The sequence below is a fragment of the Actinia tenebrosa genome, unplaced genomic scaffold (assembly GCF_029948245.1).
Source record: "Actinia tenebrosa isolate PJP-AT-01 unplaced genomic scaffold, QUT_ActTen_1.0 PGA_scaffold3__52_contigs__length_22856419, whole genome shotgun sequence".
NCBI classification, from domain to species: Eukaryota; Metazoa; Cnidaria; class Anthozoa; order Actiniaria; family Actiniidae; genus Actinia; species Actinia tenebrosa.
In genome coordinates, this window is record NW_028292580.1 from 21,922,115 (window position 1) to 21,989,177 (window position 67,063).

The 67,063-nt window shown below is 37.2% G+C and overlaps 8 protein-coding genes across 10 annotated transcripts; 5 read left to right on the forward strand and 3 right to left on the reverse strand.

Moving 5' to 3' along the window:
* Nucleotides 1–566: 566 nt before the first annotated feature.
* On the forward strand, nucleotides 567–8,350 carry LOC116295677 (ras-related protein Rap-1A). Its single transcript, XM_089035396.1, has 7 exons — nucleotides 567–701; nucleotides 814–902; nucleotides 1,046–1,114; nucleotides 1,254–1,310; nucleotides 4,341–4,481; nucleotides 5,054–5,151; nucleotides 5,400–8,350. The coding sequence occupies exons 2-7, from the start codon at nucleotides 846–848 to the stop codon at nucleotides 5,530–5,532; spliced, it is 555 nt and encodes a 184-aa protein (XP_088891522.1). The 5' UTR covers nucleotides 567–701; nucleotides 814–845; the 3' UTR covers nucleotides 5,533–8,350.
* A 3,528-nt stretch (nucleotides 8,351–11,878) lies between these two features.
* LOC116295675 (G protein-coupled receptor 161B-like) lies at nucleotides 11,879–14,389 on the forward strand. The gene has a single exon (XM_031703573.2). It carries the CDS (start codon nucleotides 12,120–12,122, stop codon nucleotides 13,329–13,331), a length of 1,212 nt encoding a protein of 403 aa, XP_031559433.2. The 5' UTR covers nucleotides 11,879–12,119; the 3' UTR covers nucleotides 13,332–14,389.
* A 3,189-nt stretch (nucleotides 14,390–17,578) lies between these two features.
* LOC116295684 (helicase ARIP4) lies at nucleotides 17,579–32,569 on the reverse strand. The gene is made up of 18 exons (XM_031703588.2): nucleotides 31,446–32,569; nucleotides 29,752–30,322; nucleotides 29,108–29,222; nucleotides 27,969–28,131; nucleotides 27,810–27,874; nucleotides 26,584–26,749; nucleotides 25,870–25,944; nucleotides 24,891–25,040; nucleotides 24,496–24,614; nucleotides 24,159–24,280; nucleotides 23,725–23,824; nucleotides 23,266–23,361; nucleotides 22,244–22,353; nucleotides 21,366–21,439; nucleotides 20,811–20,912; nucleotides 20,481–20,562; nucleotides 19,353–19,422; nucleotides 17,579–18,899 (listed from the first exon to the last, which is right to left on the reverse strand). Exons 1-18 carry the CDS (start codon nucleotides 32,280–32,282, stop codon nucleotides 17,837–17,839), a joined length of 4,080 nt encoding a protein of 1,359 aa, XP_031559448.2. The 5' UTR covers nucleotides 32,283–32,569; the 3' UTR covers nucleotides 17,579–17,836.
* Nucleotides 32,570–32,659: 90 nt separating this feature from the next.
* Nucleotides 32,660–34,987, forward strand: LOC116295688 (E3 ubiquitin-protein ligase RNF113A). The gene is made up of 2 exons (XM_031703593.2): nucleotides 32,660–33,147; nucleotides 33,850–34,987. The coding sequence occupies exons 1-2, from the start codon at nucleotides 32,675–32,677 to the stop codon at nucleotides 34,337–34,339; spliced, it is 963 nt and encodes a 320-aa protein (XP_031559453.1). The 5' UTR covers nucleotides 32,660–32,674; the 3' UTR covers nucleotides 34,340–34,987.
* LOC116295687 (uncharacterized) lies at nucleotides 34,817–37,241 on the reverse strand. The gene is made up of 2 exons (XM_031703592.2): nucleotides 37,022–37,241; nucleotides 34,817–36,919 (listed from the first exon to the last, which is right to left on the reverse strand). The coding sequence occupies exon 2, from the start codon at nucleotides 36,687–36,689 to the stop codon at nucleotides 34,869–34,871; it is 1,821 nt and encodes a 606-aa protein (XP_031559452.2). The 5' UTR covers nucleotides 36,690–36,919; nucleotides 37,022–37,241; the 3' UTR covers nucleotides 34,817–34,868.
* A 790-nt stretch (nucleotides 37,242–38,031) lies between these two features.
* On the forward strand, nucleotides 38,032–50,122 carry LOC116295692 (DNA/RNA-binding protein KIN17). 2 transcript variants are annotated; one of them, XM_031703595.2, is made up of 17 exons: nucleotides 38,032–38,238; nucleotides 38,931–39,025; nucleotides 40,135–40,178; nucleotides 40,668–40,747; nucleotides 41,420–41,462; nucleotides 43,242–43,324; nucleotides 44,362–44,410; nucleotides 44,645–44,697; nucleotides 44,832–44,880; nucleotides 45,516–45,588; nucleotides 45,842–45,943; nucleotides 46,465–46,501; nucleotides 46,580–46,633; nucleotides 47,194–47,262; nucleotides 48,069–48,168; nucleotides 48,685–48,785; nucleotides 49,329–50,122. In XM_031703595.2, the coding sequence occupies exons 1-17, from the start codon at nucleotides 38,119–38,121 to the stop codon at nucleotides 49,392–49,394; spliced, it is 1,218 nt and encodes a 405-aa protein (XP_031559455.2). In that variant the 5' UTR covers nucleotides 38,032–38,118; the 3' UTR covers nucleotides 49,395–50,122. The 2 variants fall into 2 exon arrangements, with proteins under 2 accessions (XP_031559455.2, XP_031559456.2); XM_031703596.2 differs by having other exon boundaries at nucleotides 46,468–46,501.
* Nucleotides 50,123–53,731: 3,609 nt separating this feature from the next.
* On the reverse strand, nucleotides 53,732–58,624 carry LOC148908902 (uncharacterized). Of its 2 annotated transcripts, none has more exons than XM_089035034.1 (2): nucleotides 58,155–58,624; nucleotides 53,732–57,094 (listed from the first exon to the last, which is right to left on the reverse strand). In XM_089035034.1, the coding sequence occupies exon 2, from the start codon at nucleotides 56,274–56,276 to the stop codon at nucleotides 54,975–54,977; it is 1,302 nt and encodes a 433-aa protein (XP_088891160.1). In that variant the 5' UTR covers nucleotides 56,277–57,094; nucleotides 58,155–58,624; the 3' UTR covers nucleotides 53,732–54,974. The 2 variants fall into 2 exon arrangements, with proteins under 2 accessions (XP_088891160.1, XP_088891161.1); XM_089035035.1 differs by having other exon boundaries at nucleotides 58,155–58,590.
* A 438-nt stretch (nucleotides 58,625–59,062) lies between these two features.
* LOC148908903 (uncharacterized) lies at nucleotides 59,063–61,138 on the forward strand. Its single transcript, XM_089035037.1, has 5 exons — nucleotides 59,063–59,443; nucleotides 59,805–59,878; nucleotides 59,982–60,073; nucleotides 60,413–60,522; nucleotides 60,618–61,138. Exons 1-5 carry the CDS (start codon nucleotides 59,063–59,065, stop codon nucleotides 60,996–60,998), a joined length of 1,038 nt encoding a protein of 345 aa, XP_088891163.1. The 3' UTR covers nucleotides 60,999–61,138.
* Nucleotides 61,139–67,063: the final 5,925 nt, after the last annotated feature.

Below are 67,063 nucleotides of genomic sequence, written 5' to 3' on the forward strand. Positions count from 1 at the left end.
GTTACTCAAATGAAATTTGGGAAAGTAAATGTTTTGTCCTAGAAACGCCTAGGAATAATCCCTACAAACGTCTGCTTCAGAGATCAAAATTCCTCCATAAAGAAATAAATGCAATTTCAATTTTCACCCTTAAATTTCGATGGTAAAATAACTACTTTATACAGTTATATCTAACTAATGGCCAGTCTGAAAAAGTAAAACAAGCCGGCGGGAAAAGAAATATTTTGTTTTGTTTTTTTGTTTTCTTAATTATGATTTATATTTATTTGATATCTGTCGAATGGGCAACCTTTATAGATTAAAGATTCGGCAATTAGATTTAGATATGCAAGAAACCTTGAATTTACCTTTCACGAAAAATTGATAAATATATTTAGAATATATATATATATCCATTTATTATTATTTTTTATCGATTTTTTTTCAGTTGTATTAATTTTCTCTAAGTGCAACCGATGACCAAAGACACAAGAATCCCGAGGCCACTGTGAGCGTCATGTTTTATACCCACCCCCGTAAGTCCTAAATATAGCCCCATAGGATCGAGGTCATATATAACTTAGTGACGTACACGCCCGATATTTTGTTCTTATTTCCAAGATTGGGAGCGTCTACTTGTCTTGTGTATATAGGAGTTGGCTTGAATTTTCTGTTTAAACAACCACAATTTTCGCTTTCTAGACTCCCTTACTCAAGATAAGGTAAATTTGCTGTCTTCGCTTCCCCTCCCATTTTGGAAAACGAGCCAAAATGATTTGGTTTGGCCGAGTTGTTTTTACTTTACTAAGATGGCGACTCCTTGTTTTCTTGTAGGTCCCTCACTTTGAAAGCTGTTTCTTTTGAAAATGCGTGAATATAAACTTGTCGTTCTTGGTTCTGGAGGTGTAGGCAAAAGTGCTCTGGTAAGCAACTCGTTTTACTTCGATCGGAAATAATGGCTGGCGTTGCAAGTTTAAAATTGTCGAGTCAGTTCAACGGCTATACAAAGAAAATCTTTCAAGAGGAGGCTCTATTAACCAATTATTATTTTTATTTTTCTTTATAGACAGTTCAGTTCGTTCAAGGGATATTTGTCGAGAAGTATGACCCAACGATTGAAGATTCTTATCGAAAGGTAACGAATTTTCGCCGTTTTTTAAACTAAGATTTCTAACTATCGACTTCCTTGAGGTTTTACGAGACCATGAATAACACTTGGGGAGAATTTTTAGAGGAAATATCAACTAAAGATTCCTTTTTCTTTTTTCTTTTAGCAAGTGGAAGTTGATGCACAACAGTGTATGTTGGAAATACTTGATACAGCAGGCACAGTGAGTTTTATTTTCGATATTTGATTTTATTAAAGTCGTTCTACGAATTTCAAACCGCAAGCGATCAACAGGAAACGTCTTGCAAATCAATGTCTACACCAAGTTGGTACAAGACTTTTCCTATTCTCTAATAATATTGTTTTTTATCTTCTATAGAAGTTAAAGATTTAGTTAATATAGTTTTAAATCAAAAATTATCGAACAGTGGGCGATCAGGCGTTATAAAATGTGGACAATCTTTCGATACTAGAACAAGTCTTTTTCAAGACATAACTTGCTTCAAACACAACGTCTAACCTGCAATTATATATTATTTTGATTTGATTTATTATATGTCTCTGGAACCTTTTAAATGCCTTTAGTATTCATAATTTTGGCTATCGCTAGACTACTTAAAATCATAGTTATTTAATGGCAAAAATTTTTTTTACGCTATCCTAAACGAGGATGGTCGACACCTCGCTTTGTAGACAACTGTTGTATAATCTTAATTACCTATTATCAAATGAATTGAGTAAAGATGGGCTGTCTTTAGAATTATTTATCATCTTAAAAGGAAATAGAACGTTGGACTTACAAGGATATGACCTCTAATTTGTCAGAACATGTTACAAGTTTTAGTTTGAAACATATACTGTATAGATGCCAGACCATATGTAATTTGTGGGATCTATTTCCTTGGATTTGATACTGGACTTAGCTCTGGATCACACACCTTCATGTCCTTGGCCCCTTGACTTTATTGAACCTGATACATCAGAGGTAACTAAGTTACGGCACTGTTAACTCACAGATCACAAATTGGAATTTGGCCTGTTAGGTTTTTGGGTTTTGTATATTATAAGGGAAGCAAATCAGGAACCCAAAGAAAAGCCTTGAAAAGACCCAGAAATCAAACCTGGGACTCCAGAGGTAAGAGGTGAGCTCACTCCCACTACACCACCCTTAGCTTAATTCCCTCACTTATGATATACAGTTCAGGTAGAAGTGCATTCCCATTACAACACCCTTGATTTATTTTGCCTTAATGTCAAAATCAGGTTATTTTGTAGACTTGCTACGAGTCATCCACTCTTTTTCTCTACCTGCCCTTTAAAGGAGAAATTGGCAAGCACAAAGTGCAAGCATATGACGTCTTGTTTCCCTTGCAGGGATTCCATTTCCATTTCGAGCCAAAAATGTTGCCATTGGCTGTTTAATATAATATATTTACTGACGGATAAACCTCTCCGTAAATTTGGCATGAAGCAGAAATAAAAAGTCCTCAGTCCACTCCCCTAGTAAAAAGAAAAGGTACTGAGGAATTCTGGAAAGCCTCATTATTTTGTTATGACAAACACTATTGTGTTAGGCAAGGCTTGTCAAATTATATAGCATTGAAATAGTAACTGATTCAATCAGTATACCAAATCAAACTATGTGTTTAGTAAAGACTGAACATTTCATATTTCCTTAATCCTTAGTAGGCAGATCCAGGATAATTTCAAGGAGTTGGCTATAACTTAGAAAGACAGTTTATTGCTTTTTCTTTGGGTTTTTGCATTTTTCTTTATTCAAGATAATATTTTAAATTCTATAAGGGGGAGATATACATACAGTATAAAGGTGCATTGGTTTTGACCTATTGGTCCCTTAAATAAACTTTTCAAAAAAAAATTATGTTATTCACACAAGCATCTGAATGAGGCATTCATGCTAAATAAGTCTCTATCAAGTTTGACATGAATGCAAAATGATATGATGATAATGACCATGATTGGAATTAGTAACAATTTCTTATTGTGGGTGGCCTCTTCTAGTTTCTTAGGCAATCATTAATTTAACCTCTGCTACATACATGTATGTTAGAGTGAAGTCACTAAACCCGTGAAATAGATATTACACTAACACGCTTTAGTAGACCCTAATTCCATTGTTTTCTTTTGTGTCTATTTGACTATTACACGTTGACTAATAATTTTTATTTCACGGGTTAAATAATCTCGTTCTAACTGCTAATAATGCAAAGCCGTTAATAGTTGTGTACTTTTGATATTAATTAATTTTAATTTTTCTATTATCTTTTTGTTTGTTTTTTGGTTCCACTTACCGTTTTAATAACTGAAGCAAAATCCTATTCACCAATTAGTTTGAGTTATACAATGTGCTTAAAAGTCCACTGAAAGCTCCATATTTTTAACAAAGACATAATATATATATATATATGAAGTTTTCATTATTAAGTCATTGATATATTGAATCATTTAAACAGTTTTATTCTTGGTCTTAATTTCTCGGGTGCGACTAATTTTTACATGTATGTTTAAAAACTAGATCAAGCTTTTTTATCCCTTAGGAATTTATCTTTATTCCTATATCTTGCAATATTCTAATCATTCACTAGAGAATGATGATGCTAAGCAGCTTTAAAACCGTATGTTCATTAATCCCTTAAAATTTTTAAAAGTAGTTTTTTTTTACTTTAACAAGGACAAGGTATTTAAAAAATAAATTATGATAAATTCATTGAAGCATGAATTTTATTGGAACAAAATTTTGATATGTACATATATTATCTCAGAAGTATGTGGTCTGATAAATGTCATAATTAAGTCAGTTAAAAAAACAAAAATTATATGAACATGTTGTCAATAAATTTGAGTTTGTTTTAATACTAATAAATAATAAATTTATTGGATAAACACAATTAATAATAATAATAATAAATTTATTAATGTGTCACATCGTTTTTATTACAAAATAAACTAATTGGGGACACCTATCTAAGACCCTATAAGCCATTCTGGGGAACTAGTAGTTTACATTGTGGTCCAAGAAAAGAGAAAAAGACATATATGTATATATTGTAATAATCTGTATAAAAATAATACCTATCTAAAAAACTATGAACATGTAAGTTTAATATTATATGAAATGAAATTAACTACCATGCATTTATTTCAGTTATTGTATGCAGTAAGGAAGAGCAACCCTTGAAAGTGTCATTTATAAAAGTAGCATTAATTAAATTTTTTTTCCTTTTTTCAACAGGAACAATTTACAGCAATGCGTGATTTATACATGAAAAATGGACAAGGATTTGTTTTGGTGTACTCCATAACAGCTCAATCAACATTCAATGATCTTCAAGATTTAAGAGAACAAATCTTAAGAGTTAAAGATACTGATGATGTAAGTGTGGAAGAGTTGTTAATAGTATAATAATGGAAACTTTATTTCTTTTTTTTTTTTTTTCACTTACAATATTGTAAATCGTACTACAAATGGGTAATTTACAACTAACTACTTGAATTGAAGACACAGGCAAATACGCATTTACACATAAAAGCAAACAAACGAAGGGGGAAAATGATTAAAATTTCATCAAATCAATAATTAATAATAAAAAATTTTTAAAAAAACTATAAAGCTTTTTGCTGTCGTATCACAGTGTGGGACAATCACAGCAGAGCTAGGCTCCAAACTAAATGAAAGCCCAAAGATCGAATTAGAATTTAGTAGTTGATTATAATAATAATAATAATAATAATGATAATACTTTATTAGGAGCATTCTACAAAGTCTCAATGCTCTTATGAGAATGACTAAACTGAAATGAAGAAATAGAAACATTAATTAGAAACATTTTGCTATATTATTTAAATAATTCCCTCGAGGATTTCCATTAGTGACACACAACTTCCTGAGTGTAGGGCAAGAATAAAGGATGAAATGTTTTAACTTCTCTAACTTCTTATATCTAGGTTCCCATGGTTCTTGTTGGGAACAAGTGCGACTTAGAAGATGAAAGGGTTGTAGGTAAAGATCAAGGTCAAAATTTAGCTAAGCAATTTTCAAACTGGTAAGTTTAATGTTTCGTTTAAGCAGTAAATGAGCTAGGGAGCTATCATTATGAATGTTTCATTCAGCAGCCTGCTTTAAATTTGTTGCTCTCAGAGTTCACATGTAGATCAAACTCTTTCCTAGTCCATTCTAGGAGTGAGTGTGAAAGATGGCGTAACTTTGAAAACGCTTTATGCTTTGATTCTCTCCAAGGATTCTTTAAGAATACATATATTTAAATATGATTTTCCCCTCGTTTTTTCGTAGCACATTCTTGGAAACTTCAGCCAAGTTAAAAATCAATGTCAATGAGATATTTTATGACTTGGTAAGACAGATAAACAGAAAAACTCCAGAAGCCAAGAACAGGAAGAAGAAAAAGGGATGTGTTTTGCTGTAAATTGAACTAAAGCTGAAATACCATCATGACTGTGTCTGGTTACACAGATAAACAATTTGATTCAGCCAAAAAGAAACTTGTCAAAAACTTCACATTCCTTAGGCACTGCATGTCGAGCACATTACTTGATAAAATGTGTATTTTGAGCTTGTTTTCTGATGGAGGGAGTTCATGCATGGTTGAAATGCATTGACAAAGTACAGACGGAGACTGAGGTACATTCATAAAGCTTGGTTAGAAGTTTCATCATAAAGTATCAATATTTTTTCCTACTAAGAATTTTTTTTTGCCAATGTGAGAAAACTTTTCTCTGTAGTTTTAAGAATTGATTTGAATTTTGATTTAGAATTGATTTTGAGATTTTTAATTAATACCCTTTGTGTTTAAATGAATGGGAGAGAGTTTTCTGCTTCGATGTTTTGTCCTTGTAATAGATCGATCTAAATATTCTGGATTTTCTTCAGTGAATAGTAACAAGACTACAGTTCTAGAACTACAGACTTTTTTTCAAATTTTTTATTCTGATTTACAAAGTTTTTTTTAACTTGGAACCGTTGTTTTGTTGCACCATAGCTAATAATCTATTAACTATTGTTGCACGTAAGAAACATCCAGATTCTACTTCTTTCCCAATGATTTATTTATAGTTTTGTTCATCTAATAATATTATTTTAACACAACATTTATTGTTATGGATCATAATGATCAGTTATGTAGTACGTCGATTCATAGACCTGTGACATCTTGATGCAGGGCTTCAAATAAAAGCTGGCCATGATTACTGGCCAAAATTAGTTTTAGCTCGGCCATTTCTGGCTCAAAATAGTTGGTCAAAGTTATACTGGAAAGTGAAGGATCAGCCTTTGTTTTTAGCCTTGTTATAATGTATAAATGCGAACAAGATATTTTTTGTTTTTTTATTGTCACTAATGCTCCAATTTTGGTCTTTTGGTTCATTTCTTTTGTTTTTAATAACCTCACATGAAATTCTATGATCTGACAAGCCTTTAACTCAAGGGGAATCTCTCTGGAAAGGCAACCATCATTTGTTAGTTTTGACTATGGTCATCACTTACATGCAGAACAAATTAACAAATTTCAATAACAAGTTGACAAATTTTTACTAAATACGATAACTATTCACTGAGTGTGATAGATACATCTTGCTGCTTTACCTCTGACAGGGGCTTGCTCTAAATATTAAATTTAAACTTTAAAATAATAGCCAATTTGTGTTATTTTGGTTGAGTAGTCAACAACAATATAGGCTCAAAGGAAAAATAGTTACAATCATTCCATGTTTCCTTAACCTGTATGTAGCCCAATTTGTACCTTGCCGTCTGCATGCAGGCTGTTTCCTTGGAGCGCCTATAATGTGTGCAAGCACTCTTCTAGAATAGCGAAAATGGGCCATTATAAGAAGAATTGATTTGAAAATGAATTTGACTGAATGACGATATATTATGAATCACTCCATGATTATTAATTTAGAAATGAGTAGTTTTAAGACAGTTTTATAAATTATTACTGACATACTAATACTGTAGCAAGTCTAATAAACCACAGGGATAACCACCCAATCTTTTTTTCTTGAACGAGATTGAAAAAAATATGGTTGTGTAGCCACTAGCAACATTAACACCATAATCATTGACTTCTGTTTTAGAGGAAATATTGCCATTGCCTAAAGATGTAATAGAAATCTTTCAAAAAGCACCCAAACATTTTGGGTTATGATTCTCATGGGGGAAAACCTACATAGCACCCTCAGTTGATTTAATGTGTTCAGAAAGTCTAGAATGCAAGCAATATAACCATGAAACTTTAGTAATACTAAATACCACAATTTCAAGCAAATTCCATTGTTTTCTATTATTTTAATTAGCACTATTTTGTACTATTTAGTAATTAGTGTTTCACGGATTAATTGTTTGCACTCTATTGTATATTATTGTCGTTCTATCTATATTGTATTGGGTGTGATTCATCGTATTTTTATGATAACATTATATCACATGCTTGCTATGTGGGTCCTCCCATTCTCATAGTGCTATCTCATTCAGAATATTCATCTGCTAAAGCACAAGTTTTCCATAGAATTTTTCTGGCTGACAGCACATGCTGGTCTGTATTTTACCACTATGCAGAGCAGATGATGAGATGCAAAGACTTTTCTTGACTAATCGAAAACCAGCAACTTGCCAAACATACCCTTAGTATTTCTAAAAATGTGAAAGTCAATTTAAGATGCTAACTTGGCTTTTTCTTGTGATATACTCCTATATCATGCTTGCATGGCAGTATATTTGAGTTAATTGAAAAAGGTATTTGCTATCGAATTTGTCACATCCATAGTTAAGTAAAACTGCAAAATTTCGTTAAGATTTCCCTTAAAACTGAAGAAGATATACATTTTTTGAAACTCAGTATTTTTTGGAATGTTTACGAAGAAATGTATGTGCCCAGCCTGATAACGAGGCTTTTGTGTATGCCATGCCCATACATTTCTTTGCAAAAAGAAAATGCTTAAAGTTTCAAAAATTCATTTCTGAATCAGTAAAAGGGCATTCTCTATAAAACTTTGCAATTTTAGTATTATTAATCTAACAAGTTCGATGGTAAACTCCTTTCTCAGATAAATCAAAACACTTGTATTTTCACTCTCCTATGTGTTATAGGTATATTATTGACGTATGAAAAGTTGGACAATCATGTAATGTATACCAGGCTTCCTGTCAGATTTTTTGAGCTTGTTGCTTTTCTTTCCCAATATCTTTGTACAGCGTGATATAAATAAACACAATTAATTTATTCAGTATTTCCGTCTCCAGTGTTTGTTGGCTTTATATTTTCTAGTTGTAGACAGCAAAAAAATTCCAAAAAGGATTTATTGAAAACTATATGCTGTTTAGAGAAAATAACCTTTCAAAAAAATTGTTATAAAATATAGAAATGATTGAATCAAAATTCTTATACAGGGACCCCTCTCTGGATTCCAGCTTTTAGCTGAATGGGCCACCTTGTTTGAATAAAGGTTCAATAACCATTATGATACTGTATTCAAAATGTCAAGTTAATTTAGCAAAAACGTAGAGGAAGACAACTATAGCATGAATTAATAGTACAACAAAACGACGTTCCGCACAATCAAATTTGATAAAAAAAGTTTAAGCTTCTGAGAACTTCGCGCAACAGTTCCAGGGATTGATAAGCTCGTAGTAGTGGGTTTGTCCTTGGTATTCATCGTTGCGCGCAACAGTTCCAGGGGTTGAATGGCTCGCAGTAGTAGGTTTGTCTTTGGTATTCAACGTTGCGCGCAACAGCTCCAGGGGTTGATTGGCTCGTAGCAGTGGGTTTGTCCTTGGTATTAAACGTTTTGCGCAACAGTTCAAGGGGTTGATTGACTCTTAGTAGTGGGTTTGTCCTTGGTATTCAACGTTGTGCCAACATTTCCAGGGGTTGATTGATTCGTAGCAGTGGGATCGTCCTTGGTATTCAGCGTTGCGGGCAACAGTTTCAGGAGGATTACCGTCTTAACTAAGGGTTAAAGAGAAACCTTTGTGAGCTTTATCTTGAAGTATGATTCAAATATGGCATGATTTTATTATGAATATTACACAGATAAATTCAAGATTTTAGAGAATTAAAAGATTTAAATATATATTTAATTCAGCCTAAAATCTCCATCAAGATATTGTTTTTTAGTGTTTTTTAAATGTTAGTCGGCGAACAACAAGACATTGAGCATCGTGGGTCGCACTTCAACGATAATATGGTAGTAGACCATTTCAATGTTTTTTTCACATCTTTCACATTCGACAGCTCAATGGCGTTTCGGAAGGTGACAACCTTCTTTCATTCATCGGATTGATAAATCTATAACTCGCTGCGCTATCGACAGGAATTGCTTAATGATTCTATTCAGTAAATGGCCAATTCGTCGTGATAAAAAAAACCCAGAAATCTGAAAAACAGGAGTCCAAACGCGGCCTTTAATTTGAAGCTCAAAATGTCTTCTTCTGACATTATTAATGAACGATTTTAGGTCGAGCTGCTACGAATATATCATATATATAATCTGCTGTTAATAGCAGAGTTAACTCTGTTAATAGTTAAGTCATCTGTTACGTAATTATTATATCTGGCCCATTGACGCCTCCTCTGTACAGGTAGAGGAAGTTAAGAGAGAGCACCATTTTTACATCCGATTCATCAAAATCATGCCTTTTGAAGCCAATGATAAAGACGTAAAAAGATAGATAGAAAAATAGATAAGATAGATGAACTTCATCTAAAAATGTAAACCCATTCAAGGTTAATAAGACAGGTGTATTTTTGAAATCCTTTTTAGTATTTGTATCTCTTGTGGAAGGTACCTTTTTTATTGGGAGAAGGCCTTGGCTTCAAAGGAGAGGGATATCAGTGCTAATATGACCTTTTTTTATAATTTAAGCTAGGGTCAGACCTTTTTATTTTTTTGACGAAAGCGGTTTCCTTGCATGGCCGTAGCCACTATAAAGGCAAAGCAGGCAGTTCCCTTGGTACATGCCACAAATGACCCTTAAAACTATGGAAATCGCATTTCCGAGAGCCTTAACTCAAAATTGAGACATGAGACGTCCAATTTGATCGCAAAATGAGTTTGCTAGCCTGCGTCACATCCGGATGTGACGCAGGCTAGAGTTTGCTTGCACCTACCGAGTCTCGGATGATGTGGTACGGTGACCGGTATATTTTGATTGAACCAGTCTACGTCAGAGCCCCAGGCATAATATTAGCATATTATTGTGACAAGCATTACACGAAATAAAGATAAACGCGCTGTTGCTTTAGGCAAAACACACACACACAAAACTAAAAATCTGAGAAACTAAGAACAGAAATGAAGCTCGGATACTATTGAACGCAAAATTGCTCTCACTATGAAGTCACATTAGAACAATCCTTTGTTTTGTTGCAAGGAATCATGGTCGTAGAAATACACAAATAAAACTGCGAAAAAATTGTATTTTTAAAACACAGAAAGGCATCATAGCCAACAAATGCTGGCTTAGTTGTCCTGTTCGTTCCCTTGGGAATAACATAGGCCCTTCATCATTGCCCTCCACCTATATAGCCAACAAATACCACGTATATATATATTAGGATAAACACCAGTTAATATATAAAATGTTCGTAAACAAGACATATCAGAGATATCGAATCAGCTGCAGAGTAAAATTAGTGCAAATTCGTATCGTTCTTCACCACTCTGGCCCCCTCATAAACAAGCTTTTGACGTCATATGTATTTAGTAATTAGTCCTCGAGCACGAATGGGTTATTGACTTATAGGCCACGTGATGGTGAGAGGACTAATTGTTTGAGTCAAATCCAACTAGTTGGTCAAATACTTAGAGGCAAAGAAGTCTTGAATTAAGTTAAATTCATTTTTTTGGCTTTCAAAGCCGGCACTTTTCGATACTAGTAGGCTATTATTTATAGCCTACATTAAATCATCCAATCAGAATGCAGCATTGATGATAGACCGCTAGTGTTGGATTTATAAATCATAATGAGATTAATAACATGATAAAGCACGTATACACAGGAAAAGAAAGTACCTTAATCAACTATGGACAAACGAAGCAAGTATTAAAAACAAAGAAAATAAAGAAATTCAAATCAAAGAAAGAAATGAAAGAAATTTATAAATAAACTGCGAGAGTAAATGAAATAAAGCTGAATGACATAAAGCAAAATTTTGTACCAAACTGAAAAAAAAAAAAAAAAAAAAAAAGAATTTTAAGTTAAATGATAAAAAAGACAAAGCAAAATAAAATAAAATGAGATCAAATAAAAAGGCACAATTTTGATGAAACTGATAAGATAATATAAAACGAATTAGTTGCATCAAAATTATAATTGATCAGCGCCGCGCGCGAAACTTCTGTCCCGTCCACAGAAATGAACTTTAAAAATAACCATGTTAGTGACGCGTGTAGGTCTTTAACTGATTGTTCTCAAACGATGACATCAATTACCAGGCGTTGGCAAACTCAAGGATTTTTTGAGATAACACGAATATACACCAACAGCTGTAGAATAATGAATGAAATTCCCAACTCGAGTTGTCTTTTGAAGTCAAAATTATTGGTATATATGGTTTAATGACAGACTGAATTACTTTATACAGACTTGGCAAACAAAAAAACCTCAGGCCTCATTTGCGTAGCTTCATTAAAAAGCGAAATCCAAATACAAGATGGCAGATGTTAATTAAGAAGAAAATAATAAGACGAAAACAAACTAGACTCTGGGCTCAACTTCTGCATTTTGATGTGATTGCTTGCTTGGATCGGTATGTTATAATTTAGCGCATGCGTACGTAGTTCTTTATATTTTTTGGGGGGTCCGATTTTGATTTGTCGCAAATAAAAGCACACTGTTTTGTGTGAACATCTAAAGTGAGGACCACACTGGGCTAACTTAATTCAAAGATCGTTTCTTTGCATGAGTTTAACTTATACAAATAATTTTGAAGGAGAAACGACGTCTAAAGTGTGTTGTTCTTGGCGACCGAGACGATTTTGACTCGGTCGTTGAATAATGGTCTTTTACGAAGCGAACACTGGTTTCGTGGTTATATTTTCTCTGCTAGATGTTCTAGCCGCTGTGAGCAATCTTGCTGTCATCCTACTTATGTTCTTCAAGCCGTCTCTACGAACTGTGAGCAATCTTCTCGTAGCCGTTCTCGCATTGGTGGAGTTTTCAGTTTCTCTTTTCGTCATTCCCTTCTCGATTGTCTCATACAAGAAGCATTCATGGCAATTCGGCGAAGGCTTTTGCACTTTCCATGGCTATTTCTACCAGACATTATACATCGCTACGGCGACTCTAACATCGGTGATCAGTGTAGATAGGTATTATTCACTGGCGAATCCAATGAGCCACACTGCCAACATCGCCGAAAAACATTTACTATGGGTCGTGGGATTTGTGCTGGTACAGGCAGCCTTCTGGGCAAGCATACCGCTTTTTAATATCGGAGAACTGAACTATTCTTTCCTTCCCCAGCAATCTCGTTGTGGATTCAAGTGGACATTGAGTGGAGCGTTGGGAACCTATTATTTCTTCAATCTAATGATTAGCTTTATTCTACCCGCTTGTGCTATTATTGTCATGTACCATAAGAGTGTACGGGCTGCTCTGCAAAGCGCTAAAAAAATCAGACCGGGGAATATCCAGTTCCAAACGTCCAAAGATGGACAGTTCACGTCAGTAGCAAAAGCCCAGTCGACTAGCAACATCAAAGCAATAATTACAGTTTCTGTTATCGTTGGTAGTTTTCTTGCGAGTCGATTGCCAATGGTGGTGTGCAATATTGGGTCCTGGTATAGTGGCCAGGATTTCTGCCCTCCCATGGCCGAGCTAGCATTTTCCTGGATGTTGTACCTGGGTCCTTTATTGAATCCCTACATTTATACCTTTCTAAATAGGCGACTTAGGAAAGAAATTACGCGAACTATTAAATCCTTCATCAACACTAAAAGTTCTGAAGAAGAAGAAGAAGAGCCAAAAGATATTTTGGAATATTTGAGAACTATAACGGATAATTGTGTGTCTGCATCGCAGTCAAATTCTGGCAACGCAGAAATCCCCACTGTCTGTGCCGGAAGCAATGCAACAGAGATACATATAAACGAAAACATTACCGAAATCGAAATATTACAAACACCAACTACCACGGATGTAACTAGCTCTGTTTTCGAGATGCAAGTTGTTTCTTCTAAGGCAGCAGGTGAACCTGACAAAGAGTAACGACGCAAAAAATGATCCAAATGATGTTTGAATTATGAGCCTGGACTTCAAAAGATATCACACATGTGGGCATAAATCAGACAAATTTAAATGGTCGTAAGTCAAATTGAGACATAAGATTGGTCTTTTGGGAAGTACATATATAATACATTTGGAGTATGTATGTGGAAAGGTTTGAATCGACACTCAGACATTATATGATGTATTCAGCCTGTGGGGCTTTCAGGAAGAAAACAGAATTCAAAGAACATGCTTTTAATTAAAGAAATAATTGGCTGAATATAGAAAAAAAAAATTAAAAAGATTTGCTGGTCAAAGGCAAGACAAGAGAAAAAAACTCTTTAAACGACATTTGCAATTTTACAGTTTTCATTTCTGCTTTCCTTTTACATATTGGAAAGAAATTAAAAGGTCTGTCTACCATTTCATTCGACTCAAAATTTCTTAAAATTAAAATTGTAAAGTAGAATTATTGATTTTGGTATATAATATAGCAGACACAGATAATGCTGATGTATATGTAGATAATACATGTTTTGAATCCATGAAAAACGCCGTCTGGTTACACTGATTGCTCCTAAAATAAGAAATTATCAATTGTTCAGACGAAAATTTCAAATGGCCAATATTGCTGATTATCGAATTAGTTTTCTTTGGAATCAAGTTCGGTATTTTTCAATGTAACTAATATAAAGATAAATATTTGCTAGCTTTATCATTAATATGAATCACTTCTTTGTAAATAAACGACTGGTTTTACAATGTAAGTTTGGAGCTCTGAGACATATTCGGCACTGCCAATTCAGAACCACAGTCTTCTGGTTTGAATCTTATATCGCTTATGTTTCGTTAATGTTACTTTAAAAATCTCGAATTCCAATCTGTTTTATCGAATAAAAGAGAATAAAAATTAAGAGCAATGGAGAGAAAATTGTTTTTTTTCCCAAGTCTTCATTGACTGATAAATTTTGTAAAGAAATAATACACGACTGAGAAGATTTCCCTCAGTTTAAGACATTCGTACCAGGAACGCTTCACAACGGAAAGGAGAAAAAAAACCCTAGAGTTGCAGGTTTATTTGACCATTTTCTGAAATATATGTTACTTATTTTGTAATAAATTCATCCTTTGTACTTAAGAGTAGAAGTAGTGGTCTATTTTTAGCTTTTATTTTGACGACCATCGAAGCGTTGTTTCCGTCGTGAAGGTTATCATGAAGGGATAAAAATTTTATCTTCAGGACCGAGAGAACGACGAGGTTTTTCAGTCCAACTTATTCTATAATTCCAGTAATAATTTTCCCCGTTTTCATTTTTGTTTTCGGATTAGATAAATTTTTAGTTGATAAATAATTTTTTTTTTGTTGTTGAGTTTTTAGGATAATTGGTTAAATTAGCTTTGCACTTTTTGCCTTTGGCTTTGGATATTTCCTTTGCGTGTATTTTCCAGCTTCAATTTTTTTTTCAACGCCAAAATCTAGATTATTGCAGCTAAACTTTCACTAAGCCAACAACTTAAACAAGACAATTTTTAGTGTATTGTGCCTGAATTCAAGCTCATTAAAAAGAAGAACGAGAATATCTTAAATGGACTACGAAGAAAGAAAGGAATAAGGAACGGAACTAAAAAAGGACAAGGAAGAAAGGTCATAATTTCAATCATTCTTCGTCGGTTTGGTGTGAAAATGATTGCCACTATTCCTGTATTTGAAAATAGTCTTAGTATCACAAGAAGAAAGGGAAAAAATTAAAACAAAAAGAACACAAAACGCTTTAAACGAAAACGCTAGAAAGAAGAGAAAATAAGAGTAAAAAGTGAGAATAAAAGATGGCGCCGGCAATCGAAAACACTCGAAACTGCAAAATGAAAATTGATCATGAGATCATTTACAATTTTTTCTAAAAGAAACAGTCCAATTAATCTATTTTTCAATCGTTTTCCCAGTTTTATCCTTCACTTTTGAAGTTGTCAAAACTTCATTTATTGATTTACAAAAATTATTTGTTCGAGTGAAACTGATCATGACTACTTGTCTTACTTTCTTACCGGTACAAAATTCCTATTTTCTGACAAATGTTTGTCATTTTTTCAACTCCAATTTCCGTAAAGTTAAAAGGTGTTCTGTCTTTATTTTCCCGGCAGAGACAACTAAACAATGTTTTTTTTCAGACACGTACGCTGAATATGACAAAATTATAGTCAAAATTAAATAATCGCGTCAAAGATCTATACAATTTGGACCGACTCAAGTACATTCGTAAAATAATATTTACTCTTAAAGCAAATGTTGTTATTGAATCCCTTCTGGTTCGTGGAAATTAAGGTATATATAGCAGCTTGTCGTTCTGCCTTGCTTATTAGAAAAGTTCAAATATAAACTGAAAAGATGCCTCAAAAATTCAAATAGAATGTTCAAATCAAACGGTTAAAAATAGAAACCGTATTTTATCGCAGACGCTACACGATACGTATTTAGCGATACAAAAAACTCGAGGGAAACAATGATCAGTTTCATAAGAAGCAAGCTTTTCTATCCAAACATTTTCAAAAATATTTAATCATCAAAGTGCATATAAAAAGAGATAAAAAGTAATGCAGTTATCGGGTATTCACAGTCGTCGTAACTGCATGGCGGGCACTGTTTTTCTTTTTGGTAATGAAAGATGTGATAAAAGAAGAAGAAAAAAGAAAAAGAAAAAAAAAACCAGATAAAAAGAGTTAAAAAACAAATGATAATAATAATAAAATTTCTTTCACTGCTAAACGAATGTCAAGGTTCACCGCAGGTTCAAAGATTACGGAGCCCATTTCGGTTCGATGTTTCACCTTAGTTCCCTTCAAACATACCGTGACTCTTAAAAAACCTACAATCATCTTCAATCATTCTATTTCCTCCCCTCAAAATATTGTCAAAAAAAACACAATAAACCCTGACAATAAAGTACATGCGTTCTGGAAATTATTTTTCGTGTCGACTTTGTCGGTAATCGAAATTACCGGTACATTGTGCCATTGCCTGTCTAATCTTCTAGTCATCGCCAAAAAATTAAGACAATCTCTCTTAATGAAGTTAGCTATAACATTGATTAGTAATTGCTTACCAAGTATCTCTCTCTCTGTATTCTTTTTTTCCCGTTTTATATATTGCACGCATATTTTGAAAGCTTGTTTTAACGGTTGAATTTAAAAAGTGAATCCGTACCGAGGACAATAAGTAGTAGCGAAATAGTTGAAGAAAATGGCATTAAAATCATGTTTCTTGATCAGTTTTTAATTAGTTAGCACGAAATAAGATGCAGTGGCCGAATCTGGCAAGCAAATTATATTGGTTTAACGGTTTTGTATTGTAATATTTTACTTCGACGATGTGGTGGCCATCTTGAACCGCAAGGCATTCTGGGTCGCCAAGGGGGCTTAAAAAAACAAACAAAAAACGATGCTGAAATGACGCGACCCCATGATCATTGGAGAAATTTCCTCAGTTGTGAAACTGTGAATTTTTTTTTCAATTTTAATTCATCTCGCCTTGTGATCCAAGACGGCTGCCGCGTCCTTCGAAATAGTCCATTAAAACTAAAGCAATATTTGGAGACTGTGTGTCAGATTGTTAATTCTGTTGCTCCCAAGCTCCCTCTTGAACTTCGCGAAAGTTAAATCTAGATATTGAAACTTTTAAACGTCATCTGAAGAAATTAACTTATAACCAACTATTTCTTTTAGTTGTGTTTCAGTGTTGGGCAAAATCTTGATCCAAAATTATCTAAATTATGGCCAAAGTGATACGTAATAGTGAATGCAGGCTCGCTGATTCGAAACCGTGGTTTGCGGAATCGAATCGATTTCAAAATTAATGAAACCGCTAGTGTCTCATGATCGACTTATTCATCATGGACATGATCCTATAATATATGATGGTGCTTTTTTTTTGCGCCGATGCTTTGCTGAAGGCGGTAAATATTAAGTCTGGCTCTCACTAGGACGCCAGTCAGTGTAACAAAAGACGCATGTTATCCATGCCCTGACTTAGATCAGCCCAGAGGTTGTTTCGGGATTTGGTCTGTGAGTTAGCTGTGCCCCGACTTAGATCAGCGTAGAGGTTGTTTCAGGGTTCGGTCTGTGAGTTAGCCGTGCCCTGACTTTGATCAGCCAAGAGGTTGTTTCAGGGTTTGTCGAAGGGAATCAGGAGAAGTAATGGTGGAAATAAAAAATCTAATCCGACAAAAAAACAGCGTTACAATTGTACCAAGTTTCTCTGTTATTTGCGTTTTATTAAGACTCAAGAGCGGTCCTATCTAAATTAAAAAATATTTTCATTGAACACAGAAGAGTGTCCACATAGATACAACTCAATTATTCTTTCGAATTAAAAATTAAACCAATTTGAACACTTCAAATCAGAATGGTCTTTCGTCTTCTTAATCAAAAATATTCAGAAAAAAAAAAAATGATTGAAGTCCTGTCCTTATCTACAAGCAATTACACCAATTGAATATTTTCGTTTGGTGTTACAACTGGGATGTACTTGACGAAGAATTGTCCGGCGTGGATTCTTCGGGAGAACTGGCACTAGCATCCAGTCCACCTCGTGCGTTCAGTAGATTTTGTAGGACAGCGAGAGTCAGCTGTGAATCTGTAAATCCTGTAGTTGAACTACTTTCAGGCCTGGCAGGGGACTGCAGGCCGTTGCCTAGTAACTCATTCATTGACGTGTACGCGTCATCACCTCTTGCTACGCCTGTCCCCATGGCAACAGGTTCACTTGAGTAGCCGGCATTAACCACATTCTCTGTTGCCATGGAAGCAAATGTTGAAGTATTCACGTGGTTCGCAAGGATTTTATCAGAAGTTTCCATGGATACGAATGGTTGCTGGTCGAATGCCATCGATTCTGATTCACAACTTTTTAGCGACTCTGCAGTGCTGCTGGTCTGTTTCGCACGAGTATTGTCCTTGCGATGTTCCTGTCCTTGTAGTTTGTTCGTCGTATCGTTTTGAGATTCAACGTATTCCGGGGGGGACGGTACATCGTCTAAATCTATAGTCACTACGTCATTGGTTCGAGGCCTTGTTTGACCAGATGACACCAAGGGGAGTCCACAACCCACACTCGTCTTTGACATGATATTGCCATTGGTAAGATTCCCAGGCAAACTAGACACAAGATTTGAGGCAAAGTTCGTCCCAGCTTGCATAATTTGTTGGTTTGCGTTGGCCAAAATCGCCGCTTGTGAGGGGAAAATGAGCGGAGATCCAAGTGAATTGGTCACGCTCGTTGACATGGCAACAGGATTGATTGGCATCCTTAGAGACGGATTCGCCGACCTGCTGATTCCCATACTTGGCAAGAGTGCCCGTAACTGGATTGGATTTGTGGAACCATTATGATTGAGAGAAGCGAAACGATACTGATTTGATCCCATGGAAACCTGTGGTAGGTTAAATGCGAAGGCTTGGGACTGAGTTCTCTGAGTGATGGACGTCATAACAGTTGGCTGGGCTGACTGCATTGGGTAGGCAGCTGCGACAGGTCTGATTATATTACCCAGAGGTGGAACTGCTGGTGGGATCCTGAAAAACATTCCCCTCGCATTAGAGGTTTGACAAAACAGACCCCTTGCAACATCCCAGAATGCAAATCAATTTGGAGGAAATAATAATAGGTTTCCAATGTTCTCAGGAGATTAAAAAGAATTTTTTTGTCCTCCAAATCGGGCTGCTTTGACGTCACATGCAAGGGGTCTATAGACCTCTGTACCTTGGAGTGTAATATTTTTCCATTCCACTGAGACCACATGTCATTCCCTAGAGCATTGTTTCTTCGTTTAACGTTGCTTATAAGACACATGAATATGGATACAACTCAAAACAAATCTCATTCTCAAGAACATGACACGTTGTTTGAAATGGGAAAACATTACACTCAAGTTTCGTAAAATAAGTCAGATATCCCGGTATGGAGAGAGGAGAGAGGAGAGAGGAGAGAGGAGAGAGGAGAGGACCCTTGCTATCCTATTGTTTTACCTTTTTGGTTCTGTTGGATTGTAGTTGTACCGACCTCCTTGCTGTGCCATGTTCTTCTCTCTCTCATAACCTACGAGACATCAAACAAATATGAATGTCAATGGGATGCCATCGGGTGGATCATTTTGCTCTTTCATGCTGTAGCTCAAGCTGTGATTGAAACCGACCCTTGGATTTCTGCAATGGTAGAATTAATAACAATAGCCCCCTTCACAGTTCTCTGCGCCATCTTGAAAGGTAGCCGTGCCTTTGCATCGAAGCGAGACGAACGGTGAGCTCGCAATGATAGAGTCATGTGAATAATTGTCCAAGGTGTTAAAAAAGGTCAAGAATGATAAAATGACGGGCAAGTAATGCAAGTCACCCGACATAAAGAGAGACGATTGGCATTTGTTTACTGCTTTTAACACATCTTAAGTGCCTCATATGGGCCTCAAATGACGGGCAAACAATGCCCGCCAAGATAAACGTTTGGCATTTGTTTATCACACTTAGTTCGTAAAACCGGAAATAATGTCGTTGTAGGCAATCCCTCCAATACAGGTTCAAAAATTCTTAGGATTTGGTATAATTATCACAGCAAAAGGGAAAACAGGTGCTTCTCAGTTGGAATATTATTATCTCCCGAGATATGACGCACTTGCCTTACCCTTGTTTACGTGCAGCCCGACTTTGACTCTGATAACAAGGAATAAACCCCAGGTTTTAAGTCTTTGAGTGGGGACTGAGAAAGGTAGTTATAGCCAATCAGCAAACTTGTAAGAAAGAGCCAATCAGAACGCGAACGGAAAACAGTTACGCTGTTGGGGATCACGGAACTAGAAAACTGTCACTGGACTTACCCACACTTAGCCGAATTATGAATAATCACAGCCCACTCTATCAACGTTATATATATATACGACCACTTATTATGTCCCTGTTTGAGTTCTTAAGAAACTATTGATGACCTACTCACAATTTTTGTCTCACTTAAAATAAAAACTATATACACTTCACAGGATTTATATGTTTTCTAGCTCAGCGCCTCAAGCTGGGCCTTCGACCCTGTGGAATTCATTAATGCCAAAGTAAATGACAAAAAATCACCCAGCAAAACTTATATATACTTAATAAGATTTTAAGGACCTTTTTTCGCTTCTCGCTTCTCCCTTTTCGTGAGCTTTAATTCTTTCTTATCGACTAGGAGTGATTCATGCTTGAAGGGGACCTGTGAATAAGAAAGGATAAGAATTAACTGAAGGAGTAAGATAAGCTAAATTTAGGGTTTGTGGGTGATAAAAACGGGGAAATAAAAGAAGATTAAGCGTGGGTGAAAACTAATCTCAAGTCATTCTATTCGCTCATTTTCTTCTTCTCAGGCGAAGACTTAAAAAATCTATCCTTTAAGCACAGACCAACGGGTCGAAACAATTGCAGATATGAAATGACAACGATTTTCTTTCATTCCCTACTCACCTTGGATAACCAATTAGAACAGTTCCTGCAGATTCGCTTTAAAACTAGATCAGAAAACTTGTTTGCAGCGGATGCGACATCCTCTGCCTGGACATCTGGTTCCTGTGTAAGTAAAGTTGAAGATTGGATAGGATGAGATAACTAAAACAAGATCGTTTGCTAATAACCTTAGCGGAGATAAAGAGACTTGGGAAAGCGGCGTGTTGACTCCAGACCGTTTCACACTGGAATTACGTCAGTACGACACTTAAATGGTTTACACCAGAGCCAATTAATCAACCAAAACATATCTTTTTTATGCCGCTTCTAATTCACTAGAAACCGACCCAGAGATCTCAAACACTTGCGGAATTTCACGGCTTTATGAACTAAGATTTCAGGAAAATAATCGCGATCTTTAAGGAAATAAATTTAAAGTTGAAAATGAGTGCCAAAAGAGCGTTATAAATATCTTGGTGTGTTTAGGTGTTAATTGCAGCATTCAGGGAAGTGGGGCTGAAGGTGTATTAAAAAGAGAGAAAAGAGATTCGAAATATCCATGTTTATTATATTTACCTTATCACAAATCAATGACATTATTTCTTGTTTGGTAAAGTTGGCTTCGGGATTGAGCTCATCTACAACTCGATCTGGAATTGAGAAGAAAAATAATAATAACAAATGAATATAATCTTGAAAATAGTCAAAGAATCTTGATTTTTAATGCGCAAGAGATTACTCCAAGGTTTAGAACATCGTATCATGAAATGAAAATATGGTAATGGAAGGTAAAGAAAGGATTTAAAAGAATAGTCTTGATCGAACAAATGAAGGACTAAATGAAAGAAAGAATAAAAGAATAAACACATAAATAATATGAATATGAATAAAAGGAAGAATGAATGAATGGACAAATGAATGAATGAATGAATGGATGAATGAATGAATGAAACTAAGAATGAATGAATGAATGAAACTAAGAATGAATGAATGAATGGATGTATGGATGGATAGATGAATGAATGAATGCACGAATGAATGAACGAACAAAGAGGATGGATGAATGAATGGGCGAATTGATAGATAGATGGACGGACGAGACGGACGAACAGATGTAATTTTTCTCCCATGCATAGAAAAGAGCTCAAATTCGAAATCACAGGGTTTGTGTGGGTTACTTTAAAGACGGTGGACTGAATTGTCATTTAATCTGTTCTTCTTAATTAAGACTTTGATATCCGCAAGAATATTTCCGTTTACAGAATCTTGAAAACATTTAGACAGTTTTAAAGGAAGCGTCCATAAAAGCCTCCAAGTTCAGACTTCATCCTTGCAGTGCTTCTGACATCTTTGTGTGACAGCCTTCCAGAATAATGTCTAGAAAGTTAGACATGTTTACACTAAGTTGCGACATTTTTAAAGGAATTTTATTCAGATGTAAGATGTATTATTACTTGCAACGCCTTGTTTAGACACTTGTCTGTCGTAAATCTTCTTCTCCATTGTTCCAGTACTAACGAGTCTGTAAATATGTGATGGTTTCTTCTGGCCGTAACGATACACCCTTAGTAAAATAAATACAGATTAAGGGACAATAGGTCACAGGAAGGATACTCTTTACACAGAGGAGGATCCAGGGCTATCCCAAGTGTCCGCCTTGCGAGCTTATTGTTTTCTTTGGTTTCAACCGCTTTATGTGCGTCTTTTTCTAAAGATACTTCTGCTACTACTACTAATACCAATACTAAGGTTTTGTTTTAGCACTGATTTAATGAAGATATTTCCGAACTAATTTGTAAAATAAGAGTAGCCAGTTGTAGGATCGGTACTGAACCTGAAAGTATTCCTAGGTACTCCAGTATTTTGACGAGTAACTAATTTGTAAAATAAAAGTATTCAGTTGTAGGATCTGTACTGAACCTAAAAGTACTTCAAGGTACTCCAGTATATTGACGAGTATCTCTTAACTTCTTGAGCAATTCAGAAAGTAGATATTGTTAAAGGGTGATATATATACTATATTAAAGTACAATCGATTTTTTTAAAATTTCTTTATAAATTAATTTCAGCAATGCACGATGGGATAACTCTAGATCCAAATCTGCTTTTAACAACTCCAAGTAGACCGTTTTCTCAAGGTTGCATGTGCATCCAAATTTAGCGTACTTGACGGGCCAAGATACCAGAACATGAGTATTATCATGCATTGCTATGAAATTTTTTCGATAAGAGTTCATAAAATCAATTATTCTTCTCTTTTAATATCAAACTGTCTTCTCAATTTTACTGAATTTGCGTTTTTCGGTTTTGCGACCCGTCAAGTTGGATGCGCACGCAACCTTGAGAAAACGGTCTGTTGGATTATACCACAGGTAGCCCAAACTAGATCCATCTCTGACAAGATCCCACCACAGGTAGCCCAAGTTTTACTCCCCGAACATGACATAATTCAGTTATGTAGTGTGGTGTGATTTACCTGCATACAGCTTGTACATCATGACAAGGATTCCATGAGGCATCAAACACTACTACACGGCTTGCTCCGATGAGATTAACCCCTAGGCAGCCTGCCCTATTGAAAGATGCATGGATTATTAGGTAAAATTATTAATAGCTACAGTTATTTAGTTTAAGTTATTTAAAAAAAAGATTTTGAGAGCATGGTCGTTTTCTGGTCAATCGGCAACGCTTGGCCACGAATGTTTTACTGAATTCTCGTCTGACGTCATATCGACCGTGTTGGATGACTTCCCTAAAATATAATATTATTTTGGTCTTGGTCATTTCTATATACCGAACCAACATAGCAGCATGCCCATACGAAGACATGCACAAAATTTTTACAATCATTTCTCCTGCTTTCTCCAGAGATAAGAATGATGTGTAATCAATGGTTTCAGGCTAAAAAGAGATATGCTTTAGTTGGTCAACATACCTTGTGGATAGCATGAACAACAGTACGTCGGCGTTATCTGGTGAATTGAATGCAGTGATGAGGCGATCTCTCTCCTGAGATGGAGTGCTGCCATCAAGCCCTACAGACAAGTAAGGGATACTATAGTTCAGGAACACTAGGCAATATGAATGCATGAAGCTGGGAACTATTTTCTATATTTTTATGAAATATATAAAATATATGGTACTGTAAGGAAACAAGGGAGGAAGGAAGGAAGGAAGGAAGGAAGGAAGGAAGGAAGGAAGGAAGGAAGAAGGAGGAAGGAGGAAGGAAGGAAGGAAAGAAGGAAGGAAGGGAGGAAGGAAGAAGGAGGAAGGAGGAAGGAAGGAAGGAAAGAAGGAAGGGAGGGAGGAAGGGAGGGAGGGAGGGAGGGAGCAAGCAAACAAATGAATGATGAAAATTGTGTTACTCACTGAAATAACTCTTGTTTTTTGCCCATTTGGTTGGATCATCTTGTGTGTTTCTTCCAGGGAAGTGTGGAATGTCTCGTTTAGACAAGAAGTCTTCAATAATACAAAGAGTGGATAAACTTTGACTGAAACAGATAGCATGAAAGATTAGTCATCCAGGGGTGCAAAATGATACTATTAAGCGCTAATTTATTGTATTGGTTTGAATAGACCCCTTGCATACAAAGGAATTTCAATCTCCTGAGAATTGGAAGCCTATTGTTATGTCCTCCAAATTGAGCTGCATTCCAAAGTGCTGCAAGGGGTCGATCTTCTATGTGACAATTCATATGAATGTTACCTAAAAACAAGCACTTTTTCTCCAAGACTCAAACTCTCCTCAAGGATTTCCATCAAGATGACTATCTTTCCCCCTTGTTCTTCTATGAATGGCTGATAATCTTTCATTATATCTTTAGCCTAAAGGATTGAAAATAATGTATCTTAATGTTTGCCTCAAAGAGAACTCTGCAGAGTTGATGACTGAATTCTTTGTTTGCATGTCATGCCATTATGGCCATGTTTGTGGTAGTTAACAAGAGTCAAGATCAATAATTGCGTGAGTATAATTTCCTTTGAATGTATGAAAATGATGCACAGCTTAATGAAGATGGCCTCTGATTTGCAGGTTCCTCCAGAGGATGCTATAATCATTGTAACATTCTCATGGTTAATTTTAACCATTCTATTACATACCCAAGCAAGACCAACAGGTGTAGGTTTTGTCGTAGAGTAAGGGTCTTGTTGCAGTACTTGTGGAGGTAAGACTGAAAACATCAAAGCAGGATCCATGTTTGAATTAACCTCCTGAGATGTCCCATCCTCTGTGTCATTGTCCAGCAATGTCTACATACAAAAAAACATCAATAAAGTTTGTTAGTTTATTTGGAGCTTTTTACATATTTCTTTGGTTTGTTTCTGTGACTAGGCTCCACACCTTTAGGTGTCTGCAGATGGTTTTTGACTTCCATTGATTAAACATTCACAAACTCTGCCGTAAATTTGATGGTTGGAATGCAAAACACAAGTTAACCTGCCACATGGAGTTGTGTGTGTTGAAGAAGCATACATGTGTTTGATGATCAGTGTGAGTGTGAAAATATAAATGTCAGACTCCAGTCTAGTAGCCTGCGTGCAGCCACACTTTTCTCTACAGTTAGTTAGTTCGGCTGCACTTAGGCTACAGTCTAGGTGAGAACCAAGAGATTTGGAATTTTGCAGATTGAGGAAATCTGAGGGCAAAGAAAAAAAAATTAAATGAGGAAGATAACCCACAAATAACTCCAGTTGCATATAGTCTCAAGCAAGATTGGGAAGCCTTTAACTACCTCGGGTATACTCTGAACTTATTCGTATTCATGTAAAGAATAAGCTTCCAGGGGAGTTGTTTGAATGAATTAACATCAAAAAACAAAAGCATTGGCCAAAAGTTAGGTTAATAATTTTTTCATGTTGTGTTCAAAATTTCAAAATCTTTATTTATTTAATTCTACATCCCAACGCCATTGAATGGATCCATAAAAAGTCTGGTCACATATGATGGCAAGTCCAGTCACTTAAACCTTGGTCAGAGTGTAGAGAGGTGGCACATTAGGCGGGGAAACCACCCTCTTTTACTTTTTAGTTCCCTCTTATTTTAGTTTCCTACTGCAAGGAAAACGTGCACAGTCCTTACCAATGGTGATTCATTCCTCATTCCATATTTCTTTGGTTCAAGGTTAGCAAAGAACACATCAGGATGATTCCAAATCTATCAAACAAACAAAACAAATATATTAAATATTAAACATCTTTTAATACCTTATCAAGCATTTGTACCTAGTTTCAGAACCATGTAAGAGATTGGAATTGCTGAAGAGTAGAAGAGTCTGTGATGTCATGCTCTAGGTAATTCTTCACAAAAGGGGGAGGGGGGGGGGGCCAAATGTGGTGTGAAATCATTGTCCTCCCAATGCTCAAAGGAGAGGTGTGTATACCAGTAATGTGGTAGGAAGCATCAATCATTATTTACTCTGTTTTAGGGGTGGGGTTGAGGATAGGATAGGATAGGATAGGATAGGATAGGATAGGATAGGATAGGATAGGATAGAATAGTTTATTCACACAGCCACATGCTAAATAGGAGATTATACATATATATATTTTTTATTACAAACTTGTTAAAACACAAATGTTCAACTTTCCATTCAGGGAGGTGGGAGATAACATCTTTTAAGGTACCTCTTCCTCAACCCCACATCTCATTTAAGGGTGATGGGGGGAGGGCCTGGGGGCGTCATTTGACCCTACCCCCCTATACATACCTTCCACGTGGATGGGGGTCACTAGTGAGGTACCGATGGTACTATCTTCTGAAAATACAATAACAAGAGCAAGGGAATTCATTTACCTTTGTGCATGTGTGAAATCCTTTGATAGGGTTCAGGTGCCCTACTGAGTCAAGAAGAAACTTGATATAGGAGTTATAGAGCTGTGACTGTATTGGCGACAGTTTGACCAGGATGATGTGCTCTTCCTTGAAAGGCAGACACTTCTTTAGCACCGACTGACTTCTCCTAAAATTGATAAATAATGTAAAGTAATCAGTATGAAAAAAATTGATTGCCAATCGAGTTCCTTTAATTTGAATTTAAAGAGTTGGATGTGAAGCTCTGAACATTTATACAGTGGAACCCCAATCTAAGGACACCCGCTTAATAAGGACACCCCGCTATTAAGGACAGGTTTCAAAGTCCCAACGAAAGCTCCATACATTTTCTGTTAAATTAACCCGCTTTATAAGGACACCCGTTAATAAGTACAAAGGACACATTTCTAGGACCTGAATAACAGTTTCCATACAAAATCAACCCCGCATTAAGGACACTTGAAATTTGAAGACGTCTTTACTTTATTTGTTTATTGATATAATGAGCTTAATACGGATTATATTGTCAGTTTTTTCATATCAACGGACCACACACTGATCATTGCAGTATAGTTTCCTATTACAGCATAATGAAATAGACAAAGCTCGCAATACCATTGCACTGTTATTTTCCAGAAATCAACTTAAAATAAAATTGTACAATGCAGTGCAGTAAATGCGAATGTAGTTCTTGTACGGTCATGCACTTTTTGTTCCAGTTTAGGCTGTTATACTGAACATTGTAGTTCAAGCTTTACAGTACAGTAAAAATAAATGGTCAAAAATGTGTTTTCAGCTGTTTTTCTGACACCTCGGTTAATAGGGACACCCCGCTAATAAGGACAGTTTTGTCCGTCCCAACGGTGTCCTTATTAACGGGGTTCCACTGTATTTATTTTATATTTATCCAATTTCATCACTTTGAGGTGGACTGAAAGCCTTACAGGTCTAAGACCCATTTCCATATTAACTTAAGGACAAGCTGGTTGAAAAAAACATGAAATACACCATGACTTTAGTCGACTGCATGTTTACCAATAAGCAATGCAATCAGATAATACTAATATTCTGGGCCGGGTTGTTCAAAGCTGGATTAGCGCTAGTCCAGGATTAACTCTATAGGTCTTATTAGAGTTAACCTAGGATAAGCACTAATCGGGCTTTGAACAACTGGGCCCTGACTAGCAATTAATATCATATAATTGTACCTTTGAACAAATCCTTCCAAGAGGCTGTGAAGTACATGAGCTCTGTATCTCATTAATCTGACATCCTGATAAAAATAACAAACGTAAAGAACAAATTATTTCAGACAAATGGCCAGTGGTAGTCCTTGTGAAGTAATTGTAAAATATATATTTTCTTACCGATGGTGTACTGTCAGAACACTGTCCATTTAAAATAGGTCTCTCAAACATGTTTGAAAACTCCTGTCTTGTGCCAAGAAAATTTGGCCGGACAAAATCCACCATGCACCAGTATTCTATCAAGTTATTTTGAAGTGGGTAGCCAGTAAGGACTACTCGCCGCCTGCACACAAAAAAGGAAAATTTTGTTGGAAACTTTTGACATGTGGAAGAGAAGTTTCACATGAGTTGGAAATAAATTATAAAGTAAGTTGATATTTCTTATGTAGCTGTGCATCACATATCAGGGATACAACTAATGGGTATATTATTAAAAAAGTCTGGCCAAATTTGACACTTGTCCAGGAAAATGCCTTTTGTTGGTCAGGATGAAGCGTTCAGTCATGATGTAAAGCCCTTATTTTTAGCCCTTGATTTCCCTAAAAATGGGGGGCCTGTCTGGTGCTCATGCCTTCCCTTTCCTGACGTCCTGTCCAGGAATTGTTTGAAATGGTTCATGCTATAGGACAATGAGGTTTTAATGAAGATGACAATGATTAGGATGATGATGATGATGAGAATGAGGAAGTGATGGTAATCAGGGTTTTCAATAAAATTTTTGGTAGGCGGTTATGAAATTAAAATAGGCGGCAAACCGGAAATCACTGGAGCATGTAATTGAGGCATACTTGTCACTAGTCTCACTCTTCTCACAAAAATTCAAGATGGCAGACAAGTCGTAGTTTCGATTGCATTGCAGTTTTCGTAGTACAGCAACAAAGATTGGGTTAAAATTTATTTTATCGAACTTTAAAGAACTTTAATCAAAATTTACAATTACATTGGGAAGTGGCTAAGTAGGCGGCTGAATTAGCAAGAGTAGACGGCGGAATCTGCCGGTTGCTGGCTTCTATTGAAAACCCTGGGTGATGGCAATGATGGTGATAAAAATGTTGATGGTGGTGGTGGTGGTAGTGTTTGTGGTTGTGATGATGATGATGATAACGTTTACAATAGTGATGGTGACAACAGTGATGATGGTGATAAAGATGATAAAAAGAATAAGGATTCAGTTTTAATAATAATAATAATAATAATAATAATAATAATAAAATAATAATAATAATAATAACAACAACAACAAAACCTCTTTAACGTACCTGGTCTTGACTTTCTTTAGAGCCTGTGAAATATTACTTTGGTTATTCTTGATGCGGTGCCCTTCATCACAGATCACCAAATCAGGTCCAGGTTTGCACAAAGCATTTTGTATACCTTGAGAACAATGCAACACTTACATGTTAGTCAGAAACAATTTTATGGTAAAAAAGATTTGTCAGAAAACCCAAGGGTAGAGGAGGCTGCTAAGTTAACAAAGTTGAAAACTATTTGATGACATTTCGTAACATTTAGTTTTTTGCTAGTTTTTTTGGGCTCGTCTTTTGTTCACACAAAAAAACTTGTAATTTATTGGATGTACACACACATTTTCTGAAGGGTTATTCACGAGTGACCTACATGCATTAAAATTTGATGGCTAAAAAGTATTCTATAAATCCTCCCACAAGATGTGGTTGTTGGCTCAAAAGTTCTTGACTACTTCAACAACCACACACACATTATTTATTTTTTCCATATTTTTTCCTTGTTAAATATATTTTCTAAACTAGTATTGTAAACAAAAAATTGTAAATATTGTGTGTGAATAAAAAGTGATTGATTGATTGAGATGAAAAAAGTGGCACACTTCTTATGTGCATGATATCAAGCTTGATATCCCCTTTGTCGGTTTACTCTTTCCTACCTATCAAGAAGTCCATGTTCTTCTCCTCCTCTTCCAAGTCAATCACTTCAGGTTCTTGATTCCCTCCTGAAGATGAAGTATTGGACTTCTTTCTCTTTGGTGGTGCACATTTATTACTCGCCATACAGGGTGTGGACATGGCCAATATTCTATACAACTCATAGCCAATTAACAACACCCCACCATTTTGATTCCACTCGCCTATTATCTTGGCTCTTGCTATTGTAGTTTTATTGTTGTCGGCAAGTTGATACACAGTGAAATTACGATATCTTATTTCATTCGTGCTGTCCTCAGATTCTGAGTTTTTGTTCTCTTGGTCAACAATTTCAGGTTTTGGGGGAAGCCACATGTTAAACTCAACCAACCAGTTCTGGATTGTGTTTATTGGCACTACACATAATACTTTCTTTGCTGGAGTATGCTGTAAGAAAATGTCTACAAATGCTATGACTTGAAGTGTTTTACCAAGGCCCATTGAGTGTGCAAGGATGCATCCAAAGCCTGAACTAACTTTATATCGTGCAAGGGTCTCCACTAAATTATCATACAGAAATCTTATTCCTCCTATCTGTGGAAAACCAATGAGAATAGATTCAGATGTACGGTATTAAATATATTAGGGTTGAGGTCATAATGTTATATAAAGTGGAATACCTACATGTATAATCACAAAAGCAATGGACCCTTCTCAGAATATTATTGTGGATGTGAGGCTTACATAAAAACACAAAAGAAATTTGACTTTCTTCAAAGGAATTTGTGGTATTCTAATGCGTTTACCACTCCTGGGTGGACGGCTTGGTACCTAACAGGCCTTACAGCCCAATTGATAAGGCAGCCGGTTAGCACTGAAGATGGTCATCACCAGCATCTTCAGTTACATAGTGAAGACAGATGGGGCCTACAGTTCTAAGTCTTTGTCCAAGAAGACTTGAAGGTCTAACCATTTGCAGATATAATTACAAAGGCAGCACCTTCTCCTCAGTTATTTTAAGACCCTGAGTGTTGTTTCTGCCGAGGATTGAACCACAACCTTCCGCACAACAGACCGACGCTCTTACCAACTGAGCTAACCAGGTGGCAGTATTCCTTTTGTATTTCTGTGTTAGCCTTGATTTCAAGATAAATTTGAGAAGGGTCCATTGAGGGACATTAATAGGAATAATAAACATGGTGCATTCAGCCTAACTTTGGTACAAACATACTGTTCATATGCAAAGGTTGAATATTTTCAAGAACTGTCTTGTCAACTCTATGGATATTAATCTATGAGTTCAATAGACAAGATACATTGTGGTCTAGCTGGGTACGAACAACACTATACATGGTATCATGATAAACAACTTGTGGTAGAGCCCCAGAAATTTCTAGAAAATTCCATTGCAAGGCAAAATTTGACTGGACAAGTTCCAACACTCCTTTTTACAGTTCCGTTCAGTGACCACAAATAATAGTCAAGGCTGGAGTTGCCGCACATAGCAAAACTATACTTTATATCATGTGTGGCAAATCCAGCCTCGGCTTGGAACTATTATTCATGGAATGGAACTGTAAAATGGAACTGTAAAATGGAGTATTCTGGCTAGACATTATTTTTTAGTCTTTATAGGTTTTGTATGTTCTATCCTATATTTAAAAAAAATCTAATTGCAATCTGTGGGAAATGGAATTTTCTACAGAACAATACAAACCTGATGAGGCTTGACGTGCTTCGCAATCTGTGGTGCTAAATAAATGTCATCTTCATAAAGAGGGTGGTTAATATTGACTTCCACATTGCCGTCAGAATTTGGCACATTATAGGTGTCATCTGAATGCATGCCAACATTATTCTCATCAATATCGCTATTATCTGTATCACTTTCTGATGACGAGCTAACAGAATCAGAACTGATAATTTCAATTTCTTGCTGTTTTTGAACACCACCTGAGTTATCGTCATCACTGTCAATTACAATGACATGGGAGTGTTGTTTGGATTTTTGACGAAAGTCAACCACCATTGGAGAAATTGATCTTGAAGGCTCATTTGCATTTTCAGTGGACACCAAGTTGTCCTGTGCATCTTTAGTTAAAGCAGGACTCATTTCAGTAGCCAGACTTTTTTGCAATTCAAGTCTCCTTAATCTCTCCTTTTCTTCCAATTGTGCATGGAGGGTTTCTTTCTCCAACTGTGATTCGTCCAAAATTTTTCGAATATCCCTTCTCTTTGTGTTGTCCTTTCTTTTCCTCTTTCTTTTCTTCCCACTGATATTTTTCACCATTTTTTTGCCTTTACTACTGGTTGTTGCTTCAGTAGTTTCTACATCAATGTTTTCATTTTCTGCGCATTCTTCTTCCTCGATTTCATCGTCTCCTTCAACACTCTCCAAGTCTTCATTCAAATCGTCATCAATTTCAACGTCTGAATCCCCCACGCTGTCCTCGTCCTGCTCATTGGACTTGGAGTCAATCCCATCGTCTTCTCTGCTTTTCAACAGTAATTCCTCAATGCTTTTGCCTTCAACGGTGTCGCTGCTTCCTTCCATCGTAGTTTCAAATCACTAAATCATATAACAATCGCCAAAAAACTATACAATTTACGAAAATTTTAAGTCATGCATTTTTTAAATGCTACCATTGATCAGTGTTCGTTCAGTTGATGGAAGCTTTGCATCTATTATTTCTCTCGGTCTCGTTGGATCCAGTCGTACTACTAAAGAGCCTTCATAATATTCCTATTATCACACACCAGCTGATCATTAGAACTGAGAATTCTTTGAATAAAAATAAAAACAATAAATTTCATTTCTTGGCGTTTTTTCGAACACGAGATGAAGCTGTGTAACCAGGTATTGGCGGGAAGGCTTGGATACTAAGCTTTTGCCCAAAAAATACTAGTGCCAGTTTTTCTCGGATAAGAAGATCGAGTCAAACCAAGATGGCGGATGAGTCTGCAGAAAAAGTTTCAGCCGAAAAACAGTCTTGTACCTTCTTCAAGAAGTCCAAAGGAAGAAGAAATGTACGGAAAAGGCAAGCAGAGGATAGTGGTAGTGACGATGGGGAAGCCTCAGTCGTCGTTCGAAAGGAGAAGAAGATGGCAGGACCGAATCCAATGATGCAAAAATCTGAAGGGCTGAAAGAGAAGAGAAGGGAAGAGGATGTAAAAGTTGAATTTAAGTCTACACGGTCTGCTATGAGTTCTGGACCAACAGATCTTGGAGCAACGGCTACGTATGAATTGGACACGGATTTTGATCGAGATGCGCAGGCTGTGTACGCGAAGGCCTTGGAAGTGAATAAAGAGATCAAAGAATCTGGAGACGACAAACTTTATCGAGGTGTGAATAACTATATGCAGTATTATGAGAAGAAAGACACGGTATTTGGGAATGCTGCGAGTGGTATGGTCAGGTGAGAAATAGAATAACCGTAATAGGCAATATGTCAAGTTGGTCTCCCTGTGTCCTCCACAGGGAACCCAAACTTGGATATTTCTTAATTAATCAGGAATGGTTCCAAATTGATTTTGAATGCATAAATAGGTGTATATGGTCATCAGCCCTTGCTTGCCTCCTAGCCACTCTGGAAAAGCTATAGCTAACTTGAACACCTGGCTTGAGAAAGGCCTTGGGGGAAGGGGGTTTCCAGGAGCTACAGTAGTCCCCTTCGCAGCAGTCATTACTGTGGGATACTCCAACCGGGACCACTATGATAAATTAGTATCATTAACCAATCATATTGCAACATTTAGTTCAATGTTTCTTACCGGCCTATTCGATAGCTCATCGATATAATAAGAGCATGAAAACGTGATAATGTGATTGGCTAACACTGTTATCAGTTCAATTTCTGTCTATTTTACCATTATCCGATTAGCCAGTTATATTCAAGAGGCCCCGGTTAGTGTGTCCACACAGTAATATTGGTCCCAGATCCTCTAGTGGGGGGATAGCTCAGGAGGATCTGGTAACAAAAATATTGACAGCTGCAAAGAATACCATCAAGGAGCCCGAATAAAGAACTTCTTCCGCAGCCAACAGCATGGATGTTTTAAGGGTTTAAAAAAAAGGTAGAGAGTATTTTTACAAATTTCTCGTCTTTATTCTTTTAAAGGCAAGGTCCAATAAGGGCACCCAAGAACCTAAGAGCAACAGTACGGTGGGACTATCAACCTGACATCTGCAAAGATTACAAAGAAACAGGTTTCTGTGGTTTTGGTGACAGCTGTAAATTTCTGCACGACCGCAGTGACTACAAGCATGGATGGCAGCTGGACCGAGAGTGGGAAGAGGGAAACTTTGATAAAGAAGACCCCCATAAGTATGAAATACACAGCGATGAAGAGGAAGACGATGTGCCCTTTGCTTGTATCATGTGTAGGAATACCTTCGTTAATCCTGTCGTAACAAAGTGTAATCATTATTTTTGTGAAAAATGTGCACTCCAGAGGTACAAGAAGAACTCCAAATGCTTCGTGTGTAATACTCAGACATATGGTGTGTTTAATCCTGCAAAAGAGATTATTAAGAAAATGAAAGAAAGAGAAGCAGCTTTGGGAAGTGAAGAGCCAAATAATGAGCAAGAGCCACCAGAGGAAAACTGAAATAAATGGGGGAAAAAAATGAAATACTGAGACAAATGGCTGGCAGCCATTAACTGTATGGACTAAATCCACTTGGGCGTAATGTTTTGCCCATTTCAGACCACCTGTTATTGTCTTGAGAATAAGATTCTTTGTTTGAGTTGTGTCTATGTTCATGTGTCTTTTCATGTGCAACTGTTAAACAAAGAAATAATACTCTAGGGAATGACACATGGTCTGAAATGAAACATTGGATTAGGTCTATTCTGTTCTTGCATGTGTATTAAAACTTTCCGTGACAAGCACTATCACGATCATAGCTAACGTTAGTTTGCCTATGTACAGCTGCTTCCCTCCCCCCCCCCCCCCCCCCCCCCAGGGAAAAAGCAGGGGGAAACATTTCCCCCGATAGGGGTGAGGGGTGGGAAGCGGCTGCACACAGGCTAATGCTTGTATGTATATAAATGACAATGTATGTATAGGAAATAAAGGCAAAAATATTTGTAACATCTAACAAGGATGTCAATTGATTTTTATCAAATCTATGCATTTAATCTGCAATCCTTACGTTCAATATCATGTCAAAACGCCAAAGCCTCAAAGATACTACTGTTAATGCTTTGAGCTTGCTCAACTCGGCTTCAAACCAATCAAAGTCAAATTGCCTAACACTACTACTACTACTGTTGTGCCTTGAGTTAATTATAGTTGTATCACGAAGTGAAGTCTGAGATTTATTAGTTAGTAAATTATTATCGGTTGTGGAAGCTATATTTGTTTTCAAACTAGAGGTTGTTTCCTTCGTTTTCTTGGAAACGTTCCTAAGCATTTGACCCATATTTGCGTTTGAATTCCGGTTCTTTTGCCAAGGACTTTGTCGCGAAACTTTTTCACTTTCAAGGTCTTCCGTTTCAGATATCTTTTTAAATAACTTGTCATCAATTGATTGAACAGACTTCGCATCGACTATTTGTCCCTCAATTTCGTCAGATCTTAACCTCGCTACAAAAGGTCCCATTCCATCTTTGGAGTTCTCACTTTTTCGTCTAGGAATCTTAGATTTTTGTACAAATTTCGTCTTGGAATCCAATATATTTTCTTTCTGCGTCTCCGTATTGTTCTCTGCTTTTTCTGTATCGAAGTAAAAATGTCCAGGGCTACTCTGAGGAGGTTTCTCTTGAGTGTCTGACGTTTTTCTTCTTGAAAAAGGAATAGGAATATTACTAGAAACTTGCAAATGATCATCATAATATTTATTTTTGTCAGGAGCTACTGAGAAAGATTCTTTGAGCTCATTGGTAGATTTTTCTTGTGATGTGCTTGCAATTTTTTCCTGGTTTTGATTGTCGCGTGTTTTTTCCCGCTCTAGACCTCTGTCAACACGTGAGCTTCTTCGCACCTGTCTTGCTCTGGTATTTTTTCTGATCTTCTCACGAAGAAGCATTACAGATTCACTAGGGGAGACCTCTTCAACCTTCTTACTTGGAGCCCTATCAGACTGTTTTCCATAGGACGAAAGAAATTCTCCCGATGACGTTGTTACCTCATTTGCGGCGACATTTGATCCAGTATATGAATTAAGTTCTTCACTAGATGTCGATGCTCTAATTGTCTCGTTTTGTTTTGCATTTCTCGTTCCTAAAACCCAAGATTCATTTTTTTCGCTCTCGCCTCGATTTTCCATTTTTGTGTTATACAATCTTTTTCCAGATTTCTTTTCTGTTATTTCTCTTATCCTTGAAATATCCTGAATTGATTTCGTCTTTCTCGAAGCTCTTTCTTCTTCATTTAGAAATTCGTTTATGTTTTCAGCTTCTATTGTTTTTCTTATCGTTTTATGTTTCGAATTCTCCCCTTTTGACGCGTCGCGACTTCTCATGTCGTGATGATCAAATGTTTCTAATTTTTCTGCTGCCATTGAATACTGCTCTTTTGACCCCTCTTGAGAAACTGTTTCTTGTCCATCAATGTCATCAAAGCCTTCAAAATCTTCTTCAAGAAACTCGCCACTTTTGTCTGTCGTTTTTCTAGCCATTTTACGAATAATTAAAGAGCTTTTATCTGGGCTCTGCTGTTCCCTTTCCTGAATTGTCCTTGGGAAATTCTTAGATCGAGAGTCTACTGTCTTTCTGACCTGTCTTTTGAAGACTTCCACAACATTCTGAACGTCTTCACCTTCGCTTTGGCTCGTAGTACTTGTAGACGAACTAGTTCTTAAACCAAGAGCAATTGCAAGCTTTTTTCTTAGCAATTTTCCCTCCTTTCCTTCAGTAGTTATGTGTGGCTTCTTGATTCTCGTTTGGCCCTCTGAAGAAGGCTCAGAAACAACATACTTTTGACTCTCTCGAAGACGTTCTATTTCAGAAGTCATTTCTGATAAGCACCACTGAGTTTGAACGCACAAGAATGCTTGCACGAACACTTGATTACATTTTAAAATTCAAATTACTGTTTGACGCTTCCTCTTCCTGCCTCTAATCACAACTGTGCCAAATGGACAATATCTCAGCTGAAATTATGAGTTAGCGTTAAACATCTTGAATTATGTTCTCTGTCAAAGATGTCTATAGGAGTCGCTCGTATTTCATTTGCCTTGGCTAGCTAAAAAACAAGAGTAATAATAATCAATGACCAATTTAGAAAAGAAATAAAAATAGCGCCATCATCATTGACTGAAGAAAATTGAGTGTCAGTCTGACTTACTTAGCTTAATGATTTCCACAAATGCTGGTTCACTTGGCGCTGTAGGAAGTCCACTCGTCTGACGGAGGCTGTGCTGTTTTTGTTTTGGTACGGAAGTAATCTTTTTGTGTTTATACTTGCTGCGTCAAGATTTTTGCGCACTTAAAATTAAAAACATTAGCTTAAAAATTGACCTACTGGAGTGAGGATCTTCGACGACTGTCTGAAGACCGTACATTTGGCAAGAATGAAACATGAGATGCGCACAAAGGGGGTTGTCGTGCATTTAATATGGCATGGCATTTTTTGAATTTTTTTGGGGGGGGGGGGGCAAAAACTATAATACGTCATTTGTTTTTTGTTTTTTTTTTCACATTTTTTATCTTTCCTTCTTTATTTTATTTCGTTTTGTTTCTTTAAAATTCTTTCCTACTTTTCATTTTGTTCCTCCCTCACCCCATCCTATCTCATCCCCTTCCCTTCATTTCATTTCATTTTATTTCCTATCCTTTTCTTCTCTTCCCTTTCTTATCGTATATTTCATTTTTTTCCTTTCCTTTCCTTTCCATTCCTTTTTATTTCCTTTCCTTTCCTTTCCTTTCCTTTCCTTTCCTTTCCTTTCCTTTCCTTCCTTTCCTTTCCTTTCCTTTCCTTTCCTTTCCTTTCCTTTCCTTTCCTTTCCTTTCCTTTCCTTTCCTTTCCTTTCTTTCCTTTCCTTTCCTTTCCTTTCCTTTCCTTTTTATTTCCTTTCCTTTCCTTTCGTTTTTATTTCCTTTCGAAAAAATCCTTTCATTTCTTTTTTTCCTTTCGATTTGTTGATCCATTTGCAATCTTACATTTCTTCTCTTTCTTTTCCGCTAAACAACGTGCAAATGATGCACAACTTAAACAGAGTGAACGACGAAAATTTCGAGTTTTCCAAATACGTTTCCGCACTGCACGGCTCATCTAAAGGATTGTAATCATTGGGTGTCCTGTGTTATATTACCCACAATGCACTTTCGCAGCTCGGAACGCCTGGCGGTTTTTGCTTTAAACGACTGTCTCAACAACACATCGATTCTATTTTCTGTGTTTTTCTAAACTTTTTATTGCCATAATACACAAGATTTTCCAATATGGGGAAGGATAAAGGAGGTGCTTTGACTCCTAAAGCGATTGCTAATCGAATCAAGGCGAAAGGACTTCAGAAACTGCGCTGGTTTTGCCAGATGTGTCAGAAGCAATGCCGAGATGAGGTTTGCAGTTTTAGAGACTTTCTTGAACTTTATTGAGTTTTAAGGTGTTTTCTGCAGCTTAGAAAGTTGTTAAAGATGTGAATCGTGTTTCATCAAGAATTTTTTTTCTCGCCTGAAAATTTTTTCCCTACTGGAGCTCGGGTATTTTTCTGAGAAAAAAATTGCTTGATGTTACACAATCTATTCACATATTTACTGGGGTCAGTTTATTATCATTTAATATATTCTCTCTTTATAAATTAGATGGATGAGTGTGAAATATAATACTTACCTTAAGACTAGCAGCTGCATTAGAATGAACAACAGAAATGAAAAGAGCACCTCACTATTAGTTGGGTGGCAGAGTTTTAGCTCATAACAAGCAAAAAAAGAAAAATGGCATTTAGATATAAAATGGAATATTTTAAAACGATTTGGATGAGAAAAAGCTTTGCCATTCAGCACATTTTCCCATACAAAACCTTATAAAATATATCATTTTATATTCTATGCCATTTATACTATAGTCAATAATATGAGCTGAAACTTTGCCCTGTTGATAATGTTGAGCTGCTCTTTTTATTTCTAAACTTCAGTTTCCCACAACTGCTCATTGTAAGGGAGGTAGGGTCACGTTACCTAATAGTGCAAGTTGTCTATTTTGTATGAATTGAACATGACATTTCTAACATAGTTGTTCATTTTTGACACAGAATGGATTCAAATGTCACACATCATCAGAATCACATCAGAGACAGCTTCTTTTATTTGCTGATGATCCTAATAAGTTTATTGATTCATTTTCAAAGTGAGTGGTGATAATTAATTGTAGAGGTTTTGTGCGATACTTTTTGTGACAAGCCTTTGTTATTCGTGTGCCAACCAGAAAGCAATATTGGCTGGTGACACAAAGCAACTTGTGACAAGCTTTTGCAAAAATGGTTGGCATATAAATATCACAACAGTTTTGTTAGTAAACTCAAGACAGCCATTTTTGAGGGTATGAGGAATAATAATTGCTTGGGTTTTACAAGGGAAGACTTCAAAGAACATAGTACTCTACAAACTTTATAAAGATGTATTCATCTGCTTAGGAGAAAGCAAATTTTTCCGTTATCCATCATCCATTATGCCTCCTAACTTTCCAAAGGGCGGACAGCACTATGTGATGAATAAATCTTATCCAGTGAATAAATTTATTGGATAACACCATCGACTTATCCACTGGATGAAGATTTATTCTTCAGATAGCACTATCCCTCCTTCGTACAACTGGGCCCATGGCTATATTAGCAATTAGTCCTCAAGCATGAATGAGCTATTGACTCATAGGCCAAGAGGGTGAGAGGACTAATTGTTTTAGTCAAATCCAACTAGTCGGTCAAATACTTAGATGCAAACAAGTCATGAATTAAAGTTAAATTCAATTGCTTTGGCTTTCAAAGGCAACACTTTTTGCTACTAGCAGCTCATCAAATCAGAATACAGCATTGATAAAACACCACTAGTTGAATTTATAAATTATAATGATAGCCTACTAGTAACTCATCTGCTCATTAAAGTTAAATTCAATTTTTTGGCTTTCAAAGGCAGCACTTTTCACTACTGATAGGCTATTGCTAATATCCTACTAGCAGCTCATCCAATCAGAATGCAGCATTGATGATAGACCACTAGTTGAATTTGACTAAAATGTTATAGCTGCTCAATTATAACCACATTTGACTAATCAACATGTGAACAGTAAAACAGGACTAGCCAAAGGGTATTTAGCTGGACAAGTTCCAGTTTTGGCCAGATGTTGCATGCTCATTGACTGACTTTTTATAGCTTGCTATGACAATCAGAACTATTGATGACATAACATTTTTCCATTTTTTTATTTATTATCTTACCTATCATTGGTATTTTTTACAGAGAATTTCAAGACGAGTTTTTAACATTATTAAGAAGAAGATGTGGTATGTTATTTATATTTTAAGCTCCTGTTTCCTCTATTTGCTTCCATCTTAGTTCTTACTTGCATTGTCGGACAACCTTCAAATTTTACCAAAATCCTGTTAGCATGTCGGTTTTCATGGACTTCTGGACAAGGGAGAAGGGGGCTTAATATGACCAGAAATGAGGCAAACAAAGTTTGGGAATTTTTAATTTTCAAAAATGCAAGTTGTACATTAAAAAAAAAATCTAAAGTTTATTCCTCAATAAATCTTGTATAGTATGTGTCTAATTGCCATAACCTCTATACTTATACCAGAGGTGGGCATATAATTTGAAGTTGGGGGGAGGGGGGGGGATGGAGGGTGGAGGGGGGTGGGGAGTTATATCTACAAGGATATTTGCATTAGCACACTAATTGGCCTATAAGCATAGGGGGCTTAATACTAGGATTCTACATTCTATAATATTTATTATAAGTTATAGTTATAATTGTCATTCATATTTTCAAGGTACTAAAAGAATAAGTGCAAATCAAATATATCAAGAATATATCAGTGACAGATTACATGTACACATGAATTCTACACAGGCAAGTTGTTTCTAAATAGTTACATATATTTAACTGAAAAATCTGGATGCATCGGCAGACAGAGGAAGGATGGAGATGGATGGATATGGGAGAGCAAAAGGATGGATGGGCGAGTGGGTGAATGAATATTAGGTGAATGGATGGATGACTAAATGGTAGATTATACAATGCATTTCACATTAATTTACCGCGGCGGGTTGGGAAGTTAGTTCAGAAGTTCCCAAGTTGGCAACGAACTTTGGAACTTCAAGTGAACAAAGTTTAGTGAACGGTTTACATATATGTTTCACAATTTTGCTGAAATTGTATCTTAAAAAACCTCAAATGTTCCAAAACTCATATCAAAACAGGTCAACAAGATAAATACCTTGTATTGTCATAAAATCCAACTTGGAAATTAAGTTTGAAAAGCATTTCCAACGAGCTTCTGAATTCAAGATGTTATGAATTTCAAAGAGCCAACTTGGGAACTTCCCAATGAACTTCCCAACCCGCCATGGTAAAGTAATGTGAAATGCACTGTATTACTTTAGTTTACTAGTTAATAGAACTAACCATTAGTTATTTTTGAAAAGAAGGAAGTAAGATTTAAATTTTTGGATATGAACGTACTTGTATTGGGACATTATTGGAGGTATGAAGGGAGCTGACAAATTTTCATTTTTTTTCCAGTGGGAAACATTAACAGATTTTGTAAAATGGCTTGGAAAAGAAGGTATAAAATAATGCATTATTTATTTTCAAACAAAGATTGAAGAGCTGAAGTTTGGATGCTGCAATTAAATAATTATGTGGGGTTTTTTTTGGGGGGGGGGGGAAGGGGGGTCAGCAGAAAAAGACAAAAGAACATTATGTTGTTCTTATAATGACTTTTCAAATAACAAAATTTAATTTTAAAAAACTTCCTTGTTTTAACGAGGGTGGCACTTCATAGCCAGTGGCTGACAAACCTGTAGCCCTTGTTCCATGATCAAATTGGAATTTAGGAGTTGATTTTTGCGGAGGGAGGAAAACCGGAGAACCCGGAAAACCCTTGAAGCACAGGAGAGAACCAACAAACAACTCCACTCATATATAACACCGAACCCAGTGGGACTTGAACTCGGGTTGCATTGATGAGAGGCGAGCGCTCTCACCAAGGGCGCCAGGACAGACGGATTGGGTTTTACATATGTGTGATTGTTTCAGTTATTCGTAGATTTCTAATTGAATTGATATATGTTTGTTTCTAAATGGATACTACTAGTAAATATTGTTCACTTATCTTTCCATCCAACGGTCTTTCTGGTTCGAATCAGCCGTACGATTTGAATATATTTACCACGTCCACCAACGGTCTTTCTGGTTTGAATCAGCTGTACGTACGCTCTGAGTATTTACCGCTGCACTATCCGTGCCAAGTAGCGCCGGTGTCGCTTTGTTAGCGATTACTCACCTTTAATAAGTTAATCAGATTTACCTTCAGTACAGTAAAATAGACCGAGGTAGGAAAGCAAGAGCGGTTCTTTTGTGCTCTCGTCTGCTCGGATAATCCAATTATTTTGGCAGTACATAGGGCACTTTGTTTACAGAGCGATGATAGATATGATTTTGGCGAACGCAAAACGAAGCCCGAACCACGGTTCGTTCTTCGTAATACGAACTCGAGGTCAAGCTAGCCAACGATCATTGTGTTCAATTTACAAAGTGTGTTATGGTGCGGTTCGTAGGGTCATAGTCATTGGTAAGGTAGTGGGTTCCTGAAATATCTTCAAAATCAATAACAAAATAAATGCCCGAAATATTTTTAGATTCTCAAAAAAATAAATGCCCCATCTGGGCCCATTTGTAGCCAACCGATTGACATGTGATATATGATCTGTGATATAGTTAATATGTATCATCATCTAACTTTCTCTACACTAGGGAATGTTGATTATTATTGTGTGGGTTCCTGTCTAAGTACAAACAGCTTTTTCTCTAGCAGGGTTTGCTTTCGATTTCCCATTTGATTTGTTCCTATGATCTATTTGCAATTACTTTATACCGGCTATTGCAATCACACATATGTAAAACCCAATCCGTCTGTCCTGGCGCCCTTGCTCTCACTACTACGTCACCCGTTTTTCCCTATCATTTTTAACAATTATTATCCGCCAAAGGCGGAGTGAATATTGGGCAATGTTTACCAAGACGTTCAGTCTTCAAGCAGTGAGGAAAATATTCTCCGATGTTCACTGAGGCTGATGTAAATAATTGCTTTAGTATAAATACACAGGTGATCCTTCCAAAAAAAAGAAAAAAAAGAAGATAAAAGACATTTTTTTCTGGTAACAGCAACAAAGTGGCTGGCCGCCATTTTGGATTATCACTCGAGGTGATTATCACGTGATAGTGTGAGTTTCTTGACCAATCAGCGCGCAATATTTTCTATATAATCGCCTGTGTATTTTTACTAAAATAACATATAATACAAGTTAGAGTTAATAGTCCTACTGCATATTGCTTTTCCTAGGGTTATGTAAGGTGGACCAGACAGAAAAAGGTTGGTTTATTACCTACATAGACAGAGACCCTGAAGCTCTTGAACGACAAAAGGTTTGTACTAATATTAATAATACTCCTTGATTCAAATTTATTAATAACCTGAAACAACCTCTTGAATAATCAAAGGCAGGGCAGGGGTAACTTAAGAATCGAATTCAAATTTAGTATGTTGGGTTTTGTTGAGGGAGGAAAACCAGATAGCCTAGAGAAAAACCCTTGAATCAAGGGAGAGATCTAACAAATTGCACTCTGATACCTCAGAGTTTTTTTCTTTTTTTCTGCACTCTAAGACCTCAGAGTTGAAAGAATAGTGCACTAGGACCTGCACTAGCTACTATTGTACCACACTTGAAGCTGTATAAAGTCTCTTTTCTTTCTCAATGTTGATTTTGAATGAACTGAAACTTTGCTAAAGCATTTTTTTTTCCAAACCAATGTGGTTGTTGATTATAATAATTAAAATAATAATAATTATATAATAAACTTTTTAAATGATTTGATACTGGTAAACTAATTAGCTAATTAGCTGGTTTGAACTGGAAACACATTTATGGCCCGGGGGGTACTCCCCTATATTTTCTATACGGGTGCGTGCCGCCAAACAGGGTATGGTTAATTCAGCGATTCTACTCTGGAACAGGATATATAAATTTGCGCTCGCTCTGGGACAGGGTATATGAAATCACGCTTTCTCCTCTCTGGAACAGGGTATCTATTTTCACACTACCGGAAAAGGTTATGGTTTTCGGCAATTTTGCTCTGGAACAGGGTATGAATTTCAGCGATTTTACTCTGGAACAGGGTCAGGGTTCAGAGGGCTCAGTGGCACATCCCTACCCTAAATGGGCAAGAGTACCCCCCGGGATTTATGGTTACCATAGCTTGTTTTCAAGAAGCTCTCACTGTCCAGTGCTTCCCAGTCATAGATTTCATAAATTGTAAGAATACTTCTGGACCACTTCACAATAACAAAACCTACGACTGAAAAGCAAGCAGTATTAATGACAGAAGCACTGGAGGGAGACAGCCTCCTGGAACCCAGGTTAGGGATATCATTAATATTGAATGTTAATCTGTATTACTTATAGGCTCTTGAAGCCAAGGAAAAAATGGAGCTAGATGATGCTGATAGGCAAGGTGAGTAATCTATCTGTCCATCCATCCATCATCCATCCATTAGTCCGTCCATCCATCCGTCCGTCCGTCCGTCCGTCAGTCTGTCAGTCCGTCCATTAGTCTATCCATCCTTCGATCCGTTCGTCCATCCATCCATTCATCCTTCCATTCATCCTTCCATCAATCCTTCATTCCATCCTTCCATCCATTACTTTTTTGTTTCTTTTGTATTTATTTTATTTTATTTTGTTTCAGCCAAACTGCTCCAGAAACAAATTGACCGGGAATTAGAAAGAAAAAGAGATGAGGTAGTTCAAAAATACTCTTAGTATTTTATATTAAATATGCAAGATTGTAATTCCTTTTTTGACTGCCTTTATCGTTGTCAGTGAGCATAATTTTAAATAAAGTTTGCATTATTCTTCGTTGTTCCCTTTCTTAGCCCCAGACTGTCTTCACTGAACTACAAAGGGAAAATGAGGAGGAAAAAGGTACAGATTCCATAAATTTTGCAAACACAAAAATATTTTGATTGAAGGAGAAAACATTTTTTCTTGGCTAAAGACTTTACATTGGAAGTGACTTTGGGGGCTAACTTATTGACTTCGTAAGCAATACTAACACATGTCACACACGATCACACACGATACTTGGTTCACTCAGTTGGATTACATTCACTTCTTCTGTGATATTTCTGTAATATTTCTGAAAGAAAACACTAAACATCTATAAAATATTTCACAACTATATTGGATCGAATGTGTATGTATGTGGATCGAATGTGTATATAGGTGGATCAAAAGTGTATATAGGTGGTTCGAAAAGACCTGGACCTGGTTCGAAAAGAACTGGATCGAAAAGACTTTGGTTCGAAAAGACCGGTATTCTTGAACCTTTTGATTCATTAACGATACTTGGGGTATATATTATGAAATTTCAGGCTCCAGCAGTATTAGGCCATACTCACTTACATACTTATTCTCTATTCAATACTTGGAGCAACACTGAGCAACAGATCTAGAGAACTTGAAACTGGAGTATAAGTCAACTCAGTCTTCTTCTTGGTCAATCTTTGTTTGAATGCATTTATCTGACTTTTTTGTTTGTTTTGTTTTTCCATTATCAGTGGCATTTAGCCTTGGTGGTGGTCTAAAGAAAACTGATGAGCAACCCGGTCCCAGTGGCCTTTCAACGCAAAGGTAAATTATTATGCTATAAGCTCTCAATAAAAGATTTGCTTATGCTATCATTTTACTGTCTTTGCACCTTTGAAATGCACAAGATAAAAGGTTTGTTAAAAATTAGAATGTTTTGGCTAAGTTAATAATTATTTGATTGATAGGAGCCAATTTAAACCCAGGTGTCTGTAAGTTGTGTAGGTCACAGAATCTTACAGTAAAATGTGTTGTAAACTATGAAAACTATATCTATATATCTATATTATCATTAAAGTGCAACCACTGCAGAGGAAAGTACAAGGAATGCCCTTGAAAGTGCAGCATTAGCAGCAAAAGAAAAAGTTAAAGACAGAAGAACAGAAAAGGAAAAAGAAAGGTAAAGATGTCATTAATAAATAGCATTTTCCTCTGTCACCAGTGAACTCTGATTTCCATATTACCATTGTTCATTGCTACAAGCTGATCTAGACAGCAGTCATGACAGGGAAATCAGGTAAATGCATGTACACTACCATCAATCACAGTATGTAAGGTACCAAACAGTTGCCTGATCTCCCTGTTTCAACTGAAAAAATTTATAGCTTGCTATCACTAGACATCACTTCTGGTAATAGCTGCATTTTTAATGGCTTGTAGAATCTTGGAGGTTGTTTTAATCTCTTGTTTTCTGGTTTCGTGTTGTAGAAATAATCAAAGACAATAGTTTGAGGACTTATTTTGACATGTTTTGACTTAACATCCCCTAGTTGCCCCTCAGTCAACCGCTTGTTTGCCCCCCCCCCCCCTCCCCCAGTCAACTCCAAAAAGTCACCAGATTGATAGTAAGCAATTGATGATATAAAAACACATGGGAAAACCCGTCCAACTCATGTAATTATTTCTTTCCTATCCTTGCAGTAGAAAACGCAAGTCAGCCATGGAAGAAATCATTGAGGTAAGGATGCATGAATAAACTATACCTTTTTGATAATATTGCAAGATATATTGATGCTTCATTTGCTTGATTTTCTAGATGGAAACAATCAAAAAGGAAAAAATAAGCAAAAAGGACTATTGGTTGCACAAGGTAAAGGAAAGTTTCTCCTTTCTCCTACTTCCTCTCCCACTTCTTCTGTCCCACTTCCTCTCTCCCACTCCCTCTCTCACACTCCCTTTCTTCTCCACTTCCTCTGTAATACTTCCTCTGTCCCACATTCTCTGTCCCATTTCCTCTCTCCCATTTTCTTTCTCCTACTCCCTATTTCCCACTTCCTCTCTCCTCCACTTCCTTTCTCCTCCACTTCCCCTCTCCTCCATTTCCTCTCTCACACTTCCATTCTCCTCCAATTCCTCTGTCACATTTGCTATCTACCATTTTCTTTCTCCAAATCCCTATTTTCCACTTCCCCTCTCCTCCACTTGCTCTCTTTTCCACTTCCCCTCTACTCCACTTGCTCTCTTTTTCACTTCCTCTCTCCTCCATTTCCTCTCTCCTCCACTTGCTCTGTTTTCCACTTCCTCTCTCTCACTTCAATTCTTCTCCACTTCCTCTTCCTACTAGACGCTCTGGCCCTTAAGGAAGAAGAGTTTGGTAGTTTGGGCTTATCATTTCAGATACTGATTCAACTGTTTGTGATGTTTTTGAAGGGAATAATTGTAAAAGTGATGTACAAAAAGCTTGGCGAGAAATATTACAAAAAGAAAGGCGTGATTAAGGTGGGTATTAACGATTTTTATTGACGTTGTTTACCATAGTAACAATACCTTTAGTGCGCGCTTTTTTTTGATTGGTTCGTAATCATGCTTGACGGTGTATGTATGTGGCTAAAGCCAGTAAAGCTTCAAATTTATCGAAACCCCGAAACAACCTCTGAGGTAATCAAAGACTAACTCAGATCGAATTGGAATTTAGCGTGTTAGGTTTTGCGGAGGGAGGAAAACTAAAGAATCCGGATCAAGGGTAGGAGACAGGGAGGAAAAGCGGTTTTTAGCTTTACGCCATAAGGACAGCGTTACGTATTTAAGCTCAATATTATGTAAACACCTTCTTTTGGAGCTAAATAGCAAAATATCAAATGCAACCAAAATTTATTGAATGCGTATTTGAGATATAAAGCCGTGTACTTTGGGAGAGGTGATATTTTGATCAGCAGAAAAACTGACATTTTCGTGAAAACTAATAAGTAGATTTATTCTAATAATTCGACAAAATTTCGTCACAAGTTTCGTGCAGCAGTGACCCAAATGAAACGCTTAAAATTTTGGAGTATTAAACTCAGTTAAAAAAAAAAAAAAATCGTGAAAGTAGCGGGCTCTTCGTTTTTCCGCCCTATCGGGCGTAAGATCAAATGAAGACGAATGAACTCTACTCACATGGGAATCGAACCTGAAACCCCAGAAGTGAGAGGCGAGTACACTTAGCGCTACCACCCTTGATTGCTAGTGCGTCAGTGTCTTACAATCAGACCTGTTATTCATATTACTGCTAAAAAAGAGTACATTCATTTTCATTAATTCCTCAGAGTGTCGAAGGTCGTTACGTTGCAGTGGTCAAGATGCTTGATTCTGGAGACGTCATTAAAATCGATCAGCAGCACTTGGAAACCGTAATCCCTGCCATAGGTAAGGGAGCAACTAATGTTTAGTGTAAGACTTTCCATTTTTCTCCGAAAAAAGTGAACAATGGTAGCTGTTCAGTTCATCCAAGAGGCTTGGGCGGAAAAGGCGTATTAGGGGGGAGGGGAGGGGGACAGCAGCGTTCCAGATCCTCATCTTCAAATAAAATGGACCTGTAGCGGGCAAGCTGAATTCGAAGAGGCATATGACGTAAGGCATTTTTATGTTAAGATTTTAGCTACCTTTCATTGCCTATCAGTGGGAAATGGGTGAGCAAATGAATAGACCTGGACTGAATTTTTGTCATTCATGCTAGGATTCTGCATGAAGGAATTAGGTTATTTTGGTGCACTAAGGCGAAGATTTTATACTAAGCATTTTCTAAGCTATGGAATTGGTGTCGAGGATTTTCGACTTTTCAAACGTTAGCTTTTGATTCAATGGTTTTTAACTCAGAGTTTTCTAGTTTTAATTCCCCTACAAAATCTAACACGCAAAATTCCGAATCTATTTACTTGTCAGGAAAGAGCGTTCTTGTCGTGAATGGTCCACATCGAGGTCTAATTGCCAAAATGGTGTCACTAGACGAACGTACTTTCTCGGTTTCGATTGAACTTAAAGAGGTGAGACTGAATACTTTATCACAGGATGGCAGCAAAATGAAGCCAATGAAATGACATTCACCATGACTTTCTCATAAACCTGAGTTGCTGTATACGACGAAGGGAACGTATGAAGTGTCGGTAATAGAGGCTTTGCACCATCACGTGATGGCAGCCATGACAGGAGGCAGGGACAATTAAATCTGATCTAATCTGATTTACATGAGAGTTTCACAGAAGAAAAAGACTATTGTCCTGCCTGCTGTCATGGCTGGCATCACATGATGGTGAAAAGCCTCTATACCATTGTGCCTGGATTAAGCATATATTCGTAAGGCAATTATTTTACCAACGGTGCTTTATAAGGGAACCATGTGGGTGCACTAGAGTGTGGTAGAGGTACAAGGTGTCAAGTCTACTCCTTTTGATTGTGGGATTTTCTTTCCCATTGTCCTTGTCTATCCTTTTTTTGATTTCCATCTCGTTTCCTTCCGGTTTTTTGTGATGGTTTTCCTTGTTTCAGATTCAAACTAAGTTGAATGCTGTTTATCTGGCTTTTCACAGGGCCCTCAGCGAGGACGCATAATCGATAGGGTCGCCTACGAGGACATTAGCAAGCTGGACATCTAACATCATACTTATTTATAACATTGACTAGTAAAAGATTGGTCCTAACAGACCCTCCTCGTCCCAGTGCTTCTGGATCTTGGACGCACACTGGGTAACTAGTCCTCACTTAAATCAAACGATACGAGATTGGAGCGATACAAAAGCAGAGAAATCAACCAAGAAACAAACAGAAACATTTCATAGGGAAGAGCCGAGACTTGCAGCAGTGCATATTAATTCATCTGAAAGCGCAGGCTTTGTTTCTTTGTTATAAAATGAAATCAGCCGGGAAATCAGATTAACTCTTCATCTAACTACTAATGTAAACGAGTACATATTATACATAGTCTGTCAAATTTTAAAGAGAACAGTTTACAATATCAGGTGCACATCCATGTCTATGTTTATATTAGAGTAAAGGAATTAATGTAAACCCCTATTTAATCAAAAATTTCTTTAAAAAGGTTAGGCTCAAGTCAAACGTCGAACTTCGCATGAACCTAACCTAACTGTATTTGGGATCGACTCATATAATAAGTTTGACTGACTGAGTCAAACGTCGAACTTATATATGTCGATCTTAAAACAGATAAAACCAAACGTCCTGTTTAATGTCTAGATGCAGTCAGCAGTTACACCATCATTAATGCCAGTCCATAATCAAATCAAGAGCTGCAGCAGTCATGTCGAAAAAAATTGTTAACGGCGCATGCGTGGTGGCAAAGAATAATTAAAATGAGAGCAAAACATACTTTAAAATGATTTATGCATTTAGATCGGCTCGTGTGAGGTTCGACGTTTGACCCCAAGTCGACCTACAGTCGTTCTTCCCGACTGACCTAGTCGTGAAGATCGACTTAGTCGGTCCAAATTCAATCGTTCGAACTTAATTGGGTCAAACGTCGAACTTTACATGAACTTATTTCGAACAATTAAGTTCGGCTCATGAGAAGTTACACGTTTGACCTGAGCCTTATTGGTGTGTCTTTACGATTCTCCTCTGGAACAAGCTATTTTTAGAAGGTTTAATCTGGAACAGGGAAGTGAACCACCCCTAGTATCTCCTCTCCCGGGGTACGATAGACCATTTTCGAGTTCCAAATTACCGCTGTGTTCCTTGATTACAGACTCATTTGCACAGGGTTAGCCTCGTATCGGTGTTTAAATATTCACAAATACCAACGGTAAAGTAAAGAATGCACAACTTCAACAATACAAACACTTTGAAACTCGACGCACCTTGACTGGAACACGTGAATATTCTGCACAAACTCAAGGCTAACCCTGTGCAAATGAGTCTGTAATTAAGAAACACACCGGTAATTTAGAATCCGAAACGGGTCTCTTGAGATATTTGGCGTGATTGTCCTGTGAGCTCGTAAATAGATGGAAAGCAAGGATCTTATGTATTCCCTGTGCACCCACCCTGCAAGACACCTGGCTGCAGCACTGAATTGATTTTTTTAAAAGTTAATTTGCTATGGAAACAGGATTTCAGGATTTTGACTTTTTAATTTATTAAACAAGGACCATACTTCCAGACATCGAGTGCTGAACCGTCGTATGGCAGCGCGAAGCATTTACGGCTACGCCAGAGATTTCGACCCCGACACCGCTATCCGGAGATTTACAGACTGATCAGGAAGCTCGGCCGAAGCCTAAGGGAGAGGTTGGTCAGCCCCTAGACCGTAGATGATTAACCCCTTTTTGTTTTAGCTTCGCACCAGTGTCCCAAGATGTGCAAAAGGGACAGCATGGTGGTCTTTAGCAAGGGGGGGTCCTACATGGACGCCAGAGACACGCCGGGGTAATGAGCCCCGCCCCCCATGTAGACCTACACACTACAGATTACTACAATAAACACTAATACAAAAAGATAATCAAAACATCATTTACATATAGAGTATCATCCTGGTCTACCTAGGATTATACTCATCAAAACACTTCATAGGTATATTCAAGCGAACACAACGTTTTCCCTTGCATAAACGTTACACAAGTACAAGTGAAAAGAAGACAAATAAAACTACTTTTAGGCTGACCAGGTTATAACAGTAATATCCGGAGAAAACTTTCCCAAAACATTCCAGGATCTGTTGAAAAAACGCCTTGATTTTCGACTAACCGAACGTTTAGAGTAACAGAGCAGATGGATATTAAGTCGTTTCACAACCTTTGCTTTAACCACAGAGGCAACAGGGAGAGTACCTTCAAAGCAATACTCATTCCTAGCCAACCACACAAAGTACTTCAACAGATTAAGAAAATAGGAAAAAACAGGTGGAATAATCTGCCGTTCATGATTGTCATATCCAAATAGCATATGACGAGATTGAAGGGATGGCGACAAGGGAGTAACACGCAGAAATAAGGTCTGAGCCCATAGTAACAGTTCTTGCATGAGGTTACATTCAAAGAATAAATGAACTGGAGTTTCCAAAGGATGTCCACAAAAGCATGAAGGATCAGCAATGTTCATACCAAACTTGACAAGTCGATCACAGGTATAGAGCACTCCATGGCAAATCTTCCACGATAGATCACGAACTTGACGATCCAAAGGCATAATGTTCACTTGTGACCATGTGTCTGTCCAATAGAGCTCGCCAAAGATTGGGCGAAATTTCAGAACGCAATTAGGAAGCATAACATTCCTTTCAATGATATTTGAATAAACAAATTTTGTAGTAAGAGATGAGATAGACAATGCACTACCATCAGAGGACCGCAGAATAGCAAAAGTTTTCAATTGAACTGAGAAATGGCCACCGACGTATGCCCAAGCATCTAAAAGTGAGGCATAAAAATCCGGTAGTAAATGAGAAGGATAATATGCAGGATATGAAAGAACAGAACGTAAATCATCACCAAATACTTTCTCCACAAAAAAGGAGAAGAAAGCACACCATTTCGATGGGGACAGGGCCCACCGCTTTATCCACTGACAATGAAGTGCGCGCACCTTTGATTGTATATCAATTAAACCAAACCCACCTTGAGTGGTGGATTGGAAAAGGACGTTTTGTGACACCAAATGCTTTTTCCCCGACCAAAAAAAATCCAAAGTACACTTGGAAGCTTGCGCCAAGACCCAGTTTGGCATGGCTAGTACTGAGGCACAAAACAATAGACCTGCCATGCCAAGTGCATTCAGGACAAGAGCCTTACCAGAATAGGAAAGATTACGATGTTTCCAAGAATCTAGTACACTAGAAAGTTTGTTTAAGCGACCATCCCAATTTGGATGAGAGACATCATCATTTCCTATACATGTGCCAAGACAAGGAATACTGTCTGAAGACCACTGCAAGTCAATGGGAGGATCACTACGACCTCTCCAAGAGCCTGCCCAAAGCCCTTTAGATTTCTCTTTATTAATCTTAGCCCCAGATGCCTTTTCATATTCCTCATAGATGGAGAAGACAGTGGATATTTCATCGTCATCTGTACATAACAGGGTCGTGTCATCAGCGTATTGGGAAATAAGTGCTGGTTCATAATCAGGGTGCGGAAGAACCAAACCTCTTAAATAGATTGACGCACGGATACGACACGCTAAAGATTCGGCAATCAGTACGTAAAGGGGCGCTGACAGTGGACAACCTTGTCTTACACCCCTCGATAAATTTATAAAAGGTGTAAAGAAGCCATTTACCAATACCGAAGACTGAGGTCCAGTATAGAACAAGCGTACCCACGAGCAAAAGGAAGGTCCAAACCCCATGCCTTCAAGGACTCTGAGCATGTAGGACCATTCCACCCTGTCAAAAGCTTTTTCCTGATCCAAAGACAATAAGGCCAGAGGTGAATTAGTTATTTTGCCATATGTAACAGCATCTTGAAGAAGCCTGATGTTTTCACCAATAAATCTGCCAGGTACCGAACAGGTCTGGTCAGGAGATACAACATAAGCGATCACTTTTCGTAGACGGCCCGCGATTGATCTTGAAGCTATCTTGTAGTCTGTACATAATAGGGAGATGGGACGCCAGTTTTTCATCAAAAATCTATCTCCCTTTTTATATGAGAGCGTTATAATCCCTCTCCTCTGAGAAACTGATAGTACACCACACCTAAAGGCATAATTAAGTACCACTCGACGAAATAATGGATTTGGTCATCATATGTCCACTTGGCAAATGTTGTGCAAATATGGTGCTCTATATTTGCCCATACATTTGCCTATGCAGGCAAAGGTCGGGGTAAATTTCTAATAAATTTGCCATTGCTTTGCCATACATCTGAACACATGGGTAAATATGTTATATATTTGCCCTTAGTTTAGACGCATTTACCCAGTGGGGATATATGATAACCGTTTTTGCCCTATATTTGCCCTATTGTCAAATGAGGGGCACATATGAAATCAACTTTGCACTAGGCTTTGCCCCATATTTACCTGGGGAGCAAATACAATACCCCAAACTGAGTATATCCGATGTGAGGTTTCCGTTTCAATTCATTGCAATCAAAACTTTTCAAAACAAATCAATAATTTTTCAACTGAATTATAATGGATGTTGGCTTGTTTTTACGACTTACGAGGGGGGAGTGCATGCAGGTCCATCTCAGTCATATGTGTCAATTTTTTCTCCTAACGCATGACATCAATGTTGCGACCACATTAATTCAATCATTGTTTTGCTTTGATGTCATGAAGGAGAGGTTATATGCGTTGATACACACAGGAAAATACGCGGACGATGTATTTATAATATGCGTAAGTCGTATATGCGTTTTTTCCAGTGACAATAAGAAAACTCATTAACCCATTAACCTCATGAGCTGCATTTCAAACCGCTAACATCTGTAATATTATTTGAAGCATCAATTTTGTTTAGTCTAAACATATGAATTCATCTTTTTTATTGGCAATATATGCAATTTCATTCATAATTATTTTAATTCATCTAATTTTAAAGTCATCAAATAATTCATTCAATTTTCATTTTGACTATCTAGTTACTGATGCACAGTTCAAACAGTTTATTTTTGATAGCTTTGAATATTTTTCCTGGATGATACTTTACTGTCATCTCCATCATCCGTACAATTTACGTTGTAAAGGACAAACAATTAATACTCTTTCTTTGTCAATAACATCGTAAGCAGCAACAAACTGGCTGTGTATCCTTTGTATGGGTATGAATGTAGAGGGCCCTTCCATTTCAAACAAGTTTCTGCACCAAATTTCATGTGGTCTGCCAATCCTGTGTCTTTCTGGATGTCGCTGATACCATCGAACCTTTGCCATACACAATGATTCCTGCTTGCCATCAATTATAATGGTTTGTTTAAGAAAGAAATCGACAACACCGGGGCGCAAGTCAAATGAATCGGTCTCAATACTGCCACTATATTGGCCACACCAACTTGCAAGAATGAAGGAAGAACGTTCCAGTCTAGAGTCAGAGGACCCTAGCTTTGTCCCCGAATATCCAATGGTACTAACTCTCTCAAACGTATCGGTAACACATTCAATGACCGAGTGTTGAGGTAAAATTGTTTCATAAGCTTTAAAGAGATATTCTGTATAGTCATCATCAAGAACATCAATGGATCGAGGTGAAAAACATGAGTATGCATTCATATTGCTCCACTCTAGCAACGTAGTACTTGACCAACTGAAAGATTAAGTGTTGATGGTATTGATGGGATGCTTTCGCCAAGTGTTCCTACTTGTTGTGCCTCCTGAAGAAGTTGAAATACTGGTTGGAAAGTTTCTCGAAATCTCTCTGGTAAAGGGATATCTCTTAGTTCATGCTTTTGGAGAAATTTTCTCATGATTTGTATTTCAACAGATCTATTGTTAGTTCGAAACGCTCCTAAAATCCCATTGAAACGTTCGAAGCTGAAAAGCCAAAATGAATATACAGGCCCGTAATCTAAAATACATTGTTTGAGGTGCAGGTGTAGATGCATGTTTGGCGTAACACGTTCCTTTCCATATCTTTTTTCAAACGATTTACAAAATTCCACTAGGTAATCATGTCCTTCTTGTAGCTCTTCAGTTGTAATAAGTGGAGAGCAAAGGTGAAAGCAGGACAATACGAATAACCTCCACAGCTCCAAATCATCTGTTGGAACGATATTCCAAATGCAGAATACAGAATACAAGAGAGTCCATGTTTTCCACTGATCAGCAGTAAATCCTCCAAACGATGTTGATATCTTTTTCGGGAGACGCCCAATAAATGATGGTGCTTTGACGTCATCTACCTTTTCCTGGATTTTATTCAAATTTTCTTTAGAAACAATTGGCGTTTCAGCATTTAGCCATACATTTTTCATTAAATGTTTTGCTGTCCCTAAAAACAAATTGTGCATAGGATCAACAACATGATAACGAGTACAATCGAAGTAAGGCAACTGTAAGAGTTCAGAATATCTTGTTCCAGTGGAAGTTTCAATTTGGTTTCGTTCATCAGCGGTTGTTGCATTGAGTATTTTCTGAGCCTCTCTTCGGTGCTCTTCATTTGTCCTTGGTGTATTGTCATCTTCGAAACCTGAAAAATTCATGCTACTAAAATCTCCGGGAAAAAATCTTGTGCACTTTGAGCACCCTCGGTGAGCAGTACATCCTAAGAAACCGCAAACTTTTCTTAGTGCAGGAATGTCACAAGCAATACAAAGGAGGGCAGCTCGAAAACATCTTGCTGTTCTACTCCCATGAGGCCGAACTTGGATGCCTTCGTGCCACAATAAGTTCAATTCGGCTACAAGTGGTTGTAAGTACGTATTGATATTCAATTTGGGCTCGTGTGGACCAGGTATTATCCCAACTATTATTACGTTTTCCTCTTTGTACCTTTCTTTTCTCGGAAGATTTAGGAGGACCATATATATGACTCCAACGCTATAGACACTGTGCTTAAAAGGCTGAAACCAGTCAACATTCAGCATAAAAGCATAATTATTAGGCTGGGCAAGGAAAGGAGTGCTGTTAAAATATTGCCAATCTTTCCACACTTGGCCATCGTAAATATCAACTAAAATATCATCCGGTACATTCCGATTTCTCCAAATCTCACATTTTTGTACAAAGTCTGGTCGCTTAATAAAGTGAGTTAGAGTCTCTCTGATGCTTTTATAACAATAAACTTTACGTGGGTACAATTTCGTCTGTCCATTTTTCAAACGAATTTCCTTAAGCAATTCCGCTCCACAAGGTGTGCGGCGAAACAATTGACGGTGATTCGGAAAAGCAATGTGAGAACATGGTTTAGCAATGACACGCCCGAATCTTGTTGTTATGCAGTCTTGAAAACGGTATAGGGTGTCGCATTTCGGACAAACAACATACTCTGAATGCTTATCTTTAAAAGAAAGATAATTTTTCAAGAGTTTGAAGGAGCTCGGGAAAACCAATACTGCGGTTGGGAAAATGATTGGCGAAAGCTCACACAAAACCTGAAAAATCGCTTTAAAAAAGGCGAGGAGAATATCAATGCCTCGGTCTGGTACAGAAAAGTATGCAGACCAAAAGCACACAAACAAGGCAATCTAGTTAATAAGGGTCACTCGGGAACTTGCTTCGACGGCAACGCTTATTTCTGCACTAGATTGTTCAAAATCTCTTTCTAGGTCTTCGATATCAATATCCCAAGTTTCAACCAATCTCCTTCTTTCATTTCCTCTTATCTCTTCATGGTCAGATTCACTGTCCGACTTGTCATCCCAAAACACTTGATCTTCTTCCTCAAAGTTATATATTCCGTCTCCTTTAAACATAAGCAAATACGATGTATTTTATTCATTCGGCATTGCATAACTGCAACATAGTATAAGATAAAGTCTGAAACCATTATAATACTAGAAAAAAAATGTCAGTAAAAAAAACCTCATGGGCTAAGGGACCGGTCATTATTTAAGTTGGGGGGGGGGGGGGGAAGAAAAAATTGGGGGGGGGGGGGGGCCTGAAATTTTTGCTAGTGAAAAATGGGGGGTCTTGGAATTTAAAAATGACTTTTAGGGAAAATTTTTAAATTTTTTACTACAATCCATGGGGGGTTTTCAATAAACTTGGATGCCTTCAAAGGGGGGGCCTTGAAATTTTTTTGCCTCACTGACAATTTCTCCTCCACCCCCCCCCCACTCCCCCCCCCCCCCCTCCAACTTAAATAATGACCGGTCCCTAAATGCATAATTTTGACCCAAATTTTGCTCTGAAAATAAATGATTTCCATTGAAAATAAAATATAAATTTCTAAGTCAGCAAAACAACAATTTATAATTCGTGAAAGAAAAATGATAAATCGAAAATAAAAAACCCAAGAGACATATTAAATAAATTACTTATAATTGTATTTCTCTAACTTGACAAACATGTTTTGCCGGATACCATGCTATCTCAGGATGACCACAGTCATGAATTGATTTGGAGACGAAAATGTACAGCAATATCCATTTGAACATAGTAAATTCTTTTTGGCGTTTTAAATGAGTTATCTCTAGCTATGATTTTATAAACTCTTTGAATGAACCTTTCTGAATGAACACTGAGGTTTTGATGGCAACCATAAGCCGATTACTTAATAATGCACCCTTCTTAAAAGTAACGGTGAAAACGAGGCTAAGATAGAAATAGAAAAGAATCATTTGTACCTCTAACTTAATCTCGCTTCAATAACGCTAATGCTTGGTAGTAAATCCAATAGGGGAGCTAGATCATGTGCAAATCAGCCGCTTGTTAAAGATTCAGTCTTTTATCTATATGCAGTTTGACTTTAACATTTAAAGATTATATAATCTAATCATCAAATAAACGTATAACATCAATACCTTTTTGTGAAGTAGCTGGTAAGAATTCGTCACTTGATGGTTGGTTTGTATTTGGCACATCAGAGGAGTCTTGATCAGTTTGGTCCAAAACGTTTATCTCGCTGTAGTCATTAGAAGAAGTGTCGTTCTGGCCGTCAATCTCGTGAGTGAAAATACTATCATTTGAGTCTTCGTCGTCATTCCGCTGTAATTGCCATTGATTTGTTAAAGGATCATAAAATTCTTCTTTGTGACGGCAAAATACTCTGTAATGTAGATCTTCGTTACAATGAAAGCAATGATAACGCTTTGACATCGCAGAAGACATTTTGTTTTCCAGAACTATATAATTAAAAAGACGGTGTGTATCATTGGGATAATTACTCAAAATCCAAGCATTTTGAATGACTAAAAGCCATATTCCAGCGTAATAAAGTTCCACGTCCATCAACCACATGCCATTGGACAAAAGCACGCCGGATCTTTATTACCGCACCCTTTTCCTTAGAGCTGTCACTGTTGGCGGCAGATAATGGTACGATGGTTTTAGAGCTAGAAGCTAATCAAGTTTATTGCAATGATATTTCGTGAATCTAGGCTTTAGAAAAAATTTCATAACTTTATAAAATGGAGCAAATAGCTTTAAGATAATAGATATATTACTTAACATGAATCCTGGATACAACTTCAGCATTTTTATAAGACAGTTATTCCTTTTTTTATTATTAGACTTCATTATATGAACGTATATGTCATCACAAGTCACGTGATACGCCGTGATAGATAGGGGGTAGATTTGTTCAGTGGATGTACTTATTCGTTCATTCGCCTTTTGGTCACAAACAGGTAACAAACTCTGTCGGTCATCTAGTTTCCCGCACATTCTATATCTTTGCTTATAAATTGCGTTCATTCGTCGCGATCAAAAAATGGGAAGAACATCTACACCTTTACCAGGACGCCCAATGCCAATCCATTCTGTTACTGCAACTACCAGTACAAGCAGTACGAGTAGACATACTGAAAATGGCGCCAATTCTCAAAGGCTTAATATACTTATTCCCTCTGTCCCTGGTGGTAACGAGGATGTGCTAAGAGAACACAGAAATCGCCTATTGCAAGCAACAAGCGAGAATGAGAACGTTGACCCCGACAGCGAAAAAGAAGAAATTTCTTCAAATTTCGAAACGATTGTAAAACAGTTTAAAGAACTGCAAGAACAAAACCGCCAAATACTAGCGGCCTTAAAAGAAAGCCAGCAGAATAAGGACAACAGCAAGACCAAGATTACTGTCTCAAAGGCTGTTGCAGTAAGTAAAGTGGCAATATTTAAAAAAGCAAGCTATTTTTATTGATAATTTTACTGGGAATTCTTGGCGCGAAGAGTAGTTGGTATAATTATGTAGCGGTATAATTTATGCAATACTAAAATTGGCGGGAAACCCGCCATGGCAGTGGTTAATGCTACCAAACTTTACTATTGATTTCCAATAACAAGACACTGAATGATAATGATAATTTCCTTTTTTGTAAAGGAATTGATTTGATTTCGATTTTTTCCCCAATATTATACAATCACAGCCATAAAAATAATGAAAACATTATTACTATGTCTAAGAATAACTTAAGGTACATCTTATGATTTTAATGAATTATATTATGTTATTACAGTCTGAAGTACGCTTGGTAGCAAAGAAATTACGGGACAGGGAAGAAAACCCTCTTATATGGGATTTTACTAAAGCGTAAGTATGAAAATTTAATAAAAATGATATTGTCTGAATCATCCATAGTTACTTTCCATATTAAGTTTCCACTTACCACTCAAATATGGTATTTCCTAATTAGTTTCAGAGATGACGTCAACGAACAGATTAATAACGCAATAAGGGATAGAGTTCTGAATGTTCATAAGGATGTCTCTGCCGTCGAGTTAGAAGGTATTTATGTATTTTATATTACGAAGTGCGAAAGGCCTTATGCACCTATCAAAGTTAACCCGGGGGGGAGGGGTGAGGACAAAGGATGGGGGTGGTGGTCGGGGGGGGGGGGGGAGGGGGTAACGAAATCCTTTTAGAAATATTCAAATGCCGAAGGGAGGGGAAGCAGTTTGAAATAAAATAACATGGGGAAAAAAAAAAAAAAAAAAAAAAAAACGAAACAAAACAAAACAAAGCAAAAACAAATGGATGCTAAAGGAGTAATTGTCGGCCAAATGCCAACATTTCTAACAAATTTTGTCTCAAGTTTTAATATATGGGTACTTGATATAATTTCAGCTGCCCTTAAAAGTCACTTTCTGACGAGGAGAAAGAGAAACAAAAGAGAGCGTTCAGGGGCCCTTGGAAGGCATCAAAAGATGCAGCGGAAAACACAAAGAAAACAAAATGTGAGTAAACTGAATTTGCAACGATTATGACTTTGTTTAATAAGAAACTTTGACTGACGGTGTTTTTTTTTTTTCTTTTTTCTTTTTTCTTTTAGCTCCTAAAATCCAGATCCAAGGCAGCGGACTTGTCAACCTCGCTATCACCAGGGGACAAAGAGAAAGTCAAGGCAATTATGAAACTGGAGTATATGTCATCAGAGGAGTCGATGTCAGAGGCGGATGACCAGGCTGATGACGATACAGCGGACAGTGGCTCTGATAACGAAGGGGGCCCTACTAAGCAGAGTAAAGTTTTAATAAAACACCCTCTGGCATGGAGAAGCCCCCTAGCTAACCAGTTCATGGAAAGCATGGACCGAAAAGCAAAAAGGAGGCTGTCAGAGCGCAGTCTCACCATGCTTTTGAAGTGGACAATCGGAGAGCCGTCAAGACGCCCAACGCTATCTGGAGGTCCCGAATGGGCATTGAGAGCCTAAAGGTTTTTATCAAATCAAGGGCACTGGGACACCGAACGTGGTTGGGGTTTCTACGAGTTTTATGAATTAAATCTTGTGTCACTGTTCCTCCGTTCCTTTGGCCTGATTTCTAGGGTTTTCGTTCTTCTTTCGATTATTTGAACATTATACTTGTTTACTTGAAGAAATCCAAAGGTCAATAGGCTTAAATAGCCGCTGCTATACCGTTTGACCTTTGGATTTCTTCAAGTAAACGAGTATAACGTTCAAGTAATCGAAAGAAGAACGAAAACCCTAGAAATCAGGCCAAAGGAACGGAGGAACAGTGACACAAGATTTAATTCATAAAACTCGTAGAAACCCAACCACGTTCGGTGTCCTTAATTAAATTTTTGCAGTTATAAATGAAGTGTACTACTACAGAATATCTAAAAAGAATCGTACATAAGCCAAAGATCGATTGACAACTAAATATATTATGATCTTCTTTCACAAATTCTGTCACAAGATGAATCAAACACCTATAATTAATTTACAGAACTAGCATTTTCAATTAGTTGTAGTTAACAAATTGTTCATAGTTAATCAGTCGTCAAGAAAAGGAAATTCACAATAAAAATTTTTCAGTATGATTTATGTCTTTTTTCCTGCTTCTTAACATAGGTTAGCTATGTTTAAAGTATGAGGTGGTTGTCACGGCATATATCGTTTCTATTTTTTTTGGCCTGCCATAAGTGACAATAGCTGAAGACTGATAACATAGTTAAATTTAGCAAATATGATGAGCATAATTCAACTGAGCAAATATGGCTAAGACGCGCTGGTACATCTAAGGCATTAAGGGGGCATTAATCACATATACGGTCAGAGCATATCGCATGGTATATGTAAGGCATAAATCACATATACGGCCTGGAAAAATACAGGGTATATGTAAGGCATTAATCACATATACGACCTGGGCAAAGACAGGGTATACGTAAGGCATTAATCACATATACGGCCTGGGCAAACACAGGTTATATGTCAGGCATAAATCACATATACGACCTTGGAAAATACAGGGTATATGTAAGGCATGAATCACATATACGGCCTGGGCAAATACAGGGTATATGTAAGGCATAAATCACATATACGGCCTGGGCAAACACAGGGTATATGTAAGGCATAAATCACATATACGGCCTGGGAAAATACAGGGTATATGTAAGGCATAAATCACATATACGGCCTGGGGAAACACAGGGTATATGTAAGGCATAAATCACATATACGACCTGGGCAAAGACAGGGTATATGTAAGGCATTAATCACATATACGGCCTGGACAAACACAGGGTATATGTAAGGCATAAATCACATATACGGCCTGGGAAAATACAGGGTATATGTAAGGCATGAATCACATATACGGCCTGGGAAAATACAGGGTATATGTAAGGCATGAATCACATATACGACCTGGGAAAATACAGGGTATATGTAAGGCATGAATCACATATACGGCCTGGGGAAACACAGGGTATACGTAAGGCATAAAACACATATACGGGCTGGGCAAATACGTGCACATATCAAATGAGCATTCACATTTACTACCGGGTAAATGTATGGATGATATGATATCTGCTATATATTTGCCGTTTGGGATTTTACTGGGCCATACGGACTTTGCCATCTGTGCCCATGGGATAAATGTGTAGGTACATATCATATACAGTCATTGGGCAAATATTGTCTACTATTAGTCAAATATGATATTTGCCCATATATTTGTCTATATGTTTGCCTACATGACAAATCCATTTTTTCGTCGAGTGTACAGCTACCAGGTCCTTTCCAATGAGATCCCAAAACTTTAGATAAAATTCTTTGGGAAGACCATCAAAACCAGGCGTTTTACCTGACGGCATCCCCTCAAGAGCCTCAAGACATTCCTTCATGGTCAAAGGACCCTCACACACATCTTTCACTTCTAAAGGAATTCTACGCTCCAAGTTAGAAATAAAATCATCTGCAATGGTTTCATCAGTTTCTTGTGAAGTAAATAAACCCTTGTAAAAAGAGAACCAAGCCTGCCTCAAATTCTCAGGATCAGAAACGTATTGATCATTGCTATCTAGAATAAGATCAATCATTTTGTTGGCCCTATTCTTCTTTCCCATACGGAAGAAAAAGGAAGTGGATCTCTCACCCTCTTCAGTCCATTTGGTACGAGCTCTTATTTCTGCCGCCTTGGCTGCCTCTCGATCAAACAATTCTAATTCATTGAGTACACTGTGGTATTGATTTAGAACAGAGAGATCTCCCCCATCTACCAGAACTTTTAATGATCTTGCTTGAGCTTCCAAGGAATGCCTGGATGCCCGTCGTTTGAAAGATAACTTTTAACAAAACCTAGTGGTGGCTTGTTGGATCTTTCTTTTACCTATATCCCACCAAACAAGCAATGACGTACATGACTCTTTCTGAGGTTGCCAGGACTTCCATAAGTCCCTTACGAGCTCCACGTATGCATCATTATCCAAAATACTAACATTGAGTTTCCAAAAATAAGGGCCTCTGGGTGGAACTTCAGGCAATATGAAATCAAGGAAAACAGCAGAGTGATCAGAATGCGGACAAGGTAAAATACTGCACTCAGAAACATGAGGAACAAATCGCAATGGAAGTCCGATCATATCAATGCGGGACGCAGCCATGCCATTAGTACTGATATAAGTAAATTCGTTGGTTCTAGGATGACAGTGCCTCCAAATGTCAATCAAGCGATTTTCATGGAATAAGATGGGAAGGACAGTAACACTGTCATAACTAGCAGGTAGTACAGAATTAAAGGATCGACGATCCAGAATAGGTGTAAAAACCGTATTGAAATCCCCTAAGAGGAGAATGTCAGACGTAGGATCAAGCCTATCATTTACTTGTGTCAAAAAACCATCTCTTTCAGGATTGTGATTGGGAGCATACAAGGAGACGATAGAAACTTTGCAAGAGTCATATTGGACATCTAAATAAGTGAAGCGGCCATTGATACCCGAGTACTGTTTAAGTACAGAAAAAGGAGAGGCACGCTTTAACAAAATTGCAGTACCACCAGAATGCTTTGTGTTGAAATCTCCAAAAGCTAGATAAGGAGAATTATCAAACCAATTATTGAGTTCTTGTTGTGAAATACAGTGAGTTTCTTGGATGCTCACAATATCAGGCGGGCGAGATAAGGAAGACAGCCAAAAAATAAATGTTGTTCTTTTCACATACTCTCGCAGACCATTTATGTTTATAGTGAGAGCCCTCATTTTAAACAAAAATCAGCAAGTATTTATGATAGTTTCAATATTCTGAATAACTGCTTATTAATAAACCATCAATTTCAACATTTTCAATAATCATAACATTATTTGTAACATTATTCATATAACACATATATTACGTAAACAATTCATACTTCAATACACTTTTTTTTTTTTTTTTTTTAACCTTCAATATATGATTAGAAATATAGATAACTATATAAATACGCAAGAAAAATTAGGGTTTCTTTTTAGAACGTTGAGTAATAACCTCCTTTGGATCCACAGATCTTTTGAGGTTACGTAAATTAGTAAAGCAAATGTCCATCCCTTCAGCAGGTTTTTCCTTCGTCGTGTTTTGTTTGACCATATGACTAAATGAAGGAGAGGACAAAGATGTTCCCAAGGAAATTGAAGAGTTAGAATCACACGACAGAGATAGTACTTCAACATTTTGAAGAGAATCCTGAGAAGAAGGATTAGGAAAAAGCGGTTGCGAAGAAATAACTTCTGAGGAGGAATCCTTTTGCAAAGAAGAACGCAAATCTGTAGGTTCCTGTACAACTTCAGTGATCACACCTGACTGAGATATATTTTCTGTCAACTCTTGAGACCCCTCTGGGAGAGGAAGAGCAGGATGTTGCGGAAAGTCCTGTCCTTCAGGACGATCTATAGCGTAACGAGGAGGTTCAATAAGATCCTTCGAGCAAGCATAAGAATGGTGACCTTGCGCACCACAGCGGTTGCAGACACCTTTTAGGGGACATCTTGTATTTGAATGTCCCCACCAGTTGCATGAGAAACAACATAATGGCTGACTACGGTATCTAATATGAGCAATAAACGGGTCCAAAAGAACACTCGTAGGAATATGCTCATTTAATGTCACAAAAAGCCGTCTATCTCCAGTTTCAAAGCCAAATTTGTCTAAATTTCTCACCACTTGATTTACGCTCCCATATTTTTCAAAGTATTCCTTGATGTCGTCATCCTCCACCTCACAAGGGAGGTTTGAAACCGTCACAACTTGTTGAGGTGATTCAACCCCATTGAAAAAGCAAAAACAGCCCCTAATATAGATTCCTTTCGTAAATAATTGTTCCCTTTGTCTATGAGATTCCTCCTTAAACGTTACTCTACAAGAATAACCTGTATTAGACACCTGAACACATTTTATGGCAGTACGCAATTCACTTCCAAGAACTTTTCCAATGGCCGCAATAATTTCATCCCTAGTGACCGGCTGTCTAAGCTTCTGTAATTGACGTGGAAGCCCTAATTCTAATGTATTTGGCCTATGTACCGAGAACATATTTGACCAAAAAATAATATACCAAAAATATTAATAATCAGTGCCCTTGAAGGAAATATTCCTAGGTTGTCGAAGTAGGACAAACCTAGGGAATAATCCAACAGAGGGAGGAGGATACAACTTCCAGTTCTTGACTTCAGAAATCTTGATTCTTGAGTCTTGAGAATCTTGAGCCTTGAATCTTGAACTGTGAATCTCAGATCTTGGACTTGAATTTCTACACCGACTTGTAAAGAAAAACTTCACCAACCATCGGCAATCGTGAGCTTACTTGCAAAAGATGATGAACCCCTTGCTATGACCAGCAGACTCAAAATTATTATTATGACGCTGATGGCTTTGAACGCATACTCATTCCTTTCCATGTGGGATGCATTTAATAAAACTAAACGGAATGTGCATCATGGTAAGTTCGATCTGATTGATTTCATCGGACCTTTTCATATGCATATAATCGCTCGGAGACTATTTACTTACGATGTGAAACAAGCGGATCTTCTAAAAAAATCGTTTATAGAAATGTTATTCAACTTGTCTTCATGATAACACGCAGGGGCTTAACCAAGGGGGAAGCATTGGGTACACCTCCCCACCCCCCCCCCCCTTTCGCCACAGCGCGCAAAAGCAGAAGATCCGCTGATTCGAGCTCATTCCTCAACTTTTTTACCCACTTTCTATCTGCGAATTGTAGCATTTAAACTAGAGTGCTTACACTATATCCATGAAATAGAATCTAAATATAGTTACTATCTAACAGTTTTTATTTAGTCACTATCACTCAACTGGAGCAGCTTTAGTAACAATACACAAAGGAGACCAAATACTCAAGACAATAGAAAGATAATACTTTGTGTATTGTTACTAAAGCTGTTCCAGTTGAGTGATAGTGACTAATAGTCGCTAAATAAAAACTGTTAGGTAGTAACTATTTAGATTTTATTTCATGGACATAGTGTAAGCACTCTATTGCTCACCCTATTAGATTTTATTTTTTTGGTAAATACTTGGATCGAATTGTTAGAGTGCTCACACTAAATCCGTGAAACAAATATTAGTTTTTTGCACTAAATAGTGATAATTAAACAATAGAAAACAATGGATTCTGTATGAAATAGTACTAATCAGTACTATTTAATGTTCACGGTTTTAGTGCGTGCACTCTATACCACTTCTAACTTTGAAATAGATCAAATTTACTATGACGCACGTTCCGTTTAGTTTTGTTAAACGAGTCCCACGTGGAAAGAGTATGCGTTCGGACGACTGTTAGTTTTGGCATTTTTTTCCATTTCGATCCATTCTCTGTGCACCCACCCTGCAAGAACACGACCCCTAGTTACGACCCTGACAAAAGCCCTTCAATGGAAAACACCATGAAAGTGAGCCTCTTTTCGTGTGGGATTTAATTCAGCCCGTTTGGTGTGCTTGGATAAATGAAGCCCTTCGGGGGATTGAAAGCTCTGTATCACTAGGGAACA

Bases quoted from the DNA above. Each gene is read 5' to 3' on its own strand.
- LOC116295677 (XM_089035396.1), top strand. From the start codon at position 846: ATGCGTGAATATAAACTTGTCGTTCTTGGTTCTGGAGGTGTAGGCAAA. The intron at 4,482-5,053 runs GTAAGTGTGGAA...TCTTATATCTAG, and splicing joins GAGTTAAAGATACTGATGAT to GTTCCCATGGTTCTTGTTGG. The intron at 5,152-5,399 runs GTAAGTTTAATG...GTTTTTTCGTAG, and splicing joins GCTAAGCAATTTTCAAACTG to CACATTCTTGGAAACTTCAG.
- LOC116295675 (XM_031703573.2), top strand. From the start codon at position 12,120: ATGGTCTTTTACGAAGCGAACACTGGTTTCGTGGTTATATTTTCTCTG.
- LOC116295684 (XM_031703588.2), bottom strand. From the start codon at position 32,282: ATGGAAGGAAGCAGCGACACCGTTGAAGGCAAAAGCATTGAGGAATTA. The intron at 28,132-29,107 runs GTACGTTAAAGA...TTTTGTGTGCAG, and splicing joins CTAAAGAAAGTCAAGACCAG to GCGGCGAGTAGTCCTTACTG. The intron at 24,615-24,890 runs GTATGTAATAGA...TCAATCCTTTAG, and splicing joins CACCTGTTGGTCTTGCTTGG to GCTAAAGATATAATGAAAGA.
- LOC116295688 (XM_031703593.2), top strand. From the start codon at position 32,675: ATGGCGGATGAGTCTGCAGAAAAAGTTTCAGCCGAAAAACAGTCTTGT. The intron at 33,148-33,849 runs GTGAGAAATAGA...ATTCTTTTAAAG, and splicing joins GCTGCGAGTGGTATGGTCAG to GCAAGGTCCAATAAGGGCAC.
- LOC116295687 (XM_031703592.2), bottom strand. From the start codon at position 36,689: ATGACTTCTGAAATAGAACGTCTTCGAGAGAGTCAAAAGTATGTTGTT.
- LOC116295692 (XM_031703595.2), top strand. From the start codon at position 38,119: ATGGGGAAGGATAAAGGAGGTGCTTTGACTCCTAAAGCGATTGCTAAT. The intron at 46,634-47,193 runs GTAAAGGAAAGT...ATGTTTTTGAAG, and splicing joins AGGACTATTGGTTGCACAAG to GGAATAATTGTAAAAGTGAT. The intron at 47,263-48,068 runs GTGGGTATTAAC...TTAATTCCTCAG, and splicing joins AAAAGAAAGGCGTGATTAAG to AGTGTCGAAGGTCGTTACGT.
- LOC148908902 (XM_089035034.1), bottom strand. From the start codon at position 56,276: ATGCTGAATGTTGACTGGTTTCAGCCTTTTAAGCACAGTGTCTATAGC.
- LOC148908903 (XM_089035037.1), top strand. From the start codon at position 59,063: ATGGGAAGAACATCTACACCTTTACCAGGACGCCCAATGCCAATCCAT. The intron at 59,444-59,804 runs GTAAGTAAAGTG...ATGTTATTACAG, and splicing joins CTGTCTCAAAGGCTGTTGCA to TCTGAAGTACGCTTGGTAGC. The intron at 59,879-59,981 runs GTAAGTATGAAA...TTTCCTAATTAG, and splicing joins ATATGGGATTTTACTAAAGC to TTTCAGAGATGACGTCAACG.